The sequence below is a fragment of the Mercurialis annua genome, linkage group LG5 (genome assembly GCF_937616625.2).
Source record: "Mercurialis annua linkage group LG5, ddMerAnnu1.2, whole genome shotgun sequence".
In the NCBI taxonomy this organism is placed as follows: Eukaryota; Viridiplantae; Streptophyta; class Magnoliopsida; order Malpighiales; family Euphorbiaceae; genus Mercurialis; species Mercurialis annua.
Window position 1 is genome coordinate 18,019,577 of NC_065574.1, and position 72,089 is coordinate 18,091,665.

The following is a 72,089-nucleotide window of genomic DNA, read 5'->3' on the forward strand; positions in this document are numbered from 1 at the left end:
ATCAGTAAATGATCCACTAACCGCCCTTTCCTTGTCTTTGTAGGAGTTAAAAAATAAAAGGCTTAATCACCAAAAAACCTCCCACCTTTTAACCCCTTTTCAAATGCACTCTGACGTTGCAATTTTGTCAGTTGCACCCTAATTCGCACCTTTGGTTTTCAATTCCACCCTCAAGTACTAAATTGATCTCTTTTTCATTTGAAAAAAGTTAAAATAAGTCATTCATTTTCAACTTTTTATGTGGAAAAGAGTTCACCGAGTACTTTATAAGGGTTTTTATGAATATTTCCCGAGTGAAAAAAGTCCAATTTAATTTTGAGGGTGGAATTAAAACCCAAAGGTGCGAATTAGGGTGCAACTGACAAAATTACAACATCAGAGTGCAACTGAAAAGGGGCTAAAAGGTGAGTTTTTTTTTGTGATTAAGCCAAAATAAAACAATGGAAAAGAGATATAACTCCAGTTCCTTTGGAAATGGTAAGATCTTTGGCGCAAGAAGAAGGGTTGATCCGTATCATCTAAATACTTAAAAATTTAAAAATATGTATAACAAATACATGTAGACTTTAATATTTACAAAAGTACCAAAAAATAAAAATTACTTATAAAAATACGGTGTGTATAATATTGGTATATAATGTCGGTATATTAAAACTATGAACCACATAATTTGAAAACAGTATTTGATTCAATATTGGTATAATTTCATTAAACTTTCGGTATATCGATAATAATTTTTTCTATATATCTTCTAGTTAACATATACACTTTTTTACATGTATTTTCACTATAGTTGGCAGTGAACCAGAGAATTTGTATACTGTTGGTATAATTTTAGTATATTGTGAGTTTAATTTTTAGTATACGATGTGGTGTAATGTTGGTGTAATTTTTATTTAATATTAATAAAATTTTAGTATATTCTGATGTGTATACTCTTGGTATATTCTTGGTATAATTTTAGTATAGTATATGTAATTTTGGTATAATTTTTTATTTAATATTAATAAAATTCAGTATGCACTGATGTGTATATTCTTGGTATAATGTTGGTATAATGTTAGTATAATTTTAGTTTATCAGTATATTGACATACCAACAGTATACATAGATTTTTGTAATTATTTTTTATTTTTTGATATTTTTATAAATATCTTTAAATCAACTAGTATTTTTATAAATGAAAAAAATTAATAGGTGTTTTTATAATTATTTCCATTCTTTTAATAAATGGTGTAATTTTCTAAATATCATATTGCAGCTTGGTTTAACAATTGAGTCCAATAATAAGGAATTAGTAGCTCTTGAATGGTAGGATATCGCACTTTAGATATTCAAGTGGGCACAATCAAAGATATATAGTGCAGTCAAAGCAATGTTGCCGAGGCTAGGCGTCTGCCCATGTTCTTATACATTTTTTAATATTGAATATAGTAAAAAGCGTCAAATAAGTTGGCATTTCTTGATGTTGTATAACCGTATTAACCTTATATTTTAATTAAACAGTCTTCTATGATTTGTTTTGATGACTAATGGTCTGGACTTTTGTTCTTTGACAATCGAATAATCTTTTATTAATAATAAAGAGCAGTTACAGATGTAAGAATTCAGATAGGGTATAACCGTTTCTAATGACCTGACATGGAACAAGATATAAACTTTGATTCGCAGATCGCCTTACAAAACAAAATCAAAATTACATAACCGCTCTAACACAATAAGATCCAATCCTTTTCTGTCTAACACAAGACTCACAAACTCTTCATAAAAAACAACAAATATTTCATATAGAAAGAACAACAAAACTTTCAAAAAAAGAAAGACAATCGCTGTAAAATAGTTATAAAAAAAAACTAATATAACCTATAACGATTTCATCTTCAATCTTGAAAGGGTTTGATCCATCTCTGATTTTTTATTTGTATATCTATTAAAATTGATGCGCCTCATCGATAGATTTACCAACCAAAATGAAAAAGATGAAAAGGAGTCGGTCATTTATTTTATTCTAAAACAATAAAAAAGAAATGGCTACCGCCAACGGCAAAAATAAACCATTGACGGCAGCCGAAGCGAAAAACGAAAGAGAAACGCTTGACGGCTTAGGGTTTTCTATTTGAGAGAGAAAAGAGAGGAAAAAAAGTTTTTTTTTATTGATCCGAATGGTATGGACTTAAGGCGCCATGTGGTGACAATTGATATAATATAAGGAAAAATGATCAAACAAGTCCATAACGTTTAGTTTATGTGTCAAATAGATCCTCAACATTCAGAAAGAATCAAATAAGCCCCTAACGAGTATAATCTAAGTTCTCCTTAGAGGTCACCGAGGGGACCTAACGTTTGTTAAATCGTATAAACAAGGACCCCTAAGAAGGGTTTAGATGATGCAATTTAAAACGTTAGCATCCTCGTTGCACTTTTCTGAATGATGAAGGTCTACTTGACACATAGGCTAAACGTTAGGGGTTTGTTTGACCCTTTTCCCTTAATATAAGGACCATTAATCCCATCTCATAAGTTGAAAGACCATGATGGCGATGGCCTAAAGCTCTACTATAAAAAGGCAAATTGTTTAGTATCATGTATGAGAACAACAACTAAGTCTTCAGGCTAGCATTATTTTCAAAAATAAATGGTTGATAAAAGTCGGATAAGGAAGATACAGGAGTCTGAGTCATGTCATGCTTCAAGTTATCAAATGCTTGTTTGTGCCGAATTCGACCAATGAAAAGCAACCTTTTTATTTTGATGGTTTCACAAACCATCAATGTTTTTTAGCACAACAAAAATAAAATCCAAGTGTTGCAGATGTCTCTTGATAATCATTGTAAATCAAAATTTCATTAAAAAGATAAGAACAAATTTACGCAAGTAATGAGCAAAATGTGATACATAACTGAAAAGTGTGTGTGGTGCGTCTGTCAAACCAAAAGACGCGCATGACATTAAATTCATAACGACCTTTATAAATGTTGAATGCAGTATAATGGGTGTTTCCGTCACTCATTCGAATCTGATGGTAGCTTATCTTAAGATCAACTTTTTTAAAAACAGTGACACTTTTAAGTTCATCAAACTAATCACCTATGATAGGAATAAGGAATAAATCTGAGATAGTAAGCTCATTATAATCCACACAAAAATGCCATATATTATCCCTTTTCTTAATAAGCAAAACAATAGATGCAAATGTACTTTGACTGGGCTGATTTTTTCATGTTTTTCGACATTTCATATAAACGTTTTTTTCAATCTTTTTCTTCTAATACTGATATAGTCGGAGAATAGCAGGTTTTGCATTAACTTTCAATGGTATGACATGATCAAAACTATAGAAAGAGGAAGAGATTTGCGACACTGATGTTAGACTAATGTAAAAAGTTGTCGGAATGAGATATAGCATAAAAAGAGTGTTGATGTTAAATTTGTTTTCATTCCAAGCACACGAAACACATCTTCTAATGGCAGTTGTTGAATCGCTATAATACCATCGTCTTACCAACATAAATGGTAGAAAAGTTTGAGTTGTTTGCAGTGACAACAATTCGTGCTTTTTTATTTTCTAACATGATGTAAAATCTTGTCTCCACTTGAGTGCTTTGAACTAGTGATTAAGCACCATTTTGGTATGTCGCATTGGAAATCGGCTAGCTATCCGATTAAATTGTCTTTAAAAGGACCAAAGTGAACCAGTGGCTGACCCGGTTATAAACCATATCCAAAACATATTTTTTAAAACGCCCCTTAGAACATCCATAATCAACATCGTGCTTCATTATTTGTCTTGTAGATTGTGCATCCATCCCTACCCTTTTTACTATTAAAAATGGCTTTATTCTATTCTTTAGTTGAGACTTCAGGTATTTGCTTTCTCAACGTGTCTTAATTTGCCAAGACATTTCCAATCATATATAGTTGGCTCCGACGAGTTGCCATAAAAAGAGCATTGAAACTCGGAACGTAACCCATGAACGACAATCCTCCTCATTCACGTCCCAATATAAAAGTTTCTATTATACACAAATAACTTTAGTGAAATACCGACACCCAGTTAATTCATAGTATCTGATTCTCGAATTGGTGGAGTTTGATCATCTCATCCTAATACCACATGTAGATTAAATGGAGGTCTAAATTGTAAGATATGTTCTTATAATGCTAATAAGAACTTTGATACAATAGCACTCATCACCCTAACATTCTTGATTTTGTTACTCATATCACTCTCTTCATGCACACAACAATCATTTCTTAAATAAGCCACTAACTCTCTCAATTAACAGAATTTCAATAAAAAAACTACTCTCATTACACAAATGTAATTAGCATACTTATACTATGAAATTCTCAACACTTCTTGAATATAGTGGCACACAAATATTTAGCTAAGAAAATTTTAGATGGAAGATTCTAGAGAGAACATAATTTCTCTATATAAAGTAGCTTGCTTGGTGAAATTTACGACATTACATGAGTTCTGAGATCCTAGTAAGGTTTACTATAAGTCGAAACTGCAAACAGTTTCGTGATATTGAAGGCCAATTTATCAGATTCTTTCTTCAAGACAGTAACTGGCTCTAAGATGAAAAAGTTTGTAGAAGCCAAAACATTAACCACAAACAATAGTTCTATTCAATGCAAAACATGTATCCTCAATTACTACGGTCCCAAAGAGCAGACTTTCTATTAGAATACCCAAACTGAAAATATGTCGAAAACAAAAAAAAGGTAACAAAGAAATTAGTTCAAAGTTATTGTTTTCCCTCTAAATTTAAGAGAACCAATGTTTTCTCAAACAATTAAATATTACATGGGGTTTTAGTAATCTAATACTCAAGTGTCAATAGAGAAACAATAATTTTTATCAAATGCAGAAAAAATAGTAATTTTGACCAAAGCTCAAGGGGGTGATAGTAATTATCCCAAGAAATTATTACTTGTATACAAATAGCATCATTCAGCACCCATTGACCACAGGAAGATGCTGCTAGCAAATTTCTTGATTAGGACTAACAGCCAACAATTTCACAATAGGGGTTTAAGATGAACTAACTTTAAAGAGAGTCTCAACCAACTGAATAAAATCAAAATCTATATGCAACATGGGGTGGAGACAGTCACTGTTGCCTGCAGAATATTTACATGGAAAGAAGAAGATAATGAAAAACCATGTCTACCAGCTTTGCAAAGATATAAATGAGTGAACCTTGATCGGCCATATAGTATCAGTGGACCTTCTTAAGCACAGCTTTCAGATGTGGTTGAAGATTATTCAGGTTAGTAGCCATTTGGACAATGTAAGACAGTTCTCCATTTGCAAATTCAAAGACTCGACTTATTTCTTTCACCTGGCGCACAGAAAAAAGAGAAATATCTAAAAACAATTCAAGCATTGGCTCGTAAAAACACGTTGAGAAGACAATTTTTAACAGAGTAGATACAAAATGCACAAACTTATCCCACTCTAAGAGAATGATGATTGAACTACATAGCAGTTTAGCAGATTAGAATTATTTCTCTGTTCTCGGTAAGAATTTCCCCTACTCAATTACGAACAAGTGGCTACCTTCCTATATATTTGTTATAGTAATTGTTCCCATAAACAGCTATCAGAATTTCAATTACCCAATGGAGCAATCAATTAAATGACACAAAACCAAATACTAGAAGATTCTATATTAATATTTAAAATTTAAGATGGACATACAATAAATTTTAAGGTAGCAAAACTATATAAATCAATTCTATATTAATATTTTTTAGAAGATTCCAAATTATACACTCTTCCTAGTTCCGCCCCTGATTATACGAGTTATCATGCGACATAGTTGGATAGCGAGGATACCTTAGATGCATTGCCCACCAGTTGACTCTGAAGTTTGATAGTTTTCTCCTGTTCGTTATAGGTACCTTTCTGAATTTCAATTTAAACTAAAATTAAACCAAACCAGCATAACCAATATAAACCAAACGACTCAAAATCACGATACGAAAGAAAAAGAATGAAAAACCTGAACTTCAACAAGACCGGTGCTCTGAGAAATGACAACTTCAAGAGAACCGTCAAGCTTGGGTCTCCAGTAGCCACTCTCTCCGTGCATAGGCTCACCGGAGCTGAGTTTCCAAGTCTTCTGAGTATAAGCTATCACAGGCTACACTAACGGTACGATTTAATTAGAAAGTTGCACACTTTTTGGTTTTATTACTTAAAAAAGAGAAAAACAAACCTTGCCGGAAATTGGGGAGAAATGAAGCTGCTCGCCGTATGAGAAGGAGGAGACTGTGGGATAGCCGCCCTCGCCTTGTCCCCGCCATGTGCCCAGCAGGTACGACAAGGGTGCGATTGCCGGATGCACCACCGCATCGGCCGGCGAATTAGTGTTCATTTTATCTTCTCAACTTACTCTCTTCATTTCCTCGGGTTGAATGTCTATTTCTACTATTTTCGGTCAATTACGAATCTGGCCTTGTGGCCGGAATCTACCATTTTGACTCTAGCTCACCCTTATATTACAAAGAAGCTAAACTCCAAACACAATTTTATGAAGAAAGGATCATTTTACCCCTTAATTTGTGCTAAAATTTTAAAAAAGTTAAAATTAATAAACATGTATCAGTTATATCCTGAATTTGTCAAAATCAAATTAAAAACACGATCCTCCACTTTTATTCCATTCTCACACCAGAGGATGAGACACACTTTCCAATTTTTTGACGGAAAAAATTTAAATGGTACTTTTATTTTTTAAAGGGAAAAGGGTCATTTATGCCCCTAAGGATTGGAGTTAGGATCAAGTAAGCCCTCAACGTCCGGAAATGTTCAAATATGCCTCCAACGTTTTGCAAATGAACAAACAGGCCCTCCAATTTCGACAACCAGGCCCCCAACGTCTCATTTATAAGTCAAAATGGGGGCCTGGTTGTTCACTTTTTAAGACGTTGGGAGCATATTTGAACCTTTACAAACGTTGAGGGCTTCCTTGATCTTAGAGTCAAACTTTAGGGGCGTAAATGACCCTTTTCTCTTTTTTAAATTAGCATACAATGATTTTAAAATAACAATTTAATCCCTATAATTTTAAAACTTATATATCATATTAATATTAAATAAAAATATAGGGACTTTATTATATTTTTAAATTTTAATTTTAATTTTTTTTTGGATGAAAAGGAGCTCCTCCTCATTTGAGACGAGGAGCTGCTAATCTTCTTCTCAGACGAAGAGCAACAACTCCTTATTTTTGCGAGGAGGAGGAGCTCCTGAGAACCAAAAACAATTATGGATTATCGGTTTAGGACGGTCGGTTTGATCGGAAATGGTGTCGATTGAAAGGAAAAGAAGTGAAAAAATTAAAATATGTTTAATTAAAAAAAATTAAACAAGTTATTAATTTAATTTGGTTTAATTAGGAATTAATTATGATTAATTAGAGTAAATTATGATTTTTATAAAAGTCAATCTCTGTTTTTTTTCAAAGGGAGATATTTCATTCGGTTTGATAAGTTCTAGGTATAAGTGATACAAATTTGCTAATTTTGACATTTTCGATATTTTAACACAACATGAAGGAATAAAATGATCTTTTGTTCATTTTATTTTTTATAAACAACTTTTCTTCTCAATTTTATCCCATTGTATATGTAATCTAAACTCTCCACATTCTAAATTTATAAATAATTTAATATAAATTTAAATATTAAAAAGATAACTCGACTTTTAAAACGTGTCAATTCAGGAGATTATCTTTTTCTTTTCAAAAACAACATGGCACATATTTAGGTAAAATTTCGCTGATTTGGACATTCGATGGGTCTGCCACATGTCCTGCCACGTCAGCAAAAACACCACTAAAAATTGTCGATGTTGTTTTTGAAAAAAAAAAACAAAAGGTGGTGCCCTGAATTGACACGTTTTAAAAGCGGAGTTATTTTTGAAAATTCGTGTAAAAGTGGTGATTTTATATGTAATTAACCCTAGTAAAAATATGGCAATATAGACAAATCAACCAAAAGTGGTACTAACTTATATTTTTACCTCAATATTTTTATTTTAACAATGATCTCTCAATAAAATAATTTTATTTTACAATTTTCTGATATTCAAAAATGAACTGAAAAAATATAAAAAAAGAGGATAATTATAATCTCATAGTACAAAATTGTGTAACACAAAATAGGAAAAAGTTTCTTTCCAAATAAACAACCAACATTTGCTTCATCTTCTACCTCCATCATATTTCCGCTATTAAAGCTCCTACAATGCTTTAGATTTTGCTTCTTCCTCACTCTTAGTAGCCTAATAATCACCCATGAACCCTGACTTTTGAATCTTCGATCACCAAACCTCCTAATGTTTAAAAACGATCATTAAACCCCTAAAATTTATGGGGACACTCGCTAAACCCCTTGAGGACAAAAATACCCTTCCCGCCGTATTTTTTAGTTAACTAACATTCTTAAAAAAAATGGCAGCGCCACGTCAGCTCCCACGCAATCAAATATCCTAAAAACTTAAAACACCTAAAATACCCCTAAATTTAATTAAAAAATAATAAAAAAATTCACCCGACCAAACCCAAACCAATTAAACCTAACCAAATCACCTTACCCCTAACTGCTATCCACCCTCACCATTCTCCGACCACCATCACCCATCCGTCGCCGCTTCCACGACCGAATTTTTTTTTCTAGCCGTCTTTTTCGATATGTTCTTCAACGAAGAATAGATCCAAGATGTTCTTCGTTGAAGAATAGATCTAGCGGCAGAAAAAAATTCAGGCCATGGCGGAGGCGGGTGGTGGTGGATGGAGAACGGTTGGGTGGTGATGGCGGTTAGGGTGAAACAGTTTGGTTGGATTTTATTGGGTTAGGTTTGATAGGGTTGTTTTAGATTGGGTTGAATTGAGTTGGGTGAAAGTTTTACAGGTATTTTGGGTGTTTTAATTTTTTAGGATATTTTGATAATGTGGTAGCTGACATGGCGCCGCCAATTTTTTTTTAGAATGTCAGTTGACTAAAATAGACGGCACCAGGGGTATTGTCGTCCTTAGGGGGTTTAATGATCGTTCTTAAACATTAAGGGGTTTAGTGATCAGAGACCCAAAAATCAGGGGCTATGAATGTCAAGGGGTTTTTTCGTCCTCAGGAGGTTTAGCAAATGTCATTTACATTTAATTATTTTAACCGAATTGATTTAAAGTTTTAATTGATGATTTTTGTGTTTTGAAAGCAATAATGTAAAAAAAAATCTGGTAATCATTATTAGATAACAATATATCTATGGTGAGTATACATTATGTTGAATTTATGTTTGATTAGATAGTATGAAATAATTATTTCAGATTTAAAGAAAATCAAGTTCTAAAATTAAAAATAATTTAAAAGCAAAATCAGATTGATTTCACATTTTACATGTTTTAATATTTATTTTCAAATTTAAATAGCTTTTAATGAATACAAGTTTAACTAATATCAAATCACATACATTTAAGATATAATTCAAAAAAATTCAAGTTGATTTAAAATTTTACAGATTTATAATCATGAAATTCTTTCGTTGATTAAGATTTAATTGAACATCAACGATTTTAGATTTTACATGTCAAATCAAACTTATATTATGTATTAAAAATCTGAAAAAGCATTAGTATGCACTTAACCTTTTTAACTAATAACTTTCGATAAATACAGAGATTGAGAATATTTGATATTTGTTCATTACAAAGAAGAATGAAATCAACACATGGAATATGTTAACTTTGAACAAATGGAAATATTAGTCAAACAAGACTGTGACTGTAACAATTTACTGGAAATACTTTCACATCAACTCAATATCAACCATATGTTAACTTTTCTAGAGATCAAATATCAAGTGAAAATCAATTATCCACCAATAAAAATAATAGACAATGGAAATTTGTCATTTTACTTGAAACTAAAAAAATGCATCATATTGCATATGTACCCATTATGTATTTCATTCAATTCATCTGAAAAAGAAATATCATTCTTTAAGTCAAATTTCAATATATCAAATGCGGACTGTAACACTCCATAAATTTTAATCGTTAATTTAGGCCATCTGTCATCATTTTTATAACCGGGGGTAAGTAAATAAATTTAAGTGCAGATTTAATTTATAATTATACCGAGAAATATATCTTAATTATATGATTTGAAACTTTTCAATTTGGAGATTTAAATTTTAATAAATGGGTGAGGACTTTGAAAATTAATATAAAAATAATCTATAAGTTCTGGAATGATAGTTTTTAATTTATTATCCGTAAAATATTTTTAAGAATGTATCGTCTAAATTTCATAAAATTATGAGTTAGTTTTACAATTAATTGCGGACGATAATTAAGAATATGGGTTAAAGTGCGTGATTGAAATGGGGGCCAAAGTGTCCAATTGGCCAAAAAAGTATATGTACGTTACAATTAAAAAGGAATTGGATAGAAACCAATTCTTTCTTTATTTTCTTATGCGCAGTGAAAGGACGTAGCCCTAGCTTCGTTGTTCCGTCGATTTCATCGCCGATTTTTTGTGTCGACTTCGATTTTTTCGATAATCTGCACGTATACGAGGCAATAATCGTTAATTTGGATTCAATTATATATAATTTAGATTATATTTGATCAATTAACGTTAATCGTATTGAATTGTCGAATTTGTAGCAATTTTAATGTTTGAAATGTGGATTAGGATTAGGTTATGTTGAGTTGAGGTGTGCGAATGTTTTTAAGGGTCGGGAGTAGGTGAGATTGACCCGGGGAGTGAACCCTGAGGCTATGCGCTGTACAACAGAGTTGTGTGGACGCACATCCATGCTTTGCGAACGCATAACATGAATATGCTGTGGAAACCCCATAGTCATGTTGTGCGAACGCACATCGACATTTTCGAGGGGAATTGGGCCTTTTTGCCCGCATTCAAACGATCCGTCCAAAATTAATTTTAACGGACTTTAAAACGTAATTGAGGATTTTCGAATGATGAAAAGAGAAATTAAAGAAAAGTATTAATTTATTAAAACGTTACAGCGTTTTAATCAAGTTATAACTTGATCAAGTCAAAGTAAAGAAAAGAGGATTATAAGTTATACCGGGAATAAAATTAAGAGTATAGAAAGAGTCGTTTATAGACGGAAGTTGTGTTTAAGTATATCTTCTATACGATATGAGTAAAGTTAGGGATTCAATGTATGATTATGTTTTAATATTTAAATTCCAATTAGATTCAACGAGTTGTCGATCCGCCGAGTGAGAGCACTAGTGTGTTTGACTAACGGGCTACCAGGAGCATATGTTTTCGGGAGTATAGTGGTTTTTGTTAGTTTCAATTTACTTTTGAATATTAGTTTAAAATGTTTTATAAGTACAACTGTTATTAGAATTAATATCGCATATATGTATGTATGCTTAAACTGAAATAGACCGCATGTAACGTGCTTCCTATTGGGCGTCAATAGGACTGTGTGATCACTAATATTGTCATATAAATTAAGTTTATGATCCTTATAGAATAAGACATGATTCTGAAATAGGTCAGAGGCAACAGTAACATAGTTCACGACCCAGAACCTGATACAGATATGAGGTAACAGTAACATGATTCCCGGCCCAAATACTGTAATAACCGAAGTTTGAGAGAACAATCTTACATGTACGGTTCAAACTCATTTGACAATTTGAGGATTGTCTAATTATGGAGATTTGTGGTATGCCATGATATGGAATCAAGGATTAGTGTTTCATCCGGATCCAGTATCAAACTACATATGTGTTATATAGTTTCCTATTACAATACTTTATTTTACTATGTTCATTAGTAAATATGTGAATTCACTCAGTTTTAACTGACCCTGACGATAATTTCTCCATTTCAGGTTGATAGAGTTACGACGTGGTTGGGCTTCCATTCATCATTCCGAAAGTCGTTTTGATCAATGTCAAATTATCTCTAGAGCTAAATTAGTTGTGTATCGGGAAATTTGTCTTTTTATTTTCAGTAGTTCACTTGTTTTATATAAACTCTGATATGAACTACTACATATGTATATGATTGAAAAGTTGCAATATTTATAAAAGACAAACAATGTACCAATATTACATAATTTTATACTGGTTTATAATTATGTAAAGTTTTTGATATGGTGTTTGAAACATGGAGGTTTATGTTACGAGGCAAATAGGTTATGCCCTGATTTCTAGAGTTACAATACCAGTTTTCAGTTCTTATGCAAAAGAAAACTTTTAACGGGGTTTCTTGAAAGAAAAAGAATGAGACACTTTGAACTTCAACAAGGCTAGTACTCTGAGAGATGACAACTTCAAGAGAACCATCAAGCTTAGGTCTCAAGTAGCCACTCTCTCCATGCATAGGCTCACCAGAGCTGAGTTTCCAAGTCTTTTGAGTATAAGCTATCACATGCTACACTAGCACTGGAATTTCATTAGGAAAGTTGCATGCTTTTTGGTTTCATTATGAAAGAAGAGAAAAACAAACCTTGCCGGAAATAGGGAGAAATGAAACTGTTCACCATAGGAGAAAAAGGAGATGGTGGGATAGCCGTCCTCACCTTGTCCCCCCCATGTGCCTAGCAGGTACGACAATGGTATGATTGATGGATGCATTACCACATCTGCCGCCGAATTAGTATTCATATTATCTTCTCAATTTCATCTACAATATTACAATACCTCGCCTTCTTAAACTACTCTCTTCATTTCCTCGAGTTGAATGTCCATTTCTACAATTTTTGGTCAATTACGAATCTGCCCTTGTGGCTGGAATTTACTGTTTTGACTCGCTCCAAACTAGCTCAGCTTATTACAAAGAAGCTAAACTCCAAACTGAATTTTATGAACAAAGGATCTTTTCACCCCTTAATTTGTATTAATGTTTTAAAAGGTCAAAATTAGCAAATTTGTATCATTTAACGATTGATGGATGCATTACCACATCTGCCGCCGAATTAGTATTCATATTATCTTCTCAATTTCATTTACAATATTACAATACCTCGCCTTCTTAAACTACTCTCTTCATTTCCTCGAGTTGAATGTCCATTTCCACAATTTTTGGTCAATTACGAATCTGCCCTTGTGGCTGGAATTTACTGTTTTGACTTGCTCCAAACTAGCTCAGCTTATTACAAAGAAGCTAAACTCCAAACTGAATTTTATGAACAAAGGATCATTTCACCCCTTAACTTGTATTAATGTTTTAAAAGGTCAAAATTAGCAAATTTGTATCATTTATATTTATATTAGATTTGAGTAGAGTATTGTTTGTATAATGTGAAAGATTTATTAATATAATTTTTTGACACTTTAGAACTTCTCTATTCATCTTCATCAGTAGGAGAATGAAATCTTTCTTGCTAATTCATAAAAAAAAGATCTATCTTGCTTGATAAATATATAGATTCGGAAAGTACAGTAGCAGGAAAAGCAATACCGACACCACCGCTGTTTGAGGCTAACTATTCTTAATTTTGTCATTATCAATGTAATAATAAGAAAAAAATAATAAAGAAAACACTGTTAAATCATAAATCTTGGCTATTGTATGGAGTTAGCTGCTAGAAGTACACTAAATTAAAAAGAATTTTTATTAGCAAACGAGAATAATAAAAAGCGTATATTTGCAAAAACAACTTTAAAAAAAAGTTACTCTTAAAAAAAGAAGATAGTAGGGTATTTTTGTAAATAATTTAAAAGAAGAGGTAGATGATGTGATTTTTTCAATTTAAAATAGAAAATAAATTTGACTCTTTACATATGAAGAGTTAAACTCGCTTTTTATTTCTTATCTCTTAAATAATTTTCAAATTTAAAACACATTGATTTTTTTTTATTTTAAAAGAATATTTATCTTTTATATTTTTAAAATTAAAAAAAGCAAATTATAACAACAAATAAATTAATATTTAAATTAATACATATATATATATATATATATATATATATATATATATATATATATATATATATATATATATATATATATAACAAAGTGATATATGTTAGAGAGTTTATTTTATAAAAATTAAAAATTATATCATTTATATATAAAATGATATTTATTTTTTTAAAATAAACTCTGAATGGTAGAGAGATGCTCATAAAACAGCTCCAATGGTGCTCTTTATTTTAAAGAGCATAATTGTTAAAATAAAGAGTATCTTTAATATAGAGAGTAATATATTTAAATTTACTTCCATAGACTCTCTAATAGTTACTCTTTATTTATTTTTATTATTATAAAAAAATAAAAAATAAAAAATATTAATAATATTAATTTATTTATTTAGTTTTTAAATTTAAAAATTCAAAATAATACATTTCAAATGAAAAATAACCAACTTATTTTAAAATTTAAAATTTTGTCTTTTTGAAAATGAAGTAGAGAGTGAAAATGACTTTTCACATGCAGACAACCATTTTCACTCTCTAGTCTAAATTTAAATTTGAGAGTCTTTGGACTTTGATTTATTGACAATACTCTTTAAACTAGAGAGTTTGTCAATTTTAAAGAGGTCATTGGAGATGATCTTACACATGAAAACTGTAAGAACGTGGTATTTACATTTTTGAGATGTTTTTTTGTTCAAAACTCTTTAAAAGCACATAAAAATATTTTTTACCATTCCGATAAATAAAAAAAACTATACACTCATTTCTTAATAAAATGTTTTTAATTAAATTTTTTTTAAAAGTTAGCCCCAAAAATATTTTTATCTTCTTTATTTTGTTGGATTAAATTATATTTTTATTACAATTATGACGCTTTTAAATTAAAAATGTCAATCTAAATTATAAAATTCGTAGATAAATCATTATTTATTGGCCAAATGATTAAAAAGATCAAAACTTTCATGAAAGTTTCACAAAAATTCAAACCTTTCAATTTTATCCAATTTGTCCTGAAACGTGGAATTTCGTTTCAATTATATCCAACTATGCGATTTTGCTGGTGTGACATTATTGCAACGAAAACCCAAGTTTCAGGACGATACATAAAAATTGAAAGATTTGGACTTTTGTAAAATTTTTCTTGAAGGTTTGACCTTTTTTAGTCCTCTACCCTTATTTTTTTTTTTTGATTTCAAATTTTCAGCGTATTCAAATAATTAATTTTATTAATTTTCATATATATTTGGTAATTAATATTTTTTTTTTAAATAAAATTGGATACATATATATATATATATATATATATATATATATATATATATACATGTTTTAATTATTTATCCTTTTCCCCACAATTTCGTTTCCAAATTTTGAAGAAAAAAAATATTTTTGTTTATTTTTCTTTGCATGGAACATAATTGTGAAATATATGAAGGTTAGTTAAATAAAGGAAAGGAAGGGAGAGAGAATGAAAGGGAGACCACTATCTACCCTATTTTTCACAAATAACAAAAGACGGCCATCCACCCTTTTTTATTCATGGCCATGACCATTTCCCCTTCTCCTCTCTTTCCTCCCCACACCTTGTTTATTAGAACTTACATTCTTATGATCCTAATTAATTATACTAACCACACTTTAATACATTAATCTATATTTATTTTTAATTTATTATTTATGGGATATATTATTTCCACAAAACTCTCTCAATCTTGTAATTAATTCTTTTTTTTTTTTCAAAAGACACCAAGCACAAAAGTCTCTAACAAATCACAACTAGCTCCTTGTTGTGAGAGAGTGGTGTTCCATTCAATATCCAACTAATTTTTTATTTTTTTTATTTTTTTTAATAATCTTAAACAACAATCATTTTCTCCTTTTGTTTCTTCCTCTTCTTCTTATGTTACTTTTGCTACAACAATTCTCTCTTTGTTTTTATTTAACATTCTGGTTAGTGAGTTTCATTAATTTTAATGTTTTAATGCAATCAACTAATATATCTATATCATAATAATGCAAAGTTTTTATTATATATACGTGCTCACCACACATATCCAATTTAAAATAACATGTAACTTAGCTAATAATTGGTTTTGTTTTGTTTAGTGTTAATAAGGGGTTGTTCTTGTGCTGCCCCCTTCAATGTCATCAATTCCTGCAATGAGGCCTGATTCATCCCAGGTAATCTATACATCCATTTATGTCTCTTTAATTCTTTTCCAATGTATACATCCATTAACGAATTTGTATATCTTTTTCCAAAAGTAGATTATCAAAATAGAATTTCTGGGTGCATAAGTGTTTCGGAAAATAAAAACAAAATTTCGGAATATAGGACTTATAAATTTTCAACAAATATAGTTGTTTGTTTCATAATAAAATATGAGATGGAACTCAAACTCAAGAAGTATATGTGGACATCATAGCGACCTTCCATTTAAACTAAAAAAATTAATAAGTCTTTTTAGCTACGCAGCATGAAAACGCTATAGTTGAAACGGAAAACATTCGAAATAAAAAAAACAACAAAACAATACTTTTTTTATAAGAATAAGTTATAAATATAGAATGATGGCATCAAGAAGCATTTCCGGAGATGAAAATGAAAAGGCGGAAATGTAAGACTCGGTAGTTAGTAAACTTTTGTACAACATATTACTTTTTGGATTGAATTTGTACAACATATAAACTTGGATTTGAAATTAGATATGTTTATATTGCTTACTTTTCCAGAAGAGCCACATTCCACAGGAAGAAGGTGCAGAATGTGAATCCAAGAAGATGGAGGGAATGAGTAACAATAAATCTAATTTAAGCTGTGTTTCCAAGAAAGGAGATCAAACAACAAAATATAGTTCTAAAAGCAGCAGTAACTCATTTTTTGATTCACCGAGTGGAACTGGATTTAGCAAACTTACTGAAAATGTGATCGTAAATCCTCTGTTTGATCCAAAAAAGATGGATCCATTAACAAAGGCTGTAGGAAATACGAGCGGTAATCATCGTCCAATGGCATCATCAATTACTCAGCTACAAACAACTGGGCCTCCGTTAAAGACGAACGTTAACCCTGTGCTGAGCAGCAGCAGTAGCTGCCGTAGCGACAGCTTAGAGAGCTCAACAAATGCACCAGTTAAGCCGCATACAGGAGGTGACGTGAGATGGGATGCTGTTAATATGGTGATTGCAAGAGGTTCAATAGGATTGAGTAATTTTCGGCTACTGAAACGGCTCGGATATGGAGATATAGGAAGTGTGTATCTGGTTGAACTTAGAGGAACAAATGCACATTTTGCTATGAAAGTGATGGATAAAGCTTCTCTTGCAAGTAGAAATAAGGTGCTTAGAGCGCAGACAGAGAAAGAAATCCTTGGCCTTCTTGACCATCCTTTTTTGCCTACCTTATATTCTTATTTTGAGACTGACAAATTCTATTGCATCGTCATGGAGTTCTGCAGTGGAGGCAATCTTCATTCCCTTCGCCAGAGGCAACCTTACAAGTATTTTACCGAGGAGGCTGCCAGGTTTAGTACTCAAACTTCGCCGATTTGTTTTTTCATTTTTCTTTTGACGAAGCAGTTGAGTGCTTTAACATTAGAAATGTTTCATGTTTTTTTTTTCTCCGCTCAGGTTTTTTGCATCAGAAGTATTATTGGCACTGGAGTATCTCCACATGTTAGGCATTGTCTACAGGGATTTGAAGCCGGAAAACGTTCTTGTCAGAGATGAAGGTCACATAATGCTGTCGGATTTTGACCTCTCACTTCGCTGCTCAGTCAGTCCAACCCTTGTCAAGTCCTCATCTGTGCATGTGGGAAATGGTGGTGGCAGTACGGGTGGAGGCCTTATAGATGACGAATTTGCAGTACATGGATGCATGCAGCCATCGACATTTTTCCCCAGAATTTTGCCTAGCAAGAAGAACCGCAAATCAAAATCAGACTTCGGCCTCTTTGTTGGCGGAGCACTACCCGAGCTAATGGCAGAGCCGACAAATGTACGATCGATGTCGTTCGTAGGCACCCATGAATACTTAGCTCCAGAGATCATTCGCGGAGAGGGTCATGGAAGTGCAGTAGACTGGTGGACATTCGGGATCTTCTTATACGAATTGTTGCATGGAACAACACCTTTTAAAGGGCAAGGAAATCGGGCAACCCTGTTCAATGTTGTAGGGCAGCCTTTAAGATTCCCGGAAACACCACAAGTGAGCTTTATGGCTAGAGATCTGATAAGAGGACTGCTTGTTAAGGAACCCCATAAAAGGATTGCATATAAAAGGGGAGCTACAGAGATAAAACAGCATCCTTTTTTTGAAGGGGTCAACTGGGCTCTGGTGAGAAGTGCAGTGCCTCCTCACATACCTGAACCAGTAGACTTCTCACTCTTTGCAAGCAAAGAGCCACCCCCACAAGCTAATCACAACAACGCCAAGAAAATCACAGATTTTGGAGGTGACGGTAAAGCCTATGGTAGTCCTCATCATACTGATTCTTACATAGAGTTTGAGTATTTCTAGACTTAAATTAATTTGATCATGTTGTACAAAACCAGCAATTAATTTGGACCCTAATAAGACATCTAATAGTGAGAGTAAACCTGTGTTTAAGAAGATTTTGTTGACAAGAATTTGATTAATTCTTTCTAGGTGAGGAGAAATAAGTAATGTATATGAAACAAAGGCTAATATTTAATATCTTTGTCACCCAAGTCCTACAATTTCAATTGTTTTTCGATTTTAAATGTGCTCCCATTTCTTCTTATAATAGCTAGATAGTTTTTGTATAGAAATATATCAACTCGTTCTAATATCTACAGCTTATTCTCACTCACAGTTCGTGATGATTCTTCTCTCTCCTACCGAAGTACTTAAATTTCAACTTATAAATTGGGATAGCATAAAGCTCCTTACAGAGTTAGTGTAAATTTAAGGGTAAGGAGTTTTCTGTTATCCAATATACCAATATCTACTAATAAATTGAAGCAGAATACAGATGACACTACCAGAACTTGGCTCGTAATAAGACACTACAATAGTAAAATACAGATCATGCATAAATTTAATTTCACAGCAGAGCTGAAATAACAGATAAACCCTTTGGAACTTTTAAGGGAAAAGTAAGCCCGAATAAGCTAAAAAGACTAATGTTTTCGGCTTCATTTAGTTTTTTTCAGGCAAGGGTTTCTCACTTAAATATTATTGTTTGGTGTAAAATTATTTCTATTCATTTATTATTTAATTTGACATAATGTCATATAATTGACTTCCCCATCCTGATGAAAATCATACTTAAATGTGAAAAGGATCTCTAACCAAACATCAGCAAAGACAATATTGCCAAGCGCCAAGCCAGCTTAACTGCCCGCAATTTATAATTTTGCTTTGCTAGACAATCTTATTCTCAGCTCCTCAGCTACTGCATCAATGAACTCCTCTGTATTCAGATAATGAGCCCTGGTAACCCTACACAAACACAAAAATGTTGGTCCTCTATAAACTCGAGCAACAGTAAAATTACAGGCTTGTTATGGATTCTTACTTAGGCCCGTGAATAAGAAGTGCAAGATCCTTGGTCATTTTTCCTGATTTAACAGCACCAATGCATGCTCCTTCCAGTTTCTTAGTAAAATCTAACAGTCTGGCATTACCATCCAGCTTTGCCCTGATAATAGAAGCGTTGTCAAGCTCGAAAGTGTTAAAAAAATGAACTTTGAATGATTCAAGCTCTGAACATAAATAGGAGAATGCTATGTGTTTAATTAAAAAGGCATTTATCTAATACCTGTGTGCAAGACCTCGTGACCAAGCAAAAATTGAAGCTATGCTGTTTGTGCTGGTTTCACCTCCTTTTTGATGAACCCGGAAATGGCGGGTAACAGTTCCATGTGCTGCTTCAGCTTCAATGGTCCTTCCATCGGGGCACACCTAAAACACATGTACAGAATATGAAATGAGTAATCGGATTGAGAAGGGAATGGTAAGAGAGAAAATAAATGAAAATATCATATATACCAGAACAGATGTCATCAACCCAAGAGATCCAAACCCTGAGCAAATATAAAATGTCAAGGAAATGTCCCAGGCAACAATTACTTTTTCTCATTATCATTGATGAGATTATCACCACCATATAATACAAACCTTGAGCTAAGAAATCACTTTGAACATCTCCATCATAGTTTTTACAGGCCCATACATAACCTCCTTCACTCTTCATAGCATAAGCAACCATATCATCGATCAGACGATGTTCATACCTAGAAATTGAGAAATGAAAATAAAGTAAAGTTACTGAAACTGACCGACTCAACCACAATCTGACCAGAATTACTCACCATATCCCAGCAGCTTCGAACTTGGATTTCCATAGACTTTCATAAACTTCCTGAAATATGTCCTTGAATCTTCAGGAAAATACAAAGAATCATATCATCAAGGATATCAGCAAGAGTTATGTGACTTAGAGAAAAGGAAATAAAATATATCTATGTCCACTTCCCACCAAGAATCTTTCTTTCTCTGATGATAAAATGGAAAACAAAATTTAATTTGTTCACTAAAAGAAAGGTTTATTTTATAACAGAAGTAGCAGCATACAGTTTAAGGACAAAGCAAAAATGCAACTCAACTAAAACGAGAGAAATAAGTATGCAGCATAAGCAAGTACCTTCCATCATATTTTTTAAGAATTGTATTTTTTGTGCTAAGATATAGTGGCCATTTCTTCTGGTAAGCAGTGTTCATTGAAGCCTCAGCAAATGCGCGGATAGACTGTTTAACATGTCAAAAAAAGAGTGCAACTAACCCTGATTGTGTTGTTGATAGAGGTAAGAAAGGGAAAAAACAAAAGGAAAAAAAAAATGAAACAGCAGAACAAGAACCTCGTCAGTGTTGTACATGGCTAATGCTACACCTCCACCGCTGCTGAAATTGAAAACCTCAATATCTATCTTTTCACCATGTCCATCTGGTACAGCAGAAGTTGTTATTGTCTTCAGATGATGAGAAATGTCATTCATTAAGGACGATGGGGGGGGAAGATGAAATATAAATTGCTTCATAGCAGATTGACATAATGAAAAGTATCATGTTAGAATTTAACATTTACCAAAGACTAGCTTAAGCTTTCCTGGTCCTGGTATAATTGCATCAGTAGCTCTGTACTGGTCACCAAACGCATGCCTACCAATGCAGATCGGCTTAGTCCAACCTGAAAAACGCAAAAGCTCACAGTGCTCTTTTCTTTAGAATAGCCAAGCGTCAAACATAATTTCGAACTTTCATTTCAAACCTGGGACAAGGCGCGGAATATTTTTGCAGACGATTGGTTCTCTAAAAACAGTACCTGATAGAATTACCACAAAAAAAAAAAAAAAAAAACAGAAAACAAAGTGAAATAAATGAACAATAAAACCGAAACAACCGAAACAAAATAAGATTTCACCATTCAAAATGTTACGAATAGTCCCATTCGGACTCTTCCACATTCTTTCCAAGTTAAACTCCTTCACACGTGCTTCATCTATCGAATAACAAACCAATTTCACATAAATTTAGCAGCACACAGAAGGCAAAGCATGGGCATATATTTGCATAGAAGAAATGGTGAACCTGGAGTAATAGTCGCGCACTTAATGGCGACATTGTACCTACAATAGCATTGTAGCGGAATTATACTAATGACCAGGAGCCGGTTGCAAGCAAGTGTTTATCCCATGCAACCACTGCGCCACGTCATTTTTATATCAAGCCAATAAGCATTTGCGATAGGAAATCTTTTAATCATTATTTATCCTTTTATCATACAATTTTCCACATGGCTAACGGACAATTAGATTGTTGCACGAATAACATGGCGCAACGGTTGTGTTGTATAAGTATCCGTTGCAAGCAGTAAAGAAAAAGTTGAGAAATTTACTTGAGTGTCGCTTCAGCACTGTGTACAGTGACCTGGTCAGCGGTGGCATCGCGATTAGGGAGTCCTAGGTCAAAGTACTTGATGTCCAACTCCAAAAATGGGAGTATAAGCTGCCCATTTCCAAAATTAATGTCAGCTACAAGAATATATAATCATGCTGCAAAACAAATATGAAGAGCACCTTATCTTTGATAGACTTCCAAATAACTCTGGTCATCTCATCACCTGCGCCCAGCACATATCAAAAATTCAGAAAACACGCGTAAATTTGTATTACAGAGCTGATCAAACGATGTTTATGATTAAAATATGTGCAGATCAAATGAAAGAAGAGACCATCCATTTCAACGATGGGGCTCTCCACCTTGATCTTCTCCAACGCCATTTCTTTTTCTGAGCAGTACAGTGGCAAGAGGAAAACCAAATTATTTCTTGTCCTTTACTACATAAAATTTAACTAAATTGACAATTGAAAATTATAAATTTTAATACTGTCTATTAATTTTAACAATTTAATATGAATTATTATTATTTTTTAATTTTAAATGCATATATAATTTTGGCAGAATATACAAGAAAGCTTTTGAATTTTTCTTAAAAGTACAGATCAGCCATTTTACTTTATCTGGACATAATTAAGCCTCCTTGTTTATAAAATTGATATTAAATTCTTATTATTTTAAATAAAAAACCCTTGTAGTTTACTTTTAAGACACTTATCCCCTCTAATTTTTGGTAAATATTTTAAATATTAAAATTATTTTTGAACTTTTTTCCTATATGATTATGATAGACATGTCAGCCATTAACGAGTGTTTCTAATGATGTTGGATGAAAGGGGTTATTAGTTATATTTAAAAATAAAGAGGGGTTAATATACCCCAAAAAAGTAAAAAGGCTGATTTGTACTTTTGTGAAAACTGCAAAGTTTTTTTTATCCCTTTTGCCTATAATTTTCCGTCAAAAATTTACTTATGTATACAGCGAAACAGTGGCGGGCACACAAACTTTTTATAAAATGAACAAGATTGTACCAAAAATTTATAAAATGGATAATATAAATTTTTTAAAGTAGTCAGTGCTAAATTTTAATGTCAAAAACTGTATAAATTCATATTTTTTACAGATTTAAAATAATAAGGTAATTAACTACCCATTATTAACTGTTTCTAGATACGCCCCTGCACCGAAGTAAGTACTTTTTTGGCATTTATATCATTATTTATTTGATAGAGAATTGTAAAAATTAAAAAGTTGGTGTCCAATAATATTATTAAAATTAAAAATTTATGTATTAAGTTTTCAAAACATATTAAAATGGTGATTTTTAGGCAATCAAGCAATTTAATTTATTATTAAATTTTGTTTTATTGAAAATAAAAATTCATATTAATTCCATGTTACATCAACTTAGCTGCTTACACATAGCTGCTTCCACATATTTAAAAACAACAAAAGCAATACGAAATACAACTCCGAGAAATTTATTTAGATAGGATAAATAGATGCATGGGAGGGATTGATAAATCACCAACTGGATCCGATCTGCTAAAGCCTGCACAGACCAATAAACCGCAGTCATGCTTAGAGTGGTTCGTCGGAGGCTTGGGTGTGGAATTTGAAGCAATTGGCACCGCGGTACATGCCGTCATGCTTTTCGGTGTACTCGATTTCGCCGTTGGTGAGGGTGTCTTTCTGAGTGTAGGAGAAAGGAACATCACAAAATCCAAGTGTTGCAACAAGAGTCACTGTTGTCTTGGTCATTGGTTTAACGCTGACGGGCACTTTTTTTGCCAAAGTTGTGGTTGCATCAATGGTAGTTCCCCACTCGTATTCGCTCTCCTTTGTCTCCGTGACCTCAACGCCAGCGTCGAAAATCTCAGGAACACCCATTGAAACTTTGGTACTAAAGGAAAAAGATGAGGAAGTACTGGTGCTCCACTCGTACCTCTTCGCCTCTTTATAAGTCATTGCCACCTCCAAAGTTTCAGTTTGTTTTGTCATGTTGCTGACGCAGGAGCGCGCCAGTGTCATGATTGATTCGTTATACACTCTGGCATCCTCCAGCCGGTACTCCACATCATAAATTTCCCTCTTGTTCACCAGCTCTTCCAGCACCAGGTAGCTCTCCCTGTCGATAGTCGTCGCCCAAGATGCCGCAGCAAGACAGTTCACCGTGCCACCGTAGTCGGTTCTTCGCAAATACCTGTCATTACCCATGCTACGGAGTGCGATAGCGTTTCCCTTGATTCGGACTGGCCAAAAACAGGTTGCTGGATCGGAGGCGGACTCGTCGGTTGTATCTGGATATATCCAGTTAGGGGTAGCCCTCCAGAATTTGCCATTGGAATCATGCTTCAAACGGATGCTCCCGTCAGGATTGGTGAACACTTGCTCCCCAACTCTATTATCCCCAATATTAGTAGCTCCAAATTCCATATGCTCATCGTCCCCAGTACCGCGGTAAAACAGATACTTCCCGTTGTCTCCCTTGACAGCCACATGTTTGGGAAGCACCACAAGTGATTCCCAGTCGGTGAACGAGAAGAGATCGCATCCACGGGCTTCCTCGTCGTCGGCGGACATTGCAACAAATAAGCAGCCGTTATATTCATCAGCTGATATCCACTGGTAGAGATTGAAGCCGCTCTGGACGTGCTGGAAGCGGCAGGTTTTGTCGTCGACGGGGAGGGGATGGAAGAGCGTGCATGACCATTTGGATTTGTCTTCGTCCACCGCATCAGCCGTTGCGCTTACAGGTGATGATGGTTGCTTACCGCGTCGAAGGTATTTGTTGGTGTAGCAGCATCTTATATGGACTAAATCTCGGTTGCTGGTGGCTCTCTCAATTTTGAACTTGGACACAGGATTCAGAATATCCTCTACGTCGCCTTTAATCAGATTCTTCGACCTTCCTTGTTTAGTAACGCAACGCAAATACTTGTCATTCTTTGCTTTCAACACCACAAACCTAGGAAGGACTGGCGCCATTTCCTTCTGCAATTTAATGTGTAAAGAGAGAGAGTGAGAGAGTATGTTAATTGCTTTGCATACTTGCTTCCATTTCTTCGCTATTTATAGGAAAATGAATGCAAATTTTCTGATTTTTCCTATTTTTTCAAAATATATTATTTCCTATTTTTTCATCTTATTCAACTTTTCTGAATTGGATAATTATTGTATGGTTGACGTGAATAACAATTTTCCAATGTAAACTATTCTATTTTTTTTTTAAATGAACTATTCTAGTTACTAGACGTAAGTCCCGCGTATTAACGTGAAATCAAATTAATAATTTGTTTAAATTATATATATATATAAATGTTAGAAAAATTTCTAATATATAGACTAATAAGAATAAGAATTTATTTAAATGTTAATAATAAATAATTTGTAGAGATTAGAAATTAATATATATATTGAACACTATAAAGCGTAGAGATTAGAAGTTAATATAGATTGAAATACTATAATTTTGTGTATGGATTAGAAGTTAATGTTGATTAAAATACTTCTTAAAATAAATAATTTAAAAAAGTAATTTAAAAAAGAATTTTTATATGAAATACTATTTTTTCTCAATTTTTTTTTTATAATTGAGGAAGGGGGGAACGCTTGTAGGAGGAATCGATCCCACGACCTAGCAGTTTGCTGCTCAACGCTTATACCATTTGAGTTACAGCTCATTGGTAAATATTTACTTTTTTACTATCCCTTTTAAATCTTTATATTTTATATCAGTTTTCTTCTCCCTTTTTATACTATTTTTTGAAAAACTTTACTTTGTATACTAACTCTCATTTTTTACTATTTTTTAATTTTTTTCACCATTATATTCATGCATTTAATATTTATGACATATTTAACTTTTAATTTTTTTTATTTTTAGAAATTTGACTTTTTTTTTAAATATGTCGTTTTTTGTCAGTTTTAACATCAACACAATATGAACAACATTTAATAAACTAACTATTTTAAATTTTTATTTTTTTACACCAATTTTTATTATTATTTCAATTTAATTTTTATTTTTTTTTTATTTTATTTCACGTACAATGTAGTGCTTTTCTTTAATGCTAAATCAACTAAATATCAATATAAAAAGCTAATGGAGTCTGTCTTATGATCCGATGATTTAATCTGCAAAACAGGGTAGAAGCTAATCGGACGGTGGTTGTCTGATTAACTCTATGCTAAAGTCAGTTTAGATCTTTGAGCAGCGTTTTGAGTATATGAATGTAATTGTTTATTTAGGCATACCTCAAACTCTTTATATAGTAGTTGAATGTATACCTTGTAGACTTGAAATAGGAAAGTGAATCCTATTTAGTAGGGTTTGACCCTGATTAGGAGTATAATTTCTTATTCAGACATGAGTCCTATTTAGGAACGTCTTCCTAAATAGTCTCGTCTTCCTAAGTTGGATGTTATCTTTCTAAGTTGGAGTTTGTATCCAGATAGGAAAAATATTCGAGAATTCTTGTAGATTTAGTGATCTGTCCGAATCCCAGGGTCGACGCGCTTTGTCCGAGTCCTCAGGGATTCTGTCATGACCCAAATTATTGAGCCGAGACCGACGCTAGGGAATGAGAGTGATAGCTCCAAAACCCGTAGTAAGCCTAGAACCACTATAATATTTTTGCAAATTCAAATATACTATTATGCATAGTACGTTTTCAGAAAGCTTCTTTAAATAATATAATTATAAACATCAAAATATCGTATTCATTTTCTGAAAACCGATGCAAAACGATTCTTAGTGATAACTTGCGAAACGGCTGCGGCTCTCTGATCCGGTGGTAACTTCACGATTGTTCCCGAAAAGCATAATACGACCGTTAGAAGGGTGCCGGAAGGTGATTCCGGCAAACCACTCTGACGGTCTAGTCAGTTGATATTTTAGTGAGAGAAAGAATAAGAAGTGAAAGAGTTTTTGAGAGAGAAAGAGAATTAAACTTTTCACTTACTTTTTCTTAGCCTTTTATACTATGTCTTTGTTTCTCTTTGTCTGGGCCGACAAGTCTGATTTCATTCTTTTTGTCTGTGTAGATATTGTCTGGAATGTCAGGGTATGTTCTGACAGATTTGTCGTTGTAATCAGTAAGGTAAACTCGGACAAAGCCGAGATGGTGTTGTGACGTATGCTGCTCGGTGTAGCCGAGATGGTGTTTGCTATGTGTGTTTACTCGGTTTGAGTCGAGATGATGATGTAGTTTGTTTTACTCATAGTGTCTTTTACTCGGTTGAGCCGAGATGACGATTTAGTGTGTTTTACTCGGTTGAGCCGAGATGGTGCTGTTATGTGTCTTACTCGGCTTATGTTCTATTTTTGAGATTGTTCATCTGTGTTGTTATCACAAGTCCCCCCCCAGTTTGTTCGGATATTTATGTCCGAGTTTGGTTTTGACTTGGTATTTTTTGCTTGCTCAGTTTTGATCTTGGTTGACTTTGTTTGTGCTCGGTTTTGATCGTGCTCGGTCATCTCTTGGGTGTCTTTTGGGTTGCTTTCTTATTTGATGTGCTTGGATGACACATGTCTTTCATTTAATTTTGCCTTTATGCCATTTGTTATCCACTAGCACATTTATTGAGGCGTCGTTTCAGTTGTCCCACTTCGGTTTTTATAAAAACCCTCATTTTTTCCTTTGCTTAGTTTTATTTTTCCTTTCTTTTCTCTCGTTTCTTTCTTTTCTTTACTTTGTTGGTGTCTACTTTTCTACTTTCGAAGATATTCATCAGTAAGTTCTTTCTTTTCCTTAGTTTTGATCTTGTTTATTGTTATTTCTTCATCTTTTTTCTGTTTGTTCTTCGTGTTCTTGAGTGTTCGCTTTCTGGGTTAGTATAGTTGGGTAATTTGATTTATTTGGAGTTGTTGTTTCATCTCGGTTGAATAATGTCTTATGAGGAGGATTCCCAGAATGATTTTGTGGACGTTTACGATGAAGGGGAGGGTGATTCGGATGGATGTACGTCTGGGGGTAATAAATCTGAGGCCGAGCGTTCTGACTCGGCCAAGGGAGGGTTTGTTGACGTTCCCCAGATAAATAAGGTAGAGGAATTTAGTTGTTCGGAAGCGACCTCTTCTGTCAAACCGAGACGAATGAGACCTAGGAGTAGTAAAACTGCCGAGTCTCGGAAAGTTAGGATGGAGACCGCTTTTGCCGAGTTGAACCAAGGATATTTAGATTATCTTCTTTCTCAAATAAATTTACGTGAGGGGTATCAGTTTGAACTGTCCCCTCCCGGTCTGACAATAAACACCCCGGTCGGTCCAGATTATATAGTAATAAGCGTAGAACACCTTCATTCGGGTGTCCGCATTCCTCTTTAATCCGACTTAGTGGCCTTTTTGAAATTTTATAATATGCCTCTTAGTCAGTTTCATCCGAATGGTATTAGGCACTTCCTTTGTCTTCGTCGGTTGTGTAGACGACGTAAGATTCCTTTCTCGGTAGAGTTTTTTGCTAGCATTTATGGCCTTATTTTTGGCGGTGCTTATGATTTTTCTTCCTTCAAAATTCTTAAGTCTGAACCTAGGCATGTTATAGAGAAGGTATCTACCTCGGTTAAGAGGTTTAGGGAAGATTGGTTTCAGATCTGTCACCCTACTGCCTTCGCCGACCTGCCTCGTTGGTGGTTGTGTACGTCTCCCGTGACCCTTTTGAGACGGGATGCTGCTGGGAATAAGAACCATGTACTTCTCCAGAATGTTTTGAAGACGACTGGTCCTATTAATACTTATACTCTTATACCGAAACTGCCTATTGTTAAGCTTGACCCGAAGCGGGAAGGTTGTTCTCGGTCTTTATTATTATTTTTTACTTCGGATTTTTCTTTGTGTTATCCTGTTTCGTTTTATTGTTCTTATTGGTTCTTTGTTTTGATTTCGCAGTGTTTAATATGACTGCCTTCAACGCTGCTAGACGGAAAGGCGATGGTGCATCTGCTAAGAGACCGTCATTTGCCGATGCTGGAGTTGGAGAAAAAGCTTTTGGAAAGAAGACTGCTTCGGGTATACCCGTTATAACCCCCGCTAAACCTTTGTCAACTGTGGCTCCTCTAGTGAAGCCTGTCAAAAGGAAAAATTTGGATAAGGGTAAAGAACATTGCTCTATGGCCGAGGTGAAGGGTGCTTCTACTCTTCTTGGTGGTTCGGATGTGGTTGTGGGGTTGGAAGCTTCTGCGTTTGCTGTGTCCGGAATGGACAAGATTTGTCTCCTCCTCCGAAGAAGGCCAAGACGGGTGATTTGGGGGTTACTCGGGTTGATGCTGAAGAGGTGAAGCTGACTCCTCGGTTTCTCGCTCATTATTTGAAGTCTAAGTCAATAGAGGATACCGTTGATTCGCTGACGACTTCTGTTTTTCTGGGGAAAACGGTGTCTCTTCCTCGGGACCGGGAGGCTCTTTCGGCTACCCCCCAGAAAGACTTTCTTGATACAAGTGTCTCTCTGTCCTTCCAGGTGTGTGTTTGATCGGTTTATTTCCATTCTGCGTTTTTGTTGTTAATTTTGCTAAGTTTTGTTTGTTTCATGTCGTTTTCTTTAGTTGATTAACCATCTGTTGGGAGCCCGGTCATTCCAAGAAGATTTGTCTGCTCAGGCCTCGGATGATAGGGAGAAATTGACTACTGCCCTTGCGGATCTAGAGAAAGAGCAGCTCTAGAGGGCCAATGTGGAATCGGTTCTGGCGAGTAACACGGAGAAATTCAATGCCAAGATTGAGACGTTGAATGAGGAAATATCCGTCTTGGTCAGAGAAAGGGACGAGCTTGCTCTTGCTATGAGTGCATTTGACAAGGAGAAAGAGGAGCTTCGAGTTGAGCTGACCGAGACGTTTGATAAGGAGAGAGCTGATTTTCAGAATACCATCGAAGGTCATCATCAGAGTTATATGCGACTGTATTATATTCTTGATGATACGACGAAAGTGGTGGAGACTCAGCGAGATGACTTGATGAAGGAGTTTGCTCATCTTACCGATGCCATGGAAGATGATCTTAAGGAGCGTGTCGGGCCGCTTCTCCGAGCTGATGTTGATCCGGTCTGTTTGTATCTTGATATGGAGGGTATGTATCGGAAGATTCAGGCTGAGCGAAAACTTGCCAAGGAGAAGGCAAAGGAGTTAGATGCTGAAGAGCGATGTGCTGAGGATTTTGCGGCCGAGCTGCGGAGAGAGCTTGAAGATGATGCTGTTCCCTCTAAGGATGGATTTTCGACTCAAGGCGCTGATGTTGCTGTGACCGAGAAGGTTGATGATGGTGGGATTGAGGTAGCTTGTGCTGTTATACCGAAAGAAGTTGATGCTGCTGCTACCTCGTCTCCTACTTTGTTATTAGAGGTTCGGCATTATGAGGAGGCCGGTTTGAGTGAAAATGATGGTACTTCATCTGGGGCTGGTTTGTCAGTTCTCGAGCATGTTAGTAATGCTGTAATAGACTAGATTTTTGGTTTATTTTGTAAAGAATTTGTTTTGGTGAAGTAATATATCGGTTATGTGTTTTTCCTCTATTCCTGTCGTGTGTTTTAATAATTTTTGAGCTGTGTTCGGTTATGACGCTTTTAGTGTTTGTTTTGGTTTATTTTGAACTATGGCTTAGTTCGGTTTGAAGTAATGTTTTTTGACTCTTTTTAGTTTATGGTCTACCTCGGTTTTAGGCGATTGCTTTAAATTATGTTAAGTGATGGCTTAACTTGGTTTTCAAGCGATTGATTTGAATTATGTTAACTCGGTTTTAAGCGATTGCTTTAAGCTATGGCTTAACTCGGTTTTAAGCGATTGCTTTGAATTTGTTAAGCTATGGCTTAAGTCAGTTTTAAGCGATTGCTTTGAATTATGTTAAGCTATGGCTTAACTCGGTTGTAAGCGATTGCTTTGAATTATGTTAAGCTATGGTTTAACTCGGTTTGAAGCGATTGCTTTGAATTATGTTAAGCTATGGCGTAACTTCGTTTTCAAGCGATTGCTTTGAATTATGTTAAGCTATGGCTTAACTCGGTTTTAAGTGATTGCTTTGAATTATGTTAAGCTATGGCTTAACTCGGTTTTCAAGCGATTGCTTTGAATTATGTTAAGCTATGGCTTAACTCGGTTTTAAGCGATTGCTTTGAATTATGTTAAGCTATGGCTTAACTCGGTTTTTAAGCGATTGCTTTGAATTATGTTAAGCTATGGCTTAACTCGGTTTTAAGCGATTGCTTTGAATTATGTTAAGCTATGGCTTAACTCGGTTTTAAGCGATTGCTTTGAATTATGTTAAGCTATGGCTTAACTCGGTTTTAAGCGATTGCTTTGAATTATGTTAAGCTATGACTTAACTCGGTTTTAAGCGATTGCTTTGAATTATGTTAAGCTATGGCTTAACTTGGTTTTAAGCGATTGCTTTGAATTATGGTAAGCTATAGCTTAACTCGGTTTTCAGCGATCGCTTCGAATTATTGTGTTTGACGCTTTTTGCTTCTTTTTTCTGTTTTTTTCTTTTATTGATAGGGAAAAACTTGCATTCTTGCCTACAACTGACTTTGACCGGAATGCAAGTGAAAAAACCCCTGACTGACTCGATTAACCTGAATGTTGTATACTGATAGAATCTTTTAAGAACTCTGGCATTCCAGGTTCTTGGTAGGTCTCGGCCTGACAGATATGTTAAGTAATAGGCCCCTCCTTTTCCTACTTTCTTTACTTGGTAGGGTCCTTTCCAGTTTGCTCCGAGTTTGGATACTCCTACATTACCTCTTGCTATGTCGGCTCTTCGTAGTACTAGATCGCCTACCTCAAATGTTAGGGGTTTGACTCTTTTGTTATGATATGTTGCCATCCTTTGTTTGTATGCTTTGATGTGCATTAATGCTTGTTCTCTTCTCTCTTCTAGCAAATCAAGGCAAAGTCTGGTGTTTTCTTCATTTTGTTGCTCATCGAAGTATAGTACTCTGATGGTAGACATGCCGATTTCTACTGGTACCATTGCTTCGCACCCATAGGTTAAGCTGTATGGGGTTCTTCATGTGCCGGCTTTTGGCGTGGTTCTGTATGACCATAGAACACTGTGTAACTCGTCGGCCCATCGACCTTTTGCCTCGTCCAGGCGCTTTTTAAATCCGTTGACAATGGTTCTGTTGGTCACCTCGGTCATCCCATTGGTCTGAGGGTGGGTGACCGATGTGAACCTTAGATTGATGCCTTTCTTAGTGCAGAAGTCTCTGAAATTTTTGTTGTCAAATTGTTTACCGTTGCTGGTTATGATAATTCTTGGAATTCCGAAACAAAAAATGATTTCTATTCGTACAAAACTTCGCACTCGCGCTTCTGTTATGGTGGAGGCAGCTTCGCCTTCTACCCATTTGGAGAAGTGATCGACAGCTACTATCAAGAATCTGCTCTGCCCACTTGCTGTTGGGAAAGGGCCAACGATGTCTATACCCCATGTGCTGAATGGCCAAGGACTTATTATCGGACTTTGTTCGGTTGTGGGTTGATGAAGCACGTTTTGGTGATATTGACATTTCTCGCATTTTTGTACCAAGCTTGCTGCATCTTGTGCTAGTGTCGGCCAGTAGTAACCTTTTAACACTGCTTTTCGACAGAGTGCTAGATGGGAGATGTGGCTTCCACACATGCCTTCGTGTATTTCGGCTAAGACGTATTTTCCTTCTTCAACCGTGAGGCATCTGGACCATGGATGTGAGAATGACTTTCTGTATAGTGTGCCATCTCGGTATGAGAAGTGTGGTGCTTGGCGCTTCACCTTCCTTGCCTCTTTTTTATCCTCGGGTAGGCTTCCGTTCTCCATGTATGATATGATGTGTTCCATCCATTGATCTAACGCGTTGATGAGGAATGTTGCCTCGGGATTTTGGATACTGCTGAAGTTTTGAATCGAGCATGGTATGCTTGGTATTGTTTCTTTGGCTACTCCAGCTTTCGCCAATGTGTCTGCCTCTGTGTTCTCTTCTCTGGGTATTTGTTCTAATTCCCATTTTCCACCTTCTTCTGCAATTTTGGTGAGCAGTTCTTTAACTCGGTCTACATATTTTTTCATTTCTTGATCTTTGACCTCAAATATTCTGAGTACTTGGTTAACCACTAGTTGAGAGTCCCTCTAAATTTTGATGTACTCGGCCTTGACTACTGTCGCCATTCTCAATCCTCCGATTAGGGCTTCGTATTATGCTGAATTGTTGGTTGCCGGAAAGTTCAGGTGGATTGAGTTTTGCATTTTTATCTTATGTGGTCCTCTTAATATCATGCGTGCCCCTGCCCCGGCCATGTTTGATGCTCCGTCTACTTGTAATACCCAGCTGATCACACCCTTGTCTATCTCGGTAGGTTGATCGTGTGTTGTTGTTTCGGCCACGAAATCTGCTAGGATCTGCGCTTTCATTGCTGTTCTTGGTTCGTATTTGATGTCGTATAATCCTACCATGACCGACCAGTTGATTAGTCGTCTAGAGGTTTCTGGTCTTCCAAGCACTTTTTTTAGTGGTTGGTTTGTTCGGGCTACCACTGTGTGAGCCTGAAAATATCTTTTGAGCTTTTCTACCGTTAATACCAGTGCAAGTGCAAAATTTTCGATTTTGCTATATCTGAGCTCGGGCCCTTTCAGCACTTTGCTCGTGTAGTATACCGGTTTCTGCTCGGTTGCTTCTTCTTTTACAAGAACAGATGCTACTGTTTCATTGGTGAAACTTAGATTTAAGTATAGCACTTCTCCTGGTTCGGGTCTTCCGAGTACTGGTGGTGAACTTAGGAATTTTTTGAGCTCCTCAAAAGACTGTTGGCACTCTTCGATCCACTCAAAGCTTTTCACATTTCTTAGTATTTTGAAGAATGGGAGACATCTTTTGGCCGAGTTGGACACAAACCGACCGAGGGCCGTGATTCTTCCATTGAGCTTTTGGACTTCTCTGGCTGTCTTCGGTGCTCTCATGTCTATGATTGCCTTTGTTTTTTTCGGGTTTACCTCAATGCCTTTTTGAGAGATGAGGTAACCAAGGAATTTCCTTGCCGGGACTCCGAAGGCACATTTGTCCGGGTTTAGCTTGAGCTTGTATTTTTTTAGCTTGGTGAAGACTTCTTCTAGATCTTTTGCGTGGTCTTCCACTTTTTTGGACTTGACGATGATGTCATCAACATAGACTTCCATGTTTTGCCCGATCTAGTCTTTGAATACAAAATTCATCAGCCTTTGATAAGTTGCCCCGGTATTTTTTAATGCGAAAGGCATTTGTTTGTAGCAGTATGTGCCGCTATCGGTTACAAAGCTACCGCTCGTTGAGTCGATCAGTTGGTCAATGTTTGGCAAAGGGTAGCTATCCTTGGGGCATGCTCGGTTCAGGTCTGTGAAGTCTATGCATAGTCTCCATTTTCCATTCTGTTTTTTTATGAGCACGACGTTTGATAGCCACTCCGGATAGTATACTCTTCTGATGAAACCTGCTGCCAGTAGTTTGTTTACTTCGGCTCTGATGGCGATCTGTCTGTCCACTGCGAAGGCTCTTTTCTTCTGTTTGACTGGTTTATGCTTTGGATCAACATTCAGCTTATGTGAGATTATTGCCGGATCAACCCCTTCTATCTCGCCTGGGGTGTTGACAAATTCTACTTCGTTTCTGATTAACATGTCGGTTATCTCTTGTTTTATTGGTTCGGGCAGTGCGGCGCCTATTTGGACCTATCTTGGTGTTACTTTTGTCAGATTAAACCTTTCTAATTTTCCATGAGGCTCGAGCTTGCCTTCATCCGAGTCTGGTATCTCCATTGTTTCAATAGCCAGTGTTTCTGACACCTCTCTCATTGATACCAAGTAGCATTGCTTGGCTATGTCTTGCCTTCCTTTGACTGTCACCACTCCTTCTTCGGTTAGTATTTTCATACACAAGTATTTGATGCATGTGACTGCCCCGGTGTTGTATAGCATTGGTCTGCCGAGTATTATGTTGTAAGCAAGTGGCATGTCGACAACCATGAAAAGTGTTTTGAATTTTTTTGTAATGCCAATTAGGCCTCCTTTTGGTGAGCCATTTTCTTTTCCTAATTCAACTGTTAATTCTGCCACTCCTTCTGCTCGCACTGGTGCTCCTCCTAGACCGACTAGAGGAGTTTTGACTGGTTTTAGATTTCAGACCGAGCATCTTATGCCGATGTATGCCTGCTTCGTGATGAGGTTGACTGAGCTCCCCTCATCCACCAATTGTCTCATTACCCAGAAATTTTCTATTAGGCCTGAGATTACTAAAGAGTCTTGGTGGGGAAAGTCTATTCCTTCACCGTCGGCTGGGCCGAAGCTGACTTCAGGCAGAGGTTTGGCCACCGATATGTTCATCACCATTCTTTGTCTTTTGCGTCTTCCTCGTTTATACTCTGGGTCAGCCATTCCACCGGCTATGCTGTTAATTACTCCAGATACATTTTGTCTCTTTGACGGTGGTACCTCCTCTCTTTTGCCGCTGTGCTCTCCTCGGTTGCCTCCTCCCGAGTTATAATTTTTTTTCTGTGCTACAAAGTCCTTTAAGCGGCCAACTTTCACTAATCGGTCAATTTCTTTCTTCAGGCTTCTGCACTCATCAGTGACATGGCCGTGACCATCATGGAATTGACAATATTTCTTTCTGTCTCCCTCATACTGTAGCTTCGGTGGGTATCTCACTGGTTCATTGTTGTTTTGAATCCACATTAAGATGTGTGATCTCGGTGTGTTGGGTGGGATGAAAGCTTGGTCTTCTATTTTCACTGGTCGGTGTGGCTCTATTTATGGTGGAACAGACTGCAGATGCTCTCTTGGCCTGAACCGGTCTGGTCTGGTAGTCTGGCTGAAAGTTGGTCTTGGTGATTGAAACTGTGTTGTTGTCTGTGTAGCTTTTCTTCGTTGTTCCTCATCTAGGTTGATGTAGTTCCAGGCTCGATCCATGAGCTGAGAGTAGGTTTGCACCGGATTTGTTATCAGGTTGTCTCGAAATGCCATCATCATTGTGTTATCCCTCATTGCGTCTATCACGGTGTCATCATTCAAGTTCGCTACTTCAACAGCCTCGGCATTGAATCTACCGATGTAACTTTGCAAACTTTCCCCGGGTTTCTGATAGCAAAGTTTGAGATCACTGGACTTCTTCTTTCGTTGTATGCTTGGTGCGAAATGAGTTCTGAAAGCTCTTGCTAGCTCGTCGAAACTTCGGATAGAGCCTTCTTTCAGGCTTTGGTACCATATTGCTGTTGGTCCCTTCAGGGTTGTTGGGAAGAGTTTGCAGACGGCGGCTTCGGACAAGCTTTGTACCATCATGACAACCTGGAAACAGCTCAAGTGTGTGATCGGATCCCCTGTGCCATGTAATCGTCCAGCTGTGGTGTCTTATAATTTAACGGGAAAGGCTCATCTCGGATCTTGGCTGAAAGTGGGTTTACAATGTTTAGGAAACTCATGTTTCTCGGCTCTTTCCTTCTGAATTTTTCCATCTCGGTTCTCACCCTTTCGGTGATTTCATGTTATAGGTTCTTTTTCTTTGGTGAAACGGCGCCTGAGCTATGCGCGCTTTCTTCGATCTCAACTCGTTTTGGTGTCTTTTTCTGTCCATCTGGTGTTTTGTGTATGGTTTGTATCCCCTGCCCCTCCTTTGGGTTTTGTGCTTGTGGATTTTTCTCGTGGTTTGCTTCCTCTGGCGTTGTTTGGCCTTAGTAGAATTCCGGTGGATGAGGTGGTGCGGCTGGTATGTATGGTAGGGTGATAATATTGCCTTGGGATGTGAAGTGGGCGGTTGGCCGAGCATGGGCTTGTTTCACTTGTTGGAGGAAAGCAAATTTCTGAGCATGGAACTCAATATATTCTTGTATTTGTGTTGGTGTATGGTTTTGAATTTCTGCCGTTGTGGCCGGCCTAGGCGTGGGGGTGGCGCTTGGAGTGAATGTGAGATTGATGGGGGTTATACCCGGTCTTAAGGAAAAAATTTGGGTAGTTTGCTGCATAGGTGTGAAGTATGATGCTGGGGGAATGTTCCCCGGCAGTAGCATTCCCCACGGGTATTGAGTGGTAACTCCAGATGTGGTGCCCAAGTGTGTGCCTCCTCCTGACGTTGTGGCCGGGCAGAACGAGCTCTCTCCCGTGGCCCTTAGCGGTGGTGCATTGAGTCCCTCTCCTGTCATATTATCGTGTGTATCATGTTCTCTTGTAGGGGGATCCTCTCCCTCTACTCTGCTCATCCTATCACCCTCTGGTAATATAGAGAGGGGGAAACTTTCTTACTTACTTTCCCACAGACGGCGTCAAATGATAATTTGCGAAACGGCGGCGGCTCTCTCATCCGGTGGTAACTTCACGATTGTTCCTGAAAAGCACAATACGACCGTTAGAAGGGTGCCGGAAGGTGATTCCGGCAAACCACTCCGACGGTCTAGTCAGTTGATATTTTAGTGAGAAAAAGAATAAGAAGTGAAAGAGTTTTTGAGAGAGAAAGAGAATTAATCTTTTCACCTACTTTTTCTTAGCCTTTTATACTGTCTTTGTTTCTCTTTGTCTGGGTTCATTCTCTTTGTCTGTGCAGATATTGTCCTGAATGTCAGAGTACGTTCTAACAGATTTATCGTTATAATCAGTGAGGTAAACTCGGACAAAGCCGAGATGGTATTGTGACGTATGCTGCTCGGTGTAGCCGAGATGGTGTTTGCTATGTATGTTTACTCGGTTTGAGTCGAGATGATGATGTAGTGTGTTTTACTCGGTTGGGCCGAGATGATGACGTAGTGTGTTTTACTCGGTTGAGCCGTGATGGTGTTGTTATGTGTCTTACTCGGTTTATGTTCTATTTTTGAGATTGTTCATCTGTGTTGTTATCACTTAGAAATCAGGGTCTTACAAAGCGATACCTCATATCTAGCACTGCCCTGTCTCTAGTCATAATCACGACCAATTCAACTCATGTCAATTGGTACAGAAATTAAACGGATAAAACATCTGTTTATAACAAATACCATTTATAAACCGTATCAGAGTTTACAATATAAAATACCGTTTGAATTTAAAACCTTAATCATTCACTAACACCTACTAGCTACTACAGCTCTATTAGGACTCATACTTAGTACAAGTCAAACGACTTCTGATACAAAGAAGGTGGTCTGTCTGTTTGACTCCGGTCACCTGAAAGGTATCAATAGTGAGGGGGTCAGTATTTTGGGAAATATTAAGTGAGTTTACATCTTACTAATGGTATTATAAAAATATAACATCGCATTTAAAAACAAAACATGTATATATAAACATATTATATTTTTCAAGCGTTTGATCCGATCGAAACCCTAATCTTATAGAAAATCTCTAACTAGGCATTTTCTAGTATTCATAAACAATAACAATTTCTTAATCCTTATCGTCGGTTACAGGATAGTTCAACCATATCAACCAACTATCTAGTCGGGTACCGGGATAGTTCAACCAATATGCCTCATACCATCTTAAATCCAGCGATCAATCGGAGTCCCGGGATAGTTCATCCATGGACACTCGCTAGATACAAGCCGCGGGATAGTTCAACCATGCTGACCTCGTATCACATTCACAAATAAGTTAGTCTAGTTCTACATGCTATGACTTACTCGACACTGGTGATCACACAGCCTATTGACACCCAATAGGTAGTTGTTCCCTCGGATCGCACACCCGGTTCTTATACTTAAAACAATCAAACAACGATATACTATACAATTCAAATCATATAATATGCGATGTATGCGATAATACTATTTATAATATATCAAATAGCTTTTACGAACAATACACGAAAGTAAAATGTAACTCACATTGACCGTTATCCAAAAATGCATTATCATAATCCTACGAACGTAAGTTCCATGCATCATTTAATCCCTTAGCTATTGCAGCTCGTCGGTTTAATAGCTCGTCGATACATCAGTTTCCTATCCAAATCATACGTACGTTTAATTCATAATCGTAAACTTAGTATCAAAACCCTAAGTTACAAACTTAGGTTAGTACGATCTTATTCCAAATACGATTCTTAACCTCGATAAACTCTTTTAAACATTTGAACAAATGATCTCTTTACCCCCCTGAACTTGGCACAAAGTATCAAAAACGTCCAAATTGAGAGAAGTGGATCACTTTTACTCTGAACTTGGAAAAAATGGTACAAAACCCCCCTCCCCACTCTCACCCAGGAGAGTGAGATACACTCTCCGGTTTTGATGGTGGTTTTTTTCCCTAGGTAGTTTTTGATGGCAAAAGATTTAAAATAATCCTAATTTTTTTAACATTGTGTAAATTAATCTATAGTAATTTAAAAAGTAATAATTTAATTTTAAAATTTTCTATATCAAATTTATATTAACTAAAAATATAAAGGACCTTTATGTATTTTTTACACAAAAAATTATTATTTTTTTAAACTGATGAGCAGCTGCTAGATTCCGGCAGCTGTTCATCGTGGTCTCTCACAGAGACAGAGCTCGTCGTCTCTGTGAGAGACGACGAGCCTCGTCTTTGTTGAGAGACGAACCCATCTAGGTTCATCTCTCAATAGAGACAAAAAGATCGTCTCTGTTGAGAGACGAACCCAGATGTGTTCGTCTCTCAACGGAGACGACGGGTCTCTGTCTCCGTTCGTCTCTCAACGGAGACGACGGGTCTCTGTGAGAGAGAAACGAATCTGGGTTTGTCTCTCAACAAAGATCGGTGTCTTTGTTCAAAGACGAACCTAGATGGGTTCGTCTCTGACAGAGACGATCGGTTTGTCTCCAACGGAGACGAACCCTGTTGGGTTCGTCTCTCAATAGAACGGACCAGTGGTTGGTTTTGAGCGGTTATGGATTTTGGGCGGCGGTTGGTTTTTGGTGGCGGTTGGTGGAGGTGGAGGAAGAAGGACAATGGTGGTGGTTGTGTAAAAAACCTGATAAATTATCGGTTAATAATTTAAATTGAATGTTTAATTAAATTAGTTCGATAAGATTAAGTTAATTACAGTTAATTATTTAACATTCAGAATCTCACTCTCCAATTCAGTGCGACATCAGCATAGAGGGATTTTTGACCTGGTTTAGCCAAGTTCAGGGTACAAGTGATCCGGTTTTGTTAATTTGGACGTTTTTGATACTTTTGTGCAAAGTTGGGGGGGTAAAGTTATCCTTCATTCTTAAACATTTCAAATCTTATTTTATATAATGTTGTTTAAAATGAAAGGACTGTGAATTTTATTCAAAATGAGTGTCTGCTTTTGGAAAAGCTTTTATGTTATTGATATACCGATTAAATGATTATGAAATGCTTTATGCCTTTTGGCAAGTTTGGTAGTCATTTGTTTTGATAAATGGCTTACGAAAGCATTTGATTTGCGAATGTTTTATGATTGATTTTGTTGTAAAATCCTGATTGAGTTTTGATCAAATGATTTTGAGATTTATGTTTGTGATAGACCTACTCTGTATTAATGTATGTGAGAGGTGATGAGTTTGTAATATGTACCTGATTATGTGCTGATATTGTTATATGCACATGGGAGATTCTGTTTGTGTGTCTATGCGCATTTTGACACAAGGCACTTGATTGATGGTCGGTGAAGGGAGAAAGGTTGTGCCATGTTAATGGAGAGGAAGAGTTAGCCATCAAATGTGCCTAGATAGGTTTGGATAGGCTGTAAGACAGTGTTATGTTCCTGGTTACAGACCTAGGGTTCGGTCGATTTGTTACAGGGATGGATATCACGATGTTGATATGATTTTGGTATTTATTTGATTATGAGTCTTAAAGATGGTTTGTGTTTTGGTGTTGAGTATATTGAATATACTTTTCTCTGCGCTTTTGAATATGTTTTGAAGGCTTATGAAAGCTTAAAAGTTTTGATATTTGAAATATGTATTTTAACTGAAACGAATTACGTTTTATGCTCGTTTTATCTGTTCACTGAGTTTTTTTGCTCACTACCTATCAAACCAATTTCCTTTCAGTTAGCAGGGTGTATCATAGCAAGGAGTAACTAGTGTAAAGTTAAGATATTCTTATGTGCGAGAACTGTAAGGTTGGCTACATTTCCGCTACAGTGCTGTTTGTATTTTTGTATTATGTACTTTATATAAAAAAGATTGTAAATTATTTACTCGAACTATACTTGTGAAACTTTTGAATATGTATATATTATGTTTATACTGACAAATGGTTTCAATATGGGAACAGTTGTTTCAAGAAATTTTTAAATTCATAAATTTTTTAAATAAACGAATAACGTTATTTCAAATTTTTGTTTATAATAAGAAAAATAAGGTTTTAAAGTATATATATTTTAATAAAATGTTTATTAAAGTCCATCTCGTGCTCATTTAGGCGAGGTGTGACAATAGTAACCAGCTAACCCAAGGAAGCTTCTAATCTGAGTAACCGAATTAGGTCTCTGCCAATCCATCACTGCTTCAACCTTCTTAGGATAAACCTGAATTCCATCCTCAGACACTATGTGTACCAGAAAGGTAACTTGTTGAAGCCAAAATTCACACTTAGAAAATTTGGCATACAACTAATGTTCACTTAACGCTTGTAACACGATTCTCAAATGCCAAGCGTGCTCTTCCTTACTCCATGAGTCGATCAAAATGTCATCAATGAACACAATGACAAATCGATCCAGAGACGGCTTAAACACCCAATTCATCAAGCCCATAAACGCTGCATGCGTGTTAGTCAATGACACAACTAAGAACTCATAGTGCCCATACCATATTCTGAAAGAGGTCTTAGGAAAATAGACATAACAATCCGGAGTTGATGGTACCCGGATATCAAGTCGATCTTAGAAAAGCACTTAGCGTCGTGCAACTAGTCAAACAAGTCATCAATGCGAGGAAGAGGATATATGTCACGACCCGATTTCCACCCGAAACTTGAGCCGAGACCGGCGCTACGGAATGGGAGTGGTTGCTCAGAAACCCGTAGCAAGCCTAAAAACCTTTATAATTTTTTCGCAAATCAAGACGATACATCACGTATGATCAGTTTTCAAAAAACATTGTAAAAATATTTCTCTCGTTTAACGAAAACACATTTCTGAAAAAGGGGTTCTTAAAACCCCGATTGTATTTCAAGAAACCTGAGCGCAAACATCAATCTCAGTTGACGCGCCTGCTCTATTTCTAATACAATTCTAAAATGCTAAACACATGAAACCAGTGTATCACTCAAACACCTGGTCATAGCATTTTAGTAAACACGCAGCTTTTCAAACATATACATATACAGTAGTTCAAATCATAGTATATGAAAATAACTTTGAACTAAATAAAAAGACAGACTTCCCGGTACCAACTACTTGTAGCTCTAGAGGTATGGCTGAGAATGACTTCCAGAATTATTGTGGGAGTTTGACCTCGTACTTGATAACCTGAAAGGTAAACATTGGGGAGGGTCAGAAATATAAATATTTCTGAGTGAGTCTACAATTTTACAATTGAATATTCAAATCGCAAATACATAAAACATTTATATATGTAAAATATTACCAATTAGTCGATCCAGATGAAACCCTACAAGGAAGACTATTGTATGGGTCTCAACCTACACAACATGGGCCTTAGTCCTTGAACTGAATCACTTCCGTCTAAGCCGGGTGTTTGGACCGTAACCGTGAAACTGTCATCACAATATAGCCTGTGACCGTAACCGTTACTGCCGTCTCAGACTGTTAAGTCAGGGTCGCTAGCACTTCCAACGCCCAATGACATTAACTGACCTCTATGTCAGACACAGTCTCGTATCTATCGTATTACTGGTGATCACACAGTTCTATTGAAAACCAATAGGAAGTTTGTTCCAATGGATTTTTCATTGTTAATTATACTAGTGCGATTTGTTATTTAAAAACAGTTTAAATATAAATATTCAAAAGTAAAAACAACAAAGTAAAACTTATAAAATCGATGTCCCCATTTTTACAACGTAAGCTCCTATCAAGCTCGTCAGTCAAACACGTTGGTGTTTATCTCGCTAGATCGACCACTCGTTGGATCTAATTAGAATTCAAATGTCAACACATTACCAGACATTGAACTCCTAACTTAAGTCATATCGTATAAACGATAGACTTTAAACAAACTCTGTTTATAGACGACACTATAAACAATGCATATAAACTAATCTCCATATTGAACTTCTCGTTCAATATATAATACTACTCTTGGTATAGACTTATAGTCATTTAACATTAATCCACTTGATTAATGTAAAGCCTAGTTAAAACGTCGTATCGTTTTAACGTATAGACTTATATCATTTTAAAACGTTCACCTTTAAACATTTACTGACTAACAGTAAACACACCGTACTACTAGGCGAAGACCCACGGATTCGCCGCCTGAAAATCCCCCTGTCGGAGTCAGACTACGCGTCCGTGCAGGGCCTGTGCACGGTCGTGCACTGCCTGTGCACGTTCGTGCACGACCTTGCCCAGTGCAAGTTCGTGCACTGCCTTGGCCAGTGCACGTTCATGCACGGCATGAGGACGATCGTGCACACGTGTAGGCACCGGGATTTCATTCCCGAGCCACTTTCCGACGTGCTCGATTGATATTTTTTTCGCTCCTAACATCAAACGACAATCCAAACAATCCAATTCCGCAATTTAAACGTTAAACCAATACGAATTCGATTGATTCGATGCGGTCGACGTTATATAATTAATTATAATCTAATTTTTAAATAACCGAATTTAAATTAGCGGATATTACCTCCAATACGTGCAGACTATCGAAGAAATCGGAGTCGGAATCGCGAAATGGATAGCGCCGCGGCGGCCTCCTCTTGTTATAACTAGCAAGCACCTCAATTGTTATAAATTAAGGTGAGTTATGCGTTCTCCTATGCTCCTATTTATAGGAACTAAAATGGCTAATGTGCCATTTAGTACTAGCTCAATCATTCATTTTAACTCTGATTTTAATTAGTCGTCTGTAGTTCAAACGAAGACTAATTCCGAATTTCGTGAAACTTTATCCAAAAATCAAATAAAATATAAAATGAATAAAAATATAATTTTTATTCGCATCCGACTTATATTTTATTTTTAATAAATCTCCAAAGAATTATTAGGTCCAAATCAGTCCCGCTTAATTAAAATTACAATGTCCAAATTCCATAAAAATATGACGGTAGCTTCGTCAAATTATTTTGCGAATATTAACATCAAAATTATTCGCTCGGGACTTATAAATTATTTAATTTTAATTTAAATTAACGAATAATACTTAATCAGTTAATAATCAAAAAATAATTGAAGTAAAAGTTTAGAGATTAAAGTGAATAATTTTCCTTACTTGCGGCCCAAAATACACCACCTCTCTTTTTTATTCTTTATTTTTATTTTTATTTTTATTTAATGTATATATATATCTTAACGTATATTCGTTAATTACACGTCGAGACTTCCGATTTTCGATATTTTAATTTCGAAGTTTTGTCCAAAACATAAAAACCTCCATTTATAGTGGTATATTGATATATTAATTATTAATATATCAATTTATATAACGCTAAAGAGTATTCTTAAATTATTAGTTCCGTTCACACTCGTATATAAAATTTAAATTCCAATTTAAATTTTAACTCCATATTATTACGATATTCTTTTACGGATACGTATAAATTAAATTTATGTATCCCGAATTTATTAAATCACTTCCTATGATTTAATTTAATTACCTTAAATAGTCAAATTTTACTATTATCCTTTGACTATTAAATTTAGTCTTTCCGAATATTTTTCTTAATATTCGAAACCTCAAAATATTATTTTTAATATTTTGATTACTCCAATTTGACCTCGTGGCATATTCTAATTACTAAAATTACGGGATATTATAATATATGTTCTTAATGATTCCCTTATTCAACTGCCTGTAGTCTATACATAGCCGAAAGGAATTATCATTCTTCATGACAAATAGAAAAGGCGCACCCCACATAAAAGCGCTTGGCCTGATTAAAACCATATCAAACAACTCTTGTAATTCTCTACCCTGAATAACTACAGAACAAGATGGGAACATGACATCCACTTGTACACTATCAGACATGGGTGCAGAAACGGACAAAGGAAATTGCATATAGGACGATGTCATACCCAACTTCACTGCAAAACTAGAAGATACAAAAGAATGGGTTGCACCCAGATCAAACAACACCACAACATCGACAAAAGATATCATAATAATTTCTTGCACCATAACATTTGAAGCACGGGCATCCTGAGGAGTCAAGGTAAATACCCTAGCCTGACTACGTCCCTGGTGCTGAGACGACTATTGTTCCTTGAAGTACGACCCCCATTTCCTTGACCTCTCAAACCATGACCCCAATGGCCACCAAAAGAAGCTGCAGGCTGAGCAAACCCTGTAGGAGTAGAGAACGCTGGTCTCTACCGCTGAAAAGATGGCTGAGCAACAATTGCAGTCGACATGTGTTGCCCGAAGAACGAACACTCTCTAGCAAACTGGCTTCCTTGGCCACACACAACACAACCACCTGAACCCATATGGAAAACACCGAAATTGTTACGCCTGCACGTTTGACAAAAAGGAGCCCCATACCCAAAACTATTGTGACCTGAACCACGTGTACTCCCACTGTACCCGGAACTGTAAGGAGTGCTCCTAACACTGTGCCTTCTCTTCTTATGCATCCCGCGGTTTCCTCTACCAGACTATGAAGGAGAACCATAGTAGTTGCTGCTACCAACTGTATCGGGGCCTGCTGCCCACTGCTAGAACCTTCACCCTTACCCTTCTTATTGAGAAGGATCAGGTAGTTCCCCAAACTGAATCAGATTACTCTCCAGCTGTCGAGCACCATCCACAACATGAACAAAGTCTTCTTGAACCTCCATAAGCAACCCCGCAAACTTGGGACTTAAACCTTTCACATACCGACTATTGACTCGCATCTGATCGGCCAACAAGTCTAGATCGAACCTACTAAGTCGGGCAAACTCAATAGTATACTATTGAACAAATCGATCACCTTTAATGAGCGATAGATGCTTGTCTTTGAAGCATTTAATAACAGAGAATGGCAGAAAGAACTCTTTGAATCTTGCATAAAACCAACCCATGATAACTTACCAGAGGTCGAACCACCCTGCGAAACCTGTGTTTTGCCGGTCCTCTCATAGACAACTCAATCAGTACAATAGTCTGCCTGTCATCTACTTGTAACCTCTGAGCATTCTGCTCAACCTCCTCTAGAAAGTCTAGCACATCGCCGCTTCTATTAAACTCATTCGGCTTCAACCTCATGTAAGCCAACATCAAGTCCTTATCTGTATTCCTGTCACTACCACCTCCACACTGTTGTTGTTGTTGTTGTTGCACTAACTGACCCATCAAAGCATACTGGTCTTGCATGGCCACTTGCCATGCTTGCAACTGCACTTGGGTATTTTATAAAGCTGCAATCCCAGCTAGAAAGGTAGTCATATAAAAATCTTGCATATTCGGCTGTTGGGGCATCTCTCGTGCCTCCACATCCGCCGCCGCATTCCGAGCCCTATTTCTATTCAGATTTCTGTTATGATTCCTAGCTCACCCATGACCTCTTCCAGCTTGAAGCACCGTTTTATTCTGGTCAACCTCAATGGAACCCTCAACTTGGGTTCCCTCAGTCTACTGTGTTGCAGCACGAGCACTAGTACGAGTACGATTCAACATTACGAGAAGAGGAAACAACATTTCAACAACATAACTAGGCCAAAAACCAACATGTATTCACTATAAGTAATCAACAGTCATACAATTAATCATACTCAAATCATGATCGACACACAATCCTATAGGCGAAGGTGGAAGAATTTTTTTAAAAGCAAAAGATAATGTTCAAAGACATGATACGAATCCTAACTCCGCAGTAGTACCTATGACACGACAACAACACATAATGCCAAAAACCACAACCAAACATCATGTGTAAGGTCTAGGTATTCATTACCATAGGCTCTGATACCAACTTTATCACGACCAAAAATCATAGGTCGTGATCGGCGCTAGGGAATGGGAGTGTGAGCTCCGAAACCCGTAGCAAGCCTCACTAAACATGCATCCTGCATCAAATTTACAATAAGACCAATGCTCGAGGGCAGCCGAGACTCCAACAACAATAATATAATATAAGATTAATAAGATAAATACTCGGTACAGTTCCAAGACTCCAAATTAAACATAACATACATCCATAACATAATAATATTTATCGGACAACACTCGAGTAATAAATATCCTAATACAATAACAAGTTAAGCATCTTTCTAATACTACTATGGTCTAGAGGTTTTAAAATTTTCACCATACTTATCGAAAGTAAAACACTTATGAGAAGAAGAAATCAGGAGTTATACCACGCCAAATTAAGTACCATAAAATGGAGGCAACAACGGGGGTCAGATATACTGAGTGAGTTCTAATATTGCAATTAACCATTAAGCCAAAATAATCATTTAATACATTAGTTTAAACCATTACGAAATTATATGGAACCCTAATCCATAATCTGAATAACCATAATATAATAATCCTCAAATTAATAACTTTTCCAAAAGGCCTTGGTCCCGAGAGCGGAGCTCCAACCGAGTTACCACCGACCGAACTTAATCCACAAGTGTGAGTCCCGGGAGCTAGGCTCAAACCTAGTTACTCAATTAATACATGTCCCGATAGCTGAGCTCCAATCAAGTTACCCCCACATATACATCAACTATCAATCACATACCTCTAAGATTATAACTAATGCGCACACATTCCTAATGATACCGATTAAATAGCATGTTCCAATAAATCTATAACTGTTTTGAAAACATTTGAAAACAATATATAATATATATAATTTCCATGAATACGAATATGATTTACTTAATAAATAAAAAGTAATAAAGTAAACTCACTACTTTCTTATTCCCTAAAAGCCTTGAAAACACCACTATCCTTGGTCCAACTTCGAGACTCGAGATGTTGACGGGTCTAAGAATGGAAGTACAAAAATTATAAACATTACCCCCTAACTCTAGAGTATTCTAGACTCAACACATCAAACGACGACAACATTAAATAATCATACCATAATCCAAACATCAACCAAAACATATAATCAATCATTCAATAATTAGTTGAGTTAGTCGAGCCCCAAGTTCTAAAACATTATCCAAAATACACTTTTATAGTTTAAGAATTGTATAAACCAATATTCAAGTTTAAAAATATAAATGGTGGAGTTGGCGGAGTTACCACGACCACCAAGCTCAACTTACACTCCGGGAGACTTCAGTCTATCCCGCGATATCCATATCATAAAACGTGTTTCGATAAGCACAAGTCCGGAAAAACTCATTTGAAACATAAACTCAACATTTGAGAAATCATGGGAGCTCAACCCTACTCAACTCAAACCAGTCAAACATGCCATAATCATCCAACAAAGCTAATGGACTCAATATGAAACACTTAGCATGTGAGAATCATCAAACCATAGTCTTATTCATTTAAGCCATAATCCATACCAGCCATAACCTATACAAGCATCTCTAATCTTAAATACATCATACAACCAAGGATTAAAGTGTATCACATGGTAAATGGGTTTGATTAGGGCATACAAAGCATAATCAATGCAAATAGAATAATAACCCTAATTCTCTACAAAGGCATAAACCCTAACTAAGCCAATTTCAACTAATACAACCAATTGACTACACAAATCACTAAATCAAACTCAAATACACTTACCATAGAAAATATCCAAGCTCCAAGTAAGGGGAATCAAAGAGGCACTCCTAAAAGATAACTCAATTCAACAATGAAGATTGAACATCAACCAAGCTTGAAGAAGAATCTTTAATCCTAGGGAATTCATCCTTAAATATGTTGATTTAAGTGTTTAGTTACTTGATCGAGCAAGGGTTTAATAGGTTTTAGGTGTTTGGGGAAGGGAATGGAAGCATTTAGGGTTTGGAGGTGTTTTGGCTCAGTAAAACATGGCAATTTCTATTTATAGGAGAAGACCCCACAGTACGTATGGCCGATTCTGCGCAACAGAACCGGTCATAGAACCGGCTGAACTGCCAGTGAACCGGCTCTATAGCCGGTTCTACTGGGTACAACCGGTTATAGAACCTGTTTGCTCTTTGTTAACAAAAATTGAGCAAACCGGACCTACATACCGGTTCTATCCAATTGTCTAGTCTTAGGTCTGGCCAAGGCCTGGAAAACCAACCCAAAACATGTCCGAACACACCCCAAAAACCACGATTCAAACCCGACACACTATTGTGAACCAAACAAAAACCTAAACTCATGCACATGCCGAAACATAAATGAACAACTAAATCACATCAACAAACCAAACATTTAACAGACCATCAAACCATCGAAACAAGTCAAAAAACACGGGGTATTACAGTCCTCTAGTTAAGAATCTTGACTTCTAGTTAACCAATAACAAAAGTGAGTATGAAGCCCGTATTTTTATATTGGAAGCACTAAGATCTGTGCACGCAAAGGATGTGCGGATCTATGAAGACTCCATGCTAGTGGTATATCATGCCAAAGGACAATGGGAAGTTAGGAAAGAAAGGCTGAAGCCCTTTCACGAACCGTTGACCAGCTTAGCGACCCTGATGTCGGCACTGGACATCCCCAAATAAAATAAAATGAATCCATTGGTCATGGTGAGATCACGGGGTCCATCACTGAACGATTGATGAATGTGCAATATGGACCGGAAGAAAATCCATGGTTCTATGATGTAGAGAGATTTGTAGAAGAAAGTAATTTTTGGAATGCGCAAATCGGAGGGAGAAGTATAGTCTCAGAGTTTCCTCAAAAAGTTTTATAGCTTATGCATGAGTGGTATAAACAAAATCTACTGAAGAGGTGTTTCTCAGATGTGTTGTTCAGGTAGAAACAAGAGGCATCATGGAAGAAGTATATATAGGAGTGTGTGGCCTCATATGGACGACTATATTTTAGCAAAAAAGGTAATTTTTCAGGGAAATTATTATGCAACAATGAAACGAGATTACATTAAAAGATCGGACATTATACGAAATGTCAAATGTATGAAAATATTCAGCACGTAGAATGAACTAACTAATTTTTTAGCACCGCAAATCCCTCAAAATGAACAAACCAACCTTTCAGCATCGGTGACAATTTTTAGCATATGAAATATACATCATTGGCGAGATCAGACCAACAACATCGAATGGACATATGTACATAATTGTGGCTACAAACTAGTTTACTCAATGGGTTGAAGCGAAGTCTTACGCCAATGTTGGATCCAAATAAATGGCATAATTTATCAAAAAATTCATGATCTGCAGGTATGGAGTTCCGCACTAGTAATATCCGAGGTTTTTCCGGCAGTTTTGCCAAGGTTTCATGTAATAACCCGTTTATTTTCGATAATTTCCGACGAGCTTCCGGTGGTGTTTCGATGTTAATTTAAGGTTTGGTATCTTGGTTCGTGTTTGAGTTGAAGTTGGGTTAATTATTTTTGGGCACAAGAAACCGAACCAAATCCTTCGGCCCAAGGGAATTGGCTTTGAGCCAATTCCCGTTTGATCCAACACAGGTGAGACCTGTGTTGAAAGCCTTGTTCTCGTTCGAGAACTCAGTTCTCGAACGAGAACAAGAGATCTTTTGCTGGTCTCGTACGAGACCAGCTCTAGGCAGCGAGGAGGGCTTTTTGGGCATTGTTTTTTTTCTATTTTAGAAGGCCAAATGTACAGATTGGACCCTCATATTTGGTTCGGTTTTGAATTTGGACCCTAATGAACTTTTTTTTGATTGAGGTCCTTACTGTTAATAAATATTTTCATATCGCACCCTCCGTTGACAGAATGACACGCTGGCCGTTAGTGGCTATCCACCTCATCGCCAGCGTGTCAAATTTAATTAAACATTAAATAAAATTTATCCACCTAAGTATTCATGGAAAAAATTCTTCTCTTTATTCAATTAACAATGGTAATTTTTTCACATATTAAATTACACCTAATTAAACTTTAGACTTGTATTATTTTAAAAAATAAAGCTTAATTACTCCTAAAAAATAATTAAATTAGCACATAAATATATTACACATTTAATTTAAAAAAATTAACACATCACATAAAATTGAAAAAATAAAAAATGTTAAAAATAACACATAATTTTCTTATAACACATTAAATTTTAAACTTTACACATTACAAAAAAAATTAACACATAAATTTTTATTACATAGAATTTAAAGAAGTGACACAGTACATAAAAATTTAACAGATTAAAAAAATTTAAAAATTCAATTTCAGAAAACCTTGTCTCCTCTAAAATTCATCTTCTTCCCCAGCCACCCGCCGTCAAATCCAGCGCAACACCCTGTCAACATTACTATTTTGCTGACCGTGTCAAATTCGAGGACGAATTTATAATTAGTTGGGGAGAATGTAATAACCCGTTTATTTTCGATAATTTCCAACGAGCTTCCAGTGGTGTTTCGATGTTAATTTAAGGTTTGGTAGCTTGGTTCGTGTTTGAGTTGAAGTTGGGTTAATTATTTTTGGGCCCAAGAAACCGAACCAAATCCTTCGGCCCAAGGGAATTGGCTTTGAGCCAATTCCCGTTTGATCCAACACAGATCTCGAACGAGACCTGTGTTGAAAGCCTTGTTCTCGTTCGAGAACTTAGTTCTCGAACGAGAACAAGAGATCTTTTGCTGTTCTCGTACGAGACCAGCTCTAGGCAGCGAGGAGGGCTTTTTGGGCATCGTTTTTATTTTATTTTAGAATCCCTTAAATACGTAACTCCAACCCTAATCTTTTTCTCACGCTGCAAGCTAACCCCAGATGCCATTTTTCATTTGATTCTCTGAAGATTAATGCTTCAAAATCCCTTCCGAAGTTGACAGAAAAATTGGTAAGTTCGTTCCTCAGATTTCAGTTTTAGCCTTTGAACGGCATTACGTATTTTTGATCGTTCTCTCTCGTTTTTAGATCGAAATTTAAACCGTTTGATCTCAGACGTTCTAGACTCGCGTATCTACGTTTCCTTACCTTGTTTTTACAAAACGGTACGTGATCGACCTCGTTTCAATCGACGTACAGTTTACCGTATTAAGCTTGTATAATCTGTTTTGAGGGGAATTCAATTCTGCCGATTAGTGTCCTTCCATTTTGACCATGATTTTGATTGATAATGATCATGAAATTCTTGGGTTGTTGTTTGTTTAGTCCTTCATTGAGTTTTGGTTCATCGTCTCCATTTTGTTGTTCGTCGTTCATAGGGACGATTAAGTTTTAGTAATATCCTTTACTTGTTCTTGGTGTTTATGTGTATGAGTTCTAATAGATGATTAGGATATTGGTTTATTCATGTTGATATGTTATGGTGAAGATTTGATGGTTTAGGGTTTAAGGATTTAAGTTGCTGCAACTTGTGTTATGTAGGGAAAGTTGTTGCTTGAAACGAAAGAGATGGTAAATATGTTATTTTAATCACCCAAATTGTTTTGTGTAATCAATCAAATCCTTCAAGTTAAACTTTATTAATTGAATTGATAATACCTTAGATTTCTTTATGATTTATAAGTATTATTTTGTAAATGATAAGTATTTTACAAACTTAGGTTAATATAATTAATCGGGTAATTATATTTGTTTTGAGATGTCAAAGTGGCTAAATTATAATTTAGCCCTTGAACATTTTTAACTTATTAAATTAAATTGTTGGTTATAACTTCATATTTCATTTTGAAATATAATTTCTATATTTAATTTCGATTATCTTTTTGGCATGAAATTGGCTAAATTATAATTTAGCCCCTAAACGTTTTTTAAAACCTATTTAAGTAAGTTTTTGATTAGTAACTTTATATTTTGTTTTAATTATAAACAAAAGTGATTAATTTGATTTTAAATATCAAATTGGCTAAAGTACAGTTTAGTCCCTAATTGGCTAAAGTACAGTTTAGTCCCTAATTGGCTAAAGTACAGTTTAGTCCCTAATTGGCTAAAGTACAGTTTAGTCCCTAAACTTTTATAAACTTAACATGGTTAAGGTTAGGCTGTAACTTGGGTTACTTGAAATTGAAGTTATTGAGTTCTGCTTTTAAAATGGATTATTATTTTATCGAATTATTTTATAAATATAAACTCGGGTTTATATTTGATAAACGTTTTGAGTCAGGTTAGACTTGGGTCACCCGACAAGTAAGGTTAGCTTGGTAGTTATTGGTAACTCGGCTAACCCATTATTTGGAAATTAATTATTATTTAAAGATTATTAAATAATATTTATAAATTTGATTTTAAATAAGAACTCAAATGACTTGTATTAATTGGGCGTTTCTACCTGTTGGGTAATTTTGTGTTGTTCTGGATTGTTTTATCCCAACGTGTTAATTGTGCTAGTCCTATGTGGTGTCTAGTACTCTCTAGAGTTAGGGTCTGTTTTTAATAATTATTTTATTTGTCTAGACCCGTCTCCTGTTCGTGCTTCAGAGGCGAACCAGGATTAGTTGCTTGCCAATTATCACGTGGAATAGCAAGCAGTGAGTTTGTACTTACTATTTACCGCTTTATTAAGTAAATTGTTATTTTAATATTAAATATATATACTGTACGTATATTTCGAACTGTTTTTATATTATGGCTGTTATTTAGAACATGCTACCTAATGGGCATCATTAGGACTGCGTGCGCACCGGTAATGATTTGGGTAAGGTATTTATGAAAATGTGGTAACTCGGTGTGAGCATAGCTCTCGGGACCAAATAGAGTAACTCGGTGTAGCACAGCTCTCGGGACTCTGGATATGGTATAAGTGCGGTCAGTGGTAACTCGGTGTAGCTCAGCTCTCGGGACCAGACCTATTGGATTATGTTTATATTTAGAATTGTGGATTAGGGTTCCAACTATTATTCGTAATATCGTTATTAAATATTTTAAACGGTTTTAAAGGTTTTCCACTTGATAAATGTAAATAGTGGTATAGACTCATCTCAGTATATCTGACCCCGTTGTTTTCCCAATTTTTTCCAGTGTTGTGATCTGAGAGAGTCTGGAGATCTCCGCATTTACTTTTCCTCGGAGGTTCCATTTATTTTAGTAGAACTATCAAACTATTTTATTCTTAGACCGCAGTAGTTGACTAGACGTCTTTATTATTATTACAGTTGTTTGTCGGATTAGTCCGACTAGTGATATTGCTCTGGCATGTTACATTATTTATACTGGTTTATGTTATGCCTATTTTTAGACTCAGAATTGGATAAGCATGTTATATTAATTGTTGAATATTATAACTGCTAGAATTAGGCTGAAGTCTCGGTTACCCCCGAGCATTGGTTTTCTGCATGTTTAATTAAATTGTATGTTATAAGGAAGGCTAGCTACGGGTGTTGGTACTACATTACCCATGCCCTAGCGCCGGTCACGATTCATGAAAATGGGTCGTGACATTTCAGTTTGATTTTAGATTAGTTTCTAATCTTTTACGTGTAGATTTTTGTTCACGTATTTGGTTTTGATTGACTTGTGTTTGATTTTTGGTTTGGTATGAGTTTCAAAGTGTTCATATGTGTGTTTTCATGTTTGGGTTGCATTGGTTTTGAATCAGATTTTAAATCGTTGTATTTAGATTTCCGTTCAAAGTTTAAAAAGTATTTTTAAGCCTTTGGACGATTTCTAAAAAATTTAGACAATCGTTTGTGTTTTTAATTTTGGACGATCGTCTAAGATTTTGGACGATCGTCCACTTCAATTTATATATAATCTGTTTTTTTGTTATAATTTTCATTTATACTCGTTCCTGCAAAATTAAACAACCATATTTCCTCTTAAAGTTGATTTCCACTTACCCTAAGCCTAACCTTAAATATTTTATGATCCAACACAAATATTAAACACCATTTCAAGATTAAACAAGTTTTTGGTGCATGCATTTCGGTTTTTGAAGTTTGATCTTTAATTTTGAAGCTTCATTTTCTGTCCTTGCCTTGTTATTTCAGTTGCAATTCTTCTAGAGGTATATATTTTGATCTCATAATTTGTATTCATGGTTTTCATGTGGATTCTTAAGTTTAAATTAATTGTTTTTGGTTGAATCTTTGCTTGATACTTTATTGATCATATTGCCATGCTTTATCCTTGATCTTGAGCTGATTAATTTGACATGCAACATGTTTTTATGTACTTGTATATTGTGACTATAACATGCAATGTGTTTAGGTTGAGTATTGGGCCGATTTACATATATTGGATGGTTAAATTGTCAATTATATGATGTTTATGTTTAATTAGGGTTTTAATCAACTTTTATGCAACATGCAACATGCAACGTTATTTGTTGGTTTGATAAAATCTGAAAATTTGATATGTTAAGTGCCTTTGCATGTTAGTCTGTTCATAAGGTTAGTTTTGGCATGATTATAGTGTTTTCTTGCTTAATTGCCATTCTGCTAAGTTTGAGAACCTAAATGAATGTTTATCTAATTTTTGGTATTTATCGTGGCTGAAAATTAGTTTATGGACTGGTATAAATGTTTATACATGTTTGGCATGTTTTTGGTGAGATTTGGCAAATTTGAAAGTCTAGGTACCAAATTGTATTTCTTGGCAATTTGATGAGCTAAATGATAATTTTTCCAAATCTAAATTTTAGATGCCTTAGAGGCTGTTTGTTATTTTTATTTGATTTGTTTGGTTTGTTGGATTTAAATTGATTGGATAATATTGGTTTTGGTTAATTTTTAAAGTATAGCTCTAAAATGCACTTTTTATAAAATTCAAGGGTTAGTTTTGTAATTTGATCAAATTTGGAGATTTTTCCCAAGGGACTGTTTTGATAAATTATTTTGATTAAAATATTTTATTAATTTTTGTGATATCGATTTGAATGTTTTTGACTTTGATTAAGCATTTTGCCGATTTTCGATGAATCGGGGAGTTTATGACATTTTGGCCAATTTTTAATTTTGGAGCCTTAAAGGCTATTTTAACACAAAGTTTCCATGAAAAAGAGTTTCAAATGTTTTTGGATTTTTCCTTGAGTCTAGACGCGCTCCAATTTTGTATTTTTGGCGTTTTTACGAAAAATGAGGTTTTCGTGTTTTAAGCCGAAATTGTTTTTATAATTGAAACTCGTTCTCAAAATGGAAGTGGGTTAGTAAATTTCTGGAGAACTGGAAGTTTAACTATATTTTTGAATTATTATTATCGTTCTGACATGAATTTGTATTTCGGGTCTAGAAACGAAGCTTCGACCGAAATGAGCGTGTCGACGCCTCAATAAAACGTTTAAATTAGAACATATTATGATTTTAAATGTGTTTTTATCTTTTCAAAATAGATGGGTTTGAAATAGAGCATATTCGAGATTCAAAAATACGCAAAGTTTAGTGTTTTGTGGTTGTACTTGATTTGCATAGTTTACGTGTTTTGGTGTTATCAAGTGTTGTCTTGTGTATTATTTATCTGTATGAGTTGGTTGTTCAGAATTTTAAATTTAGGCGTGGTGGTTGTCATATCGTTTATTAACTCAATCTACTTGTGATAGACATGCCTATATCGAGGGAGTCAGCGTCAGAGACGGTGTAATCTCGAGGAGCGATCCAGTGACAGAGATTATACCACGATAACGCTGTTTCTGTGAGTTTTTTAATATTTATTTTATTAAGTAAATGTATTATAATACGCAAAGTATGTTTTGAGTTTAGTTTTCAAAATGGATTTCAAAATATCTTATGGAAAACTTAGAACGTGCTACCTAATAGGTTTCATAAGGACTGCGTGCACAATGGTTTAAATCGAACTTAGAAGATGTGATTGTACACTTGTATTGATGACATAAAATTGTACTTGTTTGTAACATCCCGTAATTTTATGGGATAAATATTGCCACGTGTCTAATTTTTAATTAGACGGGAGTACATAAATTAAATTTTAAGATAAATTTAATTTTCAAGTGTCTTTAAAAGTATATTGCGACTATAGAATTTCAAATTTAAATTTTTGAAAATTTAATTTTGGATATTTATATACTTAATGGGAATAATATAAACTTATGAATTATGGCACGACCCATTTTCATGGATCGCGACTGGCGCTAGTATATGAGTATGGTTGTACCAAAATCCGTAGCTAACCTTGCGGATAACCAACATAAACATTTAAAACAATGTACCTGCATAAAACCTCATGTTCGGGGACAACCGAGACTTCAGCCTGATCTAGCGGTACATATAAGCAATATATAATTAAAGTATGCTTGTCTTAAAAATAGCCTCCAACAGTATGACAATATATAAAAATACCATAAACAATATAATCATGCCAAAAACAATAAAGTAACAGTCGGACCAATCAAACAAAAAAACAATCTAAAACATAAAGTATAAAACTAAACATAAATAAACTGATACTACTACGGTATAAGAGTTTAAAACAGTTTGACCATTTATTCTAAAATAAAATAAAGAACCTGTGAGAATGATGAAACAGAGATCGACCAACGCTCAAATCATAAACCTGAAAAAGTTGGGAAAACAACGGGGTCAGGATTACTAAGTAGAGTTTATATGACTATTTACATTTATTAAGTTGAAAATCTTTAAAACATTTATAAAATATTTGTTCATTATGGATTATCAATGAAACCCTAAACCACAATTCTAAATCCATTTGTCGTGTCTGTGAGACGTATCTCAAAAGTCGATACCCGACTGCCAGTTAATAAACTAGTGAATCCAATGAGACATATTTTCCACCGGCGTCCTCACTAAAGTGAGACATATCTCAAACCTACCTCAATAACATAATAATCATTAATGGTGCGCACGCAGTCCTGATGATGCCCATCGTGTAGTCCGTTCCAAATCACAGCCACAATGCCGAAAAAACAGTTCGAAGGCTGTTTATACATATACACATACAAATTATACATTTACTTAATAAAGAGGTAAATAGAGATATAAACTCACTGCTTGCTAATCCATGTGATCCTGGCAAGCATCCTAACTCTGGTTTGCCTCTGAAGTACGAACAGTCGACGGGTCTAGACAAGGTATAAAATATAAATTAAAAACAGACCCTAACTCTAGAGAGTACTAGACACCACATCGGACTAGCACAAACAACAATTCAATGTAAAGCCAAGTCAGAGTAATCACAATACTCAATAACAATCAAGCCGTAAAAAATCACGTCTATTGAGTTCCCACTTTAAAGTCCATTTAGAAAAATATTATTTAAATGAATATTAAATAATAAATCAATTTAAATTCCAAATAGTGGGTTAGCCGAGTTACCGATAACTACCAAGCTAACCTCACATGTCGGGCGACCCAAGTCTAACCCGACCCACATATTTAATCAAATTATAAACCACAGTTTATAATTATATAAACAATTTGATAAAATAATAATCAAAATTTAAAACAGAACCCAATATCTTTAAATCCAAGTAAACCAAATGCTTAATAAAATAAGTTAAGATAACGTTCTAATATTTAAAAATGTAATTTTAGCCAAATTGACACGCTAAGCCAATGTTTAATGTAAATGATAATTACCCAAATAATTATTTGATTTAAAGTTTATACACAATTATCATCCTGATAATAATAATAATAATTAAAGACATTTAAAACTATAATCCTATAAACATAAATTTTTTACGTTTAAAATTTAATGTCAATAATAGTAAATAAGAAATCAAAATAGCAATAATGTAAATATGAAATCTCAAAAATAAGAAACCATGCAATTATAAGCCATAAATGAATTTTGTATATCTAAGGAAATCAAGGAAGTACCACCATTATGGGCTATCACATGCATGGCGGGAAAAAGGGTTAGTCATGAATTGAATTTGAAGTTAATGAAATCTATTCAACAGTAATGGAAAAACACTTAAATCAAACAAAACAATGCCCAGAATACCATTTATTATTATAAGCATACAACATGAAATTTCAATTGAAGAAGATCAACAGCCACAAAAACCATGTTCATAATGCCTTAGGACTAAAATGAGCATAAGCTTAATGGTGTGTCTTTTAGCCAACGAAGCAATCATTCTCAGGTTTGAAACAGTGATGTAATCTCAATAGCAAACACCCTAACATACAAGAACAATTAAAGGAAAGCATAAACAAGAGAAATTATGTTGACAGCAACAACGAACACGACAAGATTAGAAGGTTCAAGAGATTCGACATACCAATCGAGCTATCGAAGCGTGATGATTCAGCGATAATATAACTCGGATAACATGTGAGATGACAGCCTAACAACCACAAGATTTATACTCAACAATATCAAGAAATCGGCAGCAATATAACGGCAGAAAATAACAATGAACCGATGAACCGTAGTGGCGATTAAACAAATAAGATTTACGTACCGAATTCAATTCCAACATGTAGGGATTAACAAGATCAAAGAATAAGGATGAAACGTTAAAGGAAATCTTAGATATAAGCTACAATAAGCGAGATACGAATTATATGCAATAAAGACGATAACTGAACGAACGACGAAACTGAAGAGATATATTACCAAGATCCGAAGCAATGAGAGGGAAGGAAAGCTTATGTTTTCAGAGTGTTCTTTTCAGTATATGGCGGCTAGGGTTTTAAGAAAAAAAAGTTTGAAAGGAACATACATATAAAGGAAGAAGATGACGGTTTTATGCTGCAGAATAATATAATTCATGTTTCCAAATTGTATGAGGTTTCCATGTTAATATTAGCATCGCCCAAGTTTAAACATAATTATCAATGCATCATATGCCTAAAAGATTCATGGATAATATTTAATTTAATAATAGTAATAATAAATTGTCTAAAACTCGACGGAATGCAAAAATAAAAAAAAAATTAAAATTTAAAAATAATTTAAAAAGAATAAATAGAAAAATATGGGATATTACATTCTCCCCAAGTTTTTAAAAATTCGTCCTCGAATTTAACACGATAGCACATATAGTCCAAGTATGCAAATCACACACACACGAATCATAACAATCACATAAGACAATCTGTCGTACATTCAGGAAAAAGAGAAGGATAGCTACTCCTCATATCCGACTAGGTCTCCCAAGTGCACTTCTCAACTGAATGATTACGCCACAGAACCTTGACCATCAGAATCTCCTTGTTCCGCAACTTACGCACTTGCGTATCAACAACCTCAACTGGATATTCCTCATAAGATAACCGTTGGTCAATCTCAACGCTCTGAGGCACAGTCCCGTTTGAAGGATCAGTGATGCACTTATGCAATATTGAAACATGAAACACAGTGTGTACTAATGACATGTCAGGTGGCAGAACCAGACGATAAGCCACAGTTCCAATCCTCTCTAAAATCTCATAATGACCAACGTACCTTGGTGCTAACTTTCCCTTAACACCGAAACAAACCACGCCTTTCATAGGCGAAACCCGAAGAAACACAAAGTCACCAACCTGAAACTCGATGTCTTTTATCTTCAGATCAACATACCTCTTATGTCGACTAAACGCAGTCTCCAACCTACGCTTCATCAGCTATACGTTCTCTGAGGTAATGTGAATAATCTCAACACCAGACATCTTACGCTCGCCGACCTCTTCCCAACAGATAGGAGATCGACATTTGCGTCCATACAAAGCCTCATAAGGCGCCATCTCAATGCTCGCATGATAACTATTGTTGTAGAAAAACTCAATCAACGGAAAATGAGTATCCCAGCTACCCTGAAAATCAAGAATGCACATCCTGAGCATATCCTCTAACGTCTGAATAGTCCTCTTAGACTGACCGTCAGTTTGAGGATGAAAAGCTGTACTGAAATCCAATCGCGAACCCAAAGATTCCTGCAACGCTTTCTAAAATCTCGAAGTGAAAACAGAACCTCTGTCTGGAGCGATCGATACTGGTACACCGTGCAAACTGACAATCCTGTCGATGTACAACTGAGCCAACTTCGAAGCAGGATACGAAACCTTGATCGGAAGGAAATGAGCCGACTTAGTCATACAGTCGACTATAACCTAGATGGAATCGTACCCCTGCCTAGTACATGGTATCCCAACCACAATATCCATGGCAATCCGCTCCCACTTCCACTCTAGAATCAGTAGTGGCTGCAGATAGCCAAAAGGTCTCTGATGTTCCAGCTTCACCTTCTAGCAAGTCAGACACTTGGAAACGAACTCAGCGACATCCTTCTTCATCCCGTTCCACCAGTATGTACCTTTGAAGTCATGATACATATTGGTTGAACCCGGATGAACACTATAAGTTGACCTATGCGCTTCCTCCAGAATCTGATCTCTCAAACCATCCAAATCTGGAACGCACAGTCTAGATCCGAACCTCAGAACTCTGTCCACAATCACAAACACAGAATTTCCATCAAGATGGATCTCATCCATAATCCATTTTAATTGTGGATCCTCACCTTGTAAAGCTTTAATCCTATCAATCAAAACCGGTTGCATCTGCAGATGTGCCAACAAACTACCATTCTTAGAAACCTGAAAACTATAGCCCAAAGATATCAAACGATGCCACTCTCGACCATGGGTCTATGCTCAACCTCAGAAATATGGGCCAAACTTCCTGAAGACTTGCGACTCAACGCATCGGCTACCACATTAGCCTTACCAGGATGGTACTGAATAGTAAAGTCATAGTCCTTCAGTAAATCCAACTACCTCCTCTACCTCAGATTCAATTCTCGCTGGTCAAAGATGTACTTCAGACTCTTGTGATCAGTGAAAATCTCACAAGTCGCACCGTACAAGTAGTGCCTCCAAATCTTCAGAGCGAAGACCACATCCGGTAACTCCAAATCATGAGTTGGGTAATTCACCTCATGCTTCTTCAACTGACGATAAGCATAGGCAATCACATGTCCATGTTGCATTAACATGCAACCTAAACTAATCAGAGAAGCATCACAATACACTGTGAAACCCTCAATGTTGTTAGGCAATGCCAGTAGGAGCTGTAGTCAGAATCTCCTTCAGCTTCTAGAAGCTTGACTCACACTTGTCGGTCCACTCAAACTTCACACCCTTCTGTGTCAGCTTAGTCAACTTGTAGATATTCGAGAGAAATCCTGCACGAACCGACCGTAGTAGCCAGCTAACCAAAGAAAATTCCTAATCTCGGTAACTGACCTCGGCCTCTGACAATCCATAACCGCCTCAATCTTCTTCGGATCAACATTGATCCCATCCTTCAAAACCATGTGTCCTATGAAGGTAACCTGATCCAGTTAAAACTCACACTTTGAGAATAAATCAGAATGTCATCAATGAAGACGATAACAAACTGATCCAAAAACGGCTTGAAAACCCGATTCATCATGTCCATAAATGCTGCTAGTGCGTTAGTCAACCAAAACGACATGACCAAAAACTCAAAATTCCCATAACGCGTTCTGAAAGCGGTCTTAGGCACATCGATATCCCGAATCCGAAGTTGATGATACCCGGATCTCAAGTCAATCTTGGAGAAACACTTCGCACCCTGCAACTGATTAAACAAGTTATTGATGCGAGGAAGAGGATATCTATTCTTGATGGTAACCTTATTCAACTGCCGGTAGTCAATGCACAACCGAAAGGATCCATCCTTCTTCTTGACAAACAGAACTGGAGCACCCCACGGAGAAGTACTCGGTCTGATAAAACCACTATCTAGTAACTCTTGCAACTGCTCCTTCAACTCCTTCAGCTCAGCAGGAGCCATCCAATACGGCGGTATCGATATAGGACCTGTTCCAGGAACAACGTCGATGCAGAACTTGATATCCCGATCAGGTGGTAATCCAGGTAACTCCTTTGGAAAAACGTTTGTGAACTCGTTCACAATAGGGACACTGTTCACACTGCCCACTTCAGCATCCACATCCCGAACCACAGGTAACAAACCCTAACATCCTTTACTCATCATCCGCTTTGCCTTGATCGCAAATATCATATTCTTAGGTGTCTCCGCCTTCTCCCCTTAAAAAGAAAAGTAGATCACCTGGAATTTGAAACTCAACCGACTTCCCTCGAGAGTCGATCGAAGCATAATGGCGTGCTAGCCAATCTATCCCCAAAATCACATCAGTACATCAAGAACAATCAGGTCAGCACACAACTCTTTTCCATGGATAATCACTATGCATGACGGATAGACAACATACACCACCACACAAAAAGATAAGGGAATAGAAACAGATAGAGGTTTGTTCAAAACAGTTGCTGTTACACCCAACTTGGAAGCAAAACACGTAAACACAAAGGAATGGGTTGCATCCGCATCAAACAAAACTAATGCGTCTACAAAAGCAATATGAATAGTACCTTGCACCACCGCGTTAGATGCACGGGTATCTTGAGGAGTCAAGGCAAAAACTCTGACCTGTCCTTGACTCTGCTGTGAACTCTGACCCGACATTATAGCTGATAGAACCTCTACCGCCATTACCACGGCCTCCGAAACCTCGCCCTCTAGAACCTCGGCCCCGCTGACCACCAAAAGAAGCGGTAGGTTGAGAAAACCCCACCGGCAAAGAGAAAGCTGGTCTCTGATTTTCATAAGACGGGTGAGCAACACTGGCCGCCGACATCTGCTTCCCAGATGACTGACACTCTCTGGCAAAGTGAGCCGGCTGGCCACAAGTGAAGCAACCTCCTTGTGCTAAACGACACTCTCCCGGATGTCGACGTCTGCAATTTTAGCAGAAAGCAAAACTAGCACCTACGCTACTACCACGTCCAAAACTGTGGCTGCTACAACTGTTACCTAGACTGTAGGTGTAAGGCTGGTAACTCTTCTTGACACCCTTCTTCTTGTTCTTATAATGGGAAGGTGTTGATTGGTAGCTAGCACCACCACTCTGATGTCCAGTGCTAGAAGACTTCTTAGTCTGAGAAGGATTAGAAATATTTCCAAACTGCAACAATGTGCTCTCCAGACGATGAGCACTGTCCATCACTTCAGTAAAGTCTCTGCGCGTTTCAGTCAACAAACTCACAAACTCATGGCCTAGGCCCTTGACATATCTATCGTTCACTCTCATCGGATCCGCCTGCATGTTCGGAGCAAACCGACTCAACCTCACAAACTCTGTCATGTAGTCAGATACTGACCTATCATCTCTAGAAAGTGTCAGCAGTCTATCCCTGACCCTCTGTCACGGAAAATGGCAAGAAGAACCCTCTGAATCTAGACACAAAATTAGCCCAGGTAGCAGTAGTCATCTCAGGATGAATGATTCTGTGAAACCAGTCCTCAGCTGGACCCTTCATTGACATCTCAACGAGAACAATGGTTTGACGATCAGTAGCCTGAAGTCTCCGAGCATTCTGCTCAACCTCCTCGATAAAATCCAGCGCGTCACTAGTACCGTCAAACTCCGTCGACTTCAGCCTCATGTAAGACAACACTAAATCCCGGTCTATGGTTCCAACACCAACAACCTGTGGTTGCTGCTGTTGCACTATCTGACCCAATACTGCATACTGATCCTGCATAGCAGCCTTTCTCGCTTGCAGCTGAACCTGGTTGATCTGTAAAGCAGCAACTCCCGCCAAAAACGTGTTGAAGCCAAAAGCATTCATCGCTGGTTGTACCGCACCTAGTGCTTGGGCACCTGATGCACCACCTCGTCCTGCACCTCTACCTCTACCTCGGCCAGCTTGACCTCGACCAGCTTGACCCCGACCAGCTTGACCTCGGCCAGCCTAAAATTTACCCTCTAATCCTCTACCAGCTTGAACCTCAGGTTCATTCTGATCCACCTCCATAGATATCGCGCCATCAGCCTCAGTATTATGCTGAGCCGCAGTACCAGTACGCGTATTCATTCCTAAGAATGAAATAAGAATCCTCAATACAAGAAAGTTTAACAATAAATACATAATAAGACGTAACATCCCAGAAGTAATCACCCAAGTGAAAACAACCATATAATAAGCAATGTAGCAAGTAAATTCAGACAACTGACTCACGACATTCCTATAGGAGTAGGCAGAAAGTTATGAAAACAAAAGATGACGTTTTAAAGAAAAGACTCGAACCCTAATTCCGCAGTAGTTCCTAAGGTCAATTAACCACTTAACATGCCAAAACAAATAAACATATAACATATAAAAGGCCTATGTTTGAAACCAAAGCTTTTATACCAAATTTGTCACGATCCATTTTCATGGATCGCGACCGGCGCTAGGGTATGTGTATGGTTGTACCGAAACCCGTAGCTAACCTTGCGGATAACCAACATAAACGTTTAAAACAATGTACCTGCATAAAACCTCATGCTCGAGGGCAACCGAGATTTCAGCCTAGTCTAGCAGTATATATAAGCAACATATAATTAAAGTATGCTTGTCTTAAAGATAACCTCTAACAGTATGGAAATATATAAAAATACCATAGACAGTGTAATCATGCCAAAAGCAATAAAGTAACAGTTGGACCAATCCAACAAAACAATAGTCTAAAACATAAAGTATAAGACTAAGACATAAATAAATTGATACTACTGCGGTCTAAGAGTTTAAAACAGTTTGACCATTTATTCTGAAATAAAATCAAAGAACCTCTGAGAATGAAGAAACGGAGATCGACCAACACTCAAATCATAAATCTGGAAAATTTGGGAAAACAACGGGTCAGGATTACTGAGTAGAGTTTATATAATCATTTACATTTATTAAGTTGAAAATCTTTAAAACATTTATAAAACATTTTACTATGGATTATCAATGAAACCCTATACCCTAAACTCCAATTCTAAATCTATTTGTCGTCTCGGTGAGACTTATCTCAATAACCGAACCCCGACTGTCACTTAATAAACTAGTGAGTCCCAGGAGACGTATCTTCCAGCGGCGTCCTCTCTAAGGTGAGACGTATCTCAAACCTACCTCAATACTATAATAATCATTACCGGTGCGCGCGTAGTCCCGATGATGTCCATCTAGTAGCCCATTCAAAATCAAATCCACAACCGAAAAAAAATTCGAAAGTTGTTTATACATATATACATACAAAATATACATTTACTTAATAAAGTGGTAAATAGAGATATAAACTCACCGCTTGCTAATTCACGTGATCCTGGCAAGCAACCTAACTCTCATTCGCCTCTGAAGTACGAACAATTGACGGGTCTAGACAAGATATAAAATATAAATTAAAAACAGACCCTAAATCTATAGAGTACTAGACACCACATAGGACTAGCACAAACGATAATTCAATGTAAAGCCAAGTAAGAGTAATCACAATATTCAACAATAATAAAGCCATAAACAATCACGTCTATTGAGTTCCCGCTTTAAAGTCCATTTAGAAAAATATTATTTAAATGAATATTAAATAATAAATCAAATTAAATTCCAAATAATAGTAAATGAGAAATCAAATAGCCATAACGTAAATATGAAATCTCAAAAACAAGAAACCATGCAATTATAAGCCATGAATGAATTCTGTTTATCTAAGGAAATCAAGGAAGCACCACCATTATGGGCTAGCACATGCATGGCGGCAAAACGGATTATCCATGAATTGAATTTGAAGTTTATGAAATCCATTCAACAGTAATGGAAAAACACTTAAATCAAACAAAAAAATATCCAGAATACCATTTATTATTATAAGCATACAACCTGAAATTTCAATTGAAGAAGATCAACAACCACAAAAACCATGTTCATAATGCCTTAGGATTAAAATGAGCATAAGCTTAATGGCGTGATTTACAGCCAATGAAGCAATCATTCTCAGGTCTGAAAACAGTGATGTAATTTAAAGAGCAAACACCCTAATATACAAGAACAATCAAAGGAAAGCATAAACAAGAGAAATTATGTTGACAACAACAACGAACACGACAAGATTAGAAGGTTCAAGAGATTCGACATACCAATCGAGCTAACGAAGCTTGATGATTCAGCGACAATATAACTCGGATAACACGTGAGATGACGGCCTAACAACCACAAGATTTATACTCAACAATATCAAGATATCGGTAGCAATATAGCGAAAAAAATAACAATGAATCGACGAATCGTAGCGGCGATTAAACGAATAAGATTTACGTACAGAATTCAATTGCAACACGTAGGGATTAAAAGGTTAAAGTATAAGCATGAAACGTCAAAGGAAATCTCAGATATAAGCTACAATGAGTGAGATACGAATTAGATGCGATAAAGACGATAACCGAACGAACGACGAAACCGAAGAGATATCTTACCAAGATCCGAAGCAATGAGAGGGAAGGAAAGCTTATGTTTTCATAGTGTTCTTTTCAGTATATGGCGGCTAGGGTTTTAAGAAAAAAAAGTTTGAAAGGAACGTACATATAAAGGAAGAAGACGATGGTTTTATGCTGCAGAATATTATAATTCATGTTTCCAAATTGTATTGGCTAAGTTGCATGGGGTTTCCATGTTAACAATAGCATGGCCCAAGTTTAAACATAATCATGGGCCAACTTATCAATGCATCATAGGCCTAAAAGATTCATGGATAATATTAATTTAATAAAATTAATAATAAATTGCCTAAACCTCGACGGAATGCAAAAATACGGGATATTACATTCTCCCCAACTTATTAAAAATTCGTCCTCGAATTTAATACGATAGCATAGATAGTCCAAGTAAGCAAATCACACACACACGAATCATAACAATCACATAAGACAATCTATCGTACCTTCGGGAAAAAGAGAAGGGTAGCGGTTCCTCATATCCGACTCGGTCTCCTAAAAATAGCACGTCAGAACGGCCCGGGAATTGGTTTTCCCGGGGCTGCGCATGCACAGCAAACAGTGCGCCCACACACCGCTCTACGCCCGCACAGCGCTCTACCCCGCACAACACTGCTGTGCGCCCGCACAAGGTAGTCTGTGCGAGTGCACAACTAATCAACTGTGTGCCTGCACAACTAGTTCTGTGCAGACGCACAGTGATTCGAGGGGGCGCGTAAATGGGGACTTTGTCGGACTTTTTCGGCGGACTTTCGAGGGGCGATTCTGCGGTGTTTTCGCCTAGTAACTCGACGTGTTTTGCGACGGAACCTAAAACATTTTAAATAAATGTTTTTAAACCTAAGGCTAGGTATTTTAAAAAGATATTTTAAAAGTAAAGTTAAACGTTTAAAAAGGACATTAAAAGAGTTGAAGTCGGTGTTTAACTGGTTTAAAAGATTTAGCAATCGACTTTGCTAAATGATTAGTATACGATTGTGAATTATTTTGGCAATCAAGTCGATACTATTAAATAATTTTAATTAGGTATTGCAATACCTAAAAGGACTTCTAAAGTGAAGCCTAAATGTTTCTCGAGGTGAAAAAGGTTTAAATGATTTTTTTAAAGAACAAGACCATAAGTGTTATGTGTTATATGTTAGATTAAACCTAGGCTTCTAGACCTAGATGTTAATACCAGAAATAAATATTGATGTGTTGTGTTGTGTGTTTTGTATTTTTAATCCGACTAGCTTCCCAGCAGTCAGACCAGGACTAAAGGGAGTCTGTCACACATACGATAGGGCTAAGTAGTAACTTAGTAGTACTATGAGTTTACGTGTTTACTTTTGAATATCAGTATTCAATTGTTTTAAATCCATAGTCGCAGTAGTATAAACTAGCCAAGAGAGATCCATTGTAACCGGTCCGCTGTGTATTTTAATATGTTTAATACCACCGTTGCGAGACGCATAGGTGTCCGCATTATTTTGTTAAACATATTAACAGCGGTATGTGGTTTGGAACAAGGCTGCCTATATGCTAGGGCAAGCGAGACTTAAGTCCCTTGTTTCTAGTGATCACCACACCAGGTATTCGGAAGGAAACGAAGGTTGGGATAATACAGTTATCCAACCAGTACTTCTGAAAACTAGATTTCGCTTATATGTATATTTCAAAAATCGTGTTACGTTAAAAGAGAAAAAATTTAACGGTATTTTCTGAAAACGGATTACACGCGAGGTACATTCTGGTAACAATATTTACAAAAAAATTCTTGAGGTTATAGGCTTGCTACGGGTTTCGGAATAACCATTCCCATTCATTAGGTGTCGGTCGTGACTTGGATTAGGGTGGAATTCAGGTCGTGACAAAGGTGGTATCAGAGCAACGTTTTAGTACTCAACCTTCTGAAGTATTGTTGCTGATACTGTTAAGTAAGCTGTTTTAGGAATTGTGGGGATTCCTAGTAGACTATTGCAGCAATATAGGATTCGAGTCATGTCTTGATCATTTTTCAGTTGTTAAAAACATTCAGTTATAACTAGCAGTCAGTATACTTGTGTTGTATATGTTGATGTTTGATCAGGAACATATAAGATGTTCTTGTGTTTGAAACTCGTCATAAACGAGGGAACATGTGAGATGTTCCTGTGTTCGAGACGCACTATTAGTGTAGTGCGCAATGGTCAGATCAATTGACCAGCATTCAAGGAAGTTAATTTTGTTATGATACAGAATTAAGCAAAGATTTCAGAAGAATCGTTTGTTCAGGAAAAAAGTTAGATTTTCTCTGAAGTATGTGTAATGGTGATGTGTTCTGTTTATATTTGTTCATACAGTGTTACGTATTATATGAAAAATGTGTTTTTCTATAACTGTTATATCGGCTACCCGCGTTATGGGTACATGTGTTTCAGCATGTCTGGGCCTAGTTGAGCTCAGCCGCATGTTGTGCCTGATCCACATGGTTTGCCTGATCATCCAGTTATGCCTGATAATCCATTAGAAGCTAGAGATTTTGTTTTGGTTTATGATATAGATAATGAGATTGATGTTATCGGATCAGAGGATTCGGAAGGATATGTGGGGGATCATGATAGTTCTTACGACAGTGACAAATCAGAGTCTAATTCCACAGCCACATCAACCTATACAGGGTTCAGGCTGGAACAGTTTTTAGGAGAAGTGAACCATCTGAGAAGTATTCAGAAAAAGGATGAGTTATTCCCCGAGTCAAAGATGGGAAGATATGTATGCCAATGAGGAGGAAGAGGAATAGAGTTTGAATAGGCTAAGGCCTTATCTGAGTATATTCATGAGTGAGGATCTATCAGTAAGAGCCTATGCTATAGAGTTCACTAGAATAAGTGAAGCGGTTCCTGAATTGATGAGAGATGGAGTAGAGGTTGGTGAGAGATTTGTGAGAGGCTTGGGTCCAGAGTTCGAGGAACTGCTGGAGGAGCAATCTGACTCAGTGATGTATTGGGCTGGACGAGCCAGGCATATTGAGCAGCGATTAGTGAGCAACCATACACCACTGCAACCATTTTACTACATCAAACCTGACAAGCCTACCTATATCTTTTCTAGAGTTAGTAGGTCTGGAGCCAAGTGGAATAACCCTTCTCTGTACAACGAGGAGGGAAAGAAAAAAGGGATAGTTAAACCCCGGTTCGGCCGAGGAAAAGGTCCGATGATTCGACAGGCACTACCGCATCGACAATCATCCTCAGGTAAGATTTAGATATGTGTCTTATGTTTAAGTAAGTACGTTTATGTGCTTTAGTACGAGATACTAAAACTAGAAAGCATAAAGTACAGATAGAGAATATCCTTAAACAAGAATACAAATACTAATGAACAATAATTGTTAATAAACAGCCTGACGATGGATAATAACATTAAAATATAAATGTTAGATAAAAGAACAATAAAACCTAATGTGAGGATCAGGAAAACCTTGAAATGACACAGAGAAGTAGTTTGAAAGAAAATTGTTAATTTTTATTTTACAGTTGAAAGTATAATTGTTCTCAGATGCATTAAAGGTGTATATATATAATGATTTTGATTAGGGCATGCATCATATATATTGATATATTAGTATATCAAAGGAAAGTGTATTGAGATAGCAAATCTTTAGAGATGAGAGATGTCATCACCCTGAATAATAATTGTATGAAAAAGATTTTGAACCGTGAATTTTATTCACAATTTGTTTGAAAAGTGGAATTTAAAAAGGCCTGCAGGCAAGATAAATTATAATTGTCTCAGAGGAGATAAATTGTATTTATCTGAAAAATTGTATTTGTATTTGTTAAGCATCAATGCACGCGAGACAAAACTGTATTTATTCAAACAAAAACTTTGTGATAGTGACAAGGTAGATTGGAAAAAGGGATAAAGAATAACCGTTTTTATTATAAAGAATAAATAATAAAGACCTAAATTCTAATGTTTCATTTCGAAACATTAGAGATTAATGAAAATATGGGAAGAGTAGAAGAAAGAGAATCTATATTCTTACTCAGCAATAGACTGATATGAGTCTAGTGATGGACTTTTATGGTGAATAAAAGCTCGAGGGTAGACAATAGAAAATTATCACAATTAAGATAAGAGAGTATGACCTAATTGAACACGACTCGGTTTGTTTGACTTCAAGTAACTATATGTAAACAAAGTCATACGCGCGTGTTTAATTAAACGGATTGGAGATCAGTCTTACAGACAGAGCAAATCTCAGTAGTGGACATATCTCTTGAATCCATACGAGTGGTTAGATAAACCAAAATTAATAAGTCTGGGAGGAGTAACCTCAGCACTCAAGCAATAAACAACAATGAAACATCTAAAAGAAAGATGATGGAAGAAAGTGTGAGTGTTCTCATAGCCAAGTAAGTACATTACTAGTTATGATGTGAACAAAAACAAGCAATGAATATGTTAACGATTGACGGAGTTCGTCAAGTCTGTTAACGGATATTCATTAGTAAAGTGATTACTAAATGATATAAAAAATAAATAATATACTTAAAAAGTATATCAAACCTTGAAACCAACATTAGATAAAGATGTTTTCAAGGTGTAAAGGAGATGAAGATAGTAAATTGATGGAGTAAGTTTCAGAAGTTGCCTGGAAACTTACAGGGTACAGTAAAACCCAAATAACTTGTGATCGAATTGTTAAGATCGGTTTGATATTGGGATATGATTGTCCTAGGACGGTTATCTAAGTTTTAACCGTTGCGATCGTTGAATGGAGAGGTAGATGATACTCGATGATGAAGATATTCTTGTGGAACTTGCGTGAAGTTTGGCGGTAAGCCAAAAATTCAAGTAACAAGAATGAGAAGTATAAAATTTAATTGACTTGGAATTGTAAACATAAGCTCCATATATGTATATAAATGAATTTGAAAACTGTAATGAGACCATAGTTTAAAAAGGTGAAAAATTCCGAGAACCGAGCCTTGTGACTGTGAAG

General features: G+C 36.1%; 4 protein-coding genes across 5 annotated transcripts; 1 reads left to right on the plus strand and 3 right to left on the minus strand.

Annotated features, from left to right (window-relative positions):
- Positions 1-4,847: 4,847 nt before the first annotated feature.
- On the minus strand, positions 4,848-6,465 carry LOC126679844 (peroxynitrite isomerase Rv2717c). The gene is made up of 4 exons (XM_050374851.2): positions 6,231-6,465; positions 6,015-6,155; positions 5,849-5,917; positions 4,848-5,351 (listed from the first exon to the last, which is right to left on the minus strand). Exons 1-4 carry the CDS (start codon positions 6,387-6,389, stop codon positions 5,229-5,231), a joined length of 492 nt encoding a protein of 163 aa, XP_050230808.1. The 5' UTR covers positions 6,390-6,465; the 3' UTR covers positions 4,848-5,228.
- Positions 6,466-15,625: 9,160 nt separating this feature from the next.
- On the plus strand, positions 15,626-18,633 carry LOC126681293 (serine/threonine-protein kinase RHS3). Of its 2 annotated transcripts, none has more exons than XM_050376810.2 (4): positions 15,626-15,878; positions 16,035-16,109; positions 16,680-17,452; positions 17,559-18,633. In XM_050376810.2, exons 2-4 carry the CDS (start codon positions 16,071-16,073, stop codon positions 18,445-18,447), a joined length of 1,701 nt encoding a protein of 566 aa, XP_050232767.1. In that variant the 5' UTR covers positions 15,626-15,878; positions 16,035-16,070; the 3' UTR covers positions 18,448-18,633. The 2 variants fall into 2 exon arrangements, with proteins under 2 accessions (XP_050232767.1, XP_050232766.1); XM_050376809.2 differs by having other exon boundaries at positions 15,627-15,878; positions 16,662-17,452.
- A 329-nt stretch (positions 18,634-18,962) lies between these two features.
- LOC126681294 (isocitrate dehydrogenase [NADP]-like) lies at positions 18,963-22,301 on the minus strand. Its single transcript, XM_050376811.2, has 15 exons — positions 22,184-22,301; positions 22,029-22,072; positions 21,848-21,957; positions 21,541-21,578; positions 21,374-21,451; positions 21,221-21,274; positions 21,038-21,139; positions 20,811-20,896; positions 20,597-20,700; positions 20,265-20,333; positions 20,071-20,186; positions 19,942-19,976; positions 19,712-19,854; positions 19,469-19,591; positions 18,963-19,392 (listed from the first exon to the last, which is right to left on the minus strand). The coding sequence occupies exons 1-15, from the start codon at positions 22,230-22,232 to the stop codon at positions 19,299-19,301; spliced, it is 1,245 nt and encodes a 414-aa protein (XP_050232768.1). The 5' UTR covers positions 22,233-22,301; the 3' UTR covers positions 18,963-19,298.
- A 951-nt stretch (positions 22,302-23,252) lies between these two features.
- On the minus strand, positions 23,253-24,838 carry LOC126681619 (uncharacterized). The gene is made up of 3 exons (XM_050377165.1): positions 23,494-24,838; positions 23,379-23,402; positions 23,253-23,275 (listed from the first exon to the last, which is right to left on the minus strand). Exons 1-3 carry the CDS (start codon positions 24,836-24,838, stop codon positions 23,253-23,255), a joined length of 1,392 nt encoding a protein of 463 aa, XP_050233122.1.
- Positions 24,839-72,089: the final 47,251 nt, after the last annotated feature.

Excerpts from the sequence above, each read along its gene's own strand:
- LOC126679844 (XM_050374851.2), bottom strand. The coding sequence starts at position 6,389 with ATGAACACTAATTCGCCGGCCGATGCGGTGGTGCATCCGGCAATCGCA. Across the intron at positions 6,156-6,230 it reads TCTCCCCAATTTCCGGCAAG|CCTGTGATAGCTTATACTCA; the intron begins GTTTGTTTTTCT and ends CCGTTAGTGTAG. Across the intron at positions 5,918-6,014 it reads CCGGTCTTGTTGAAGTTCAG|AAAGGTACCTATAACGAACA; the intron begins GTTTTTCATTCT and ends ATTGAAATTCAG.
- LOC126681293 (XM_050376809.2), top strand. The coding sequence starts at position 16,071 with ATGTCATCAATTCCTGCAATGAGGCCTGATTCATCCCAG. Across the intron at positions 16,110-16,661 it reads TGAGGCCTGATTCATCCCAG|AAGAGCCACATTCCACAGGA; the intron begins GTAATCTATACA and ends TTACTTTTCCAG. Across the intron at positions 17,453-17,558 it reads TTTACCGAGGAGGCTGCCAG|GTTTTTTGCATCAGAAGTAT; the intron begins GTTTAGTACTCA and ends TTCTCCGCTCAG.
- LOC126681294 (XM_050376811.2), bottom strand. The coding sequence starts at position 22,232 with ATGGCGTTGGAGAAGATCAAGGTGGAGAGCCCCATCGTTGAAATGGAT. Across the intron at positions 21,452-21,540 it reads GTGCGCGACTATTACTCCAG|ATGAAGCACGTGTGAAGGAG; the intron begins GTTCACCATTTC and ends GTTATTCGATAG. Across the intron at positions 20,897-21,037 it reads AAAGCTTAAGCTAGTCTTTG|ATGGACATGGTGAAAAGATA; the intron begins GTAAATGTTAAA and ends CTGCTGTACCAG.
- LOC126681619 (XM_050377165.1), bottom strand. The coding sequence starts at position 24,838 with ATGGCGCCAGTCCTTCCTAGGTTTGTGGTGTTGAAAGCAAAGAATGAC. Across the intron at positions 23,403-23,493 it reads GTACACCGAAAAGCATGACG|GCTTTAGCAGATCGGATCCA; the intron begins GCATGTACCGCG and ends TGGTCTGTGCAG. Across the intron at positions 23,276-23,378 it reads TAGCAGATCGGATCCAGTTG|CTATGTGTAAGCAGCTAAGT; the intron begins GTGATTTATCAA and ends ATGTGGAAGCAG.